This window comes from Vitis vinifera, chromosome 8, assembly GCF_030704535.1.
Source record: "Vitis vinifera cultivar Pinot Noir 40024 chromosome 8, ASM3070453v1".
Taxonomy (NCBI): Eukaryota; Viridiplantae; Streptophyta; class Magnoliopsida; order Vitales; family Vitaceae; genus Vitis; species Vitis vinifera.
In genome coordinates this window covers 2,439,070-2,504,592 of record NC_081812.1, presented here as the reverse complement: position 1 = coordinate 2,504,592, position 65,523 = coordinate 2,439,070, and the positions used below count along the sequence as shown (strand labels likewise).

General features: G+C 33.6%; 3 protein-coding genes across 6 annotated transcripts; 2 read left to right on the top strand and 1 right to left on the bottom strand.

Moving 5' to 3' along the window:
• The first annotated feature begins 4,878 nt into the window (after positions 1-4,878).
• Positions 4,879-29,453, top strand: LOC100243264 (double-stranded RNA-binding protein 3). 4 transcript variants are annotated; one of them, XM_010654886.3, is made up of 9 exons: positions 4,885-5,036; positions 5,170-5,418; positions 6,703-6,837; positions 11,796-11,888; positions 13,031-13,266; positions 13,357-13,576; positions 24,277-24,450; positions 25,919-26,083; positions 29,100-29,453. In XM_010654886.3, the coding sequence occupies exons 2-9, from the start codon at positions 5,187-5,189 to the stop codon at positions 29,327-29,329; spliced, it is 1,485 nt and encodes a 494-aa protein (XP_010653188.1). In that variant the 5' UTR covers positions 4,885-5,036; positions 5,170-5,186; the 3' UTR covers positions 29,330-29,453. The 4 variants fall into 4 exon arrangements, with proteins under 4 accessions (XP_059594861.1, XP_010653188.1, XP_010653187.1 ...); XM_059738878.1 differs by lacking the exon at positions 24,277-24,450 and having other exon boundaries at positions 4,879-5,036; XM_010654885.3 differs by having other exon boundaries at positions 4,885-5,418.
• Positions 29,454-32,370: 2,917 nt separating this feature from the next.
• On the top strand, positions 32,371-35,741 carry LOC100253604 (multiple C2 domain and transmembrane region protein 14). The gene has a single exon (XM_002276295.4). The coding sequence runs from the start codon at positions 32,621-32,623 to the stop codon at positions 35,609-35,611; it is 2,991 nt and encodes a 996-aa protein (XP_002276331.1). The 5' UTR covers positions 32,371-32,620; the 3' UTR covers positions 35,612-35,741.
• Positions 35,742-41,342: 5,601 nt separating this feature from the next.
• Positions 41,343-46,243, bottom strand: LOC100248392 (beta-glucuronosyltransferase GlcAT14A). Its single transcript, XM_002270649.4, has 4 exons — positions 45,116-46,243; positions 44,951-45,026; positions 44,711-44,826; positions 41,343-42,098 (listed from the first exon to the last, which is right to left on the bottom strand). The coding sequence occupies exons 1-4, from the start codon at positions 45,588-45,590 to the stop codon at positions 41,584-41,586; spliced, it is 1,182 nt and encodes a 393-aa protein (XP_002270685.2). The 5' UTR covers positions 45,591-46,243; the 3' UTR covers positions 41,343-41,583.
• Between the last annotated feature and the right edge of the window lie 19,280 nt (positions 46,244-65,523).

Below are 65,523 nucleotides of genomic sequence, written 5' to 3'. Positions count from 1 at the left end.
GAGGTTCCATCCATTTTGAAATGCCTTCCTTTTGATTCCAATAATTTAGAAACAAACCCTACTCATTTAGAAAAAATAAGGGTATGTTTGGTTGATATTTTTTGAAGTTATTTTGAAAAATAGTTTTAAAGAACAATTTTTTTGTATTTTTAAAAAAGCAAAAAAAAAAAAAAGAAATGTTTAATCAAGTTAGTAAAAAAAAGTTTTTCATAATAAGTAAAACAAAAACATGTTCTTTTGAGTTTTTTTTTTCAATCAACTTAATATTGTAAATATATTAATAATTTTTAGATTCACACTTGTACTCTCTCCAATTCTTTTTCTCAGCATTTGAGTATTCTTTGGTTGCATTTCCCTTTCATATAACCTTTCTTAGTCTAAAAAATAGAAACACTTCCCCATTTGCTTTTCATAATCTCTCCAAATAGTCTCTGTTCTACTCTCTACAAATACCAAGAATAGATCATCATCATCATCATTGTCATCATTAGTGGCGATAAACAAGTTTGCAACGATGTCGCATTAGAACACTAACAAGATCACCCTGCCTCTGGTGTTCTAGGGTCGATCACCCTACATAGATCTTCTGTGTGAAGCCCACAATGCGGAGATTTTGAAATTGGGATATTGTTTGAATCATTGAAAATTGGCTAAATTACAAGATATGTGTGAGGATTGTTCGTCCTCATCGAGGCTTGATTATTGTGAATTATCACAAAAGATCGCTTTCATTCCATGGGTGAAGCAGATTGGTATGATTCAGGGTAATGATGAGAAGATTGTGGAAAATAGGGAGGTAAATTTGAGGTGTTCCTACTATGATGTTAGCTTGAACAACAAATTCTACTCTACTTATTTTCTAATCAAACTCTCATGGGGGGTTTTGGATTATATCCAAAAAGGGAATTTGATAACAGAAATTGGGATTGGTGATGGCATTGACAAAGTCAATAATTCTGATAGAAGCAGATCGGATTTTGCGGTTGATCGATGCGAGGAAGATGAGGGGACTAATGGAAACAAGGGAAATCAAATACTTTCTGATGTTGATACAAGTTCTGGAACAAGAGAAGATGAAGCAGAGGAGGATTGTTCATGTTCCGTATCTAATTTTGGTTGCAGGGAGACGATGGCTAGTGAAGATGATTATAGAGAAAGCACAAAGAACCTATCAAGGAGGAAGATATAAAAGTTTGCATCGAAGATCCATCTTGTGATGGGAACAAGGGAAATCACAGGTGACAATAGGGAAGGTGAGAACAAGGAGAACAAAAGTATTGGAAACATAGAGAGGAGGGATGCTCTTTTTATTCTCTAAATAATAATAAATAAATAAAACATGGAAAACTAAGGTTTTTTTTTTTCTTTGAAAAGAGACATTTTGGAAACATAGATAATAGTGAGAACAATGGGTTGTCCCACTTCTCAAACAAGTTTTTTGTTCTCAGGAACAAAACACAGTTTTAAAAAACAACCAAATAGGTCTTGAATTTTCATTTTTTTTTGGATATTTCATGTAATTTTAGGGAATAATTAGCTAATAGGAATGTGCTAGTACAATCTACTATTTAAACTTAATGGTTTTAGGGTTTAAGATTTTGTTTTTGGATTTTTTTAAAGCGATTTTTAGAAGAAAAGACATTAAGGACTACTTTTTCTTCTCCATGCAATCAATTTCATCATTGTTTCCAATTTCTTTTTATTCGAGAATGACGTTTTCCATTTCTTCCATAGGTTGAGGTTATGGGAACATTATCATAAAAAGCTAAAAACCCATCCTAAAGTGTGAAACATGAAAACTTAGATTGGACATTTGGAGAAACACTGGGTAAATATTTTCCAATGTCAATTTAAATTAGGAGATGATACGGTGGCACATTACATAATACTAGGATTCTTAGTAAACCTTTGTCACTAGTTATCCTAGTTTCATTTTGCTACCAACAAATTTACAAGGATTAGTAAAGACTAAAAGTTGAGACTTAAACCTAACTTAAATTTCATTTATTCTATGCTAATTCAAAAATAGAATGAAAATGAGAAATTAGATTTCAAATACAACTTTGAGTTATAGAACTCAGGATGATCTCTATTGACCAAAGATTCTAAAGACCTTAATATTAATCTATCTTTGAGTACCCTTGTTTACTCGAAGCCGTAAACTTAAAGTTGGATTGTGGAACTCCCATACTTGAATTAGAGATCAATAATTGTTTGTGTAGTTAATTAAGTTTCATTCAATTATTTCAAATTTGTTCAATTTATTTCTTAATGTCTTCATCTTAGGAATTAGGTAAAAACAATCACTTTAACTTTTTTTTTTTTTTTTTTATCATTTTCATAAGTTAGTCCTTAAGGATAATATGTAAAATACTATATAAAAAGGTTTAGTATTTTGGACAATAAAAGATCACGATCAATTTTCTCCAATTTTTCATTACCTAAACACCTAGAATTTATCCTTGAACCTTCATTGAAAGGTTTTAAATAAATAAAAACTCCATTAAAAAATGAAAATTTTAATTTTCATACATTAAACCAAATATACATAGCAAAATGAAAACCTTCATCAAGGTTTCTATTTATAGTAGTGGTCAAACATAGTCATGGTTTTAGTCCTTGTTTCTCCTCAAAATAAAATAGCAAATCCCTTGGTACAATAAGAGCTTATAACAAACATCCCAAGTTCTAGGCCAATAAGAGTTTTTCAAGATTTAAGAGTCATATTCTCATTTCCTTCACCTTGAGTGCCTTCAATAGAATATCAAAAGTGTTTATAAAAGAGATGAGTTTTATATCCTAGTCAAGAACATTTCTACATGGACGTTTAAGTTGTTCATGGTTCATAAAATCATAGAATAAAATGTGAAATTAATAGTTGCATGCTCAGCATACCAAAGCATCATCATCACTAGCAAATTTAAGAATACAATCTAATCATAACTTTACCATATACTTGTTGATTGATCACCTAAGTCTCTTTGATTACTCAAAACTCATAATTCTAAGGCTTTCTCTCATGGACATATGTCATGCCTTACCTTAATCTACATTAGGATCTTCCTAGGATATGTTTGGGTCTTTCACCTTAAGGTACTTTACTCTTTTTCTTTCTAGATCTCTTAGTTAGGACCGTTGCCTCAACTTAATTTTTATAAGGTCACTCCCATAAGTCCCTTTTCACAATTTCCGGCACCTTAGGTATCAGTTGCTATGTTGCTCTTCATAATCCATATAATTTAGTAACGAAACCATTATGACTATTCACTCATTTTGTACTAGACCAAGAGCAATTTTTAATGCCAAATACATAATAACACATGATTCAAATTCACGTGAGGAGTTTCATGTCATATTCACATTCATAATTCAAAGTTGCATATACTTAATTCCATAGATTTAATGAAGCTTAAATCTCAACATTGAACATCCCTTACCTTCTATGGAAATCACAAAATTTAATTATCAATCCTCCTTCCACACTGATTTTTAAGCTATAGCCAAGGTGACTCAAACAGGGGAAAAATAGAGCAGAAAAGGGAGAATTTTTTCTTAGTTTGCTAGTTCTTTTTAGCTTTAAATGGAAGCAGCCCTAGGAAGCATTCAATTGGTACTTGCAATTGGTTGGCTTAAAGAGATGCCAAGTGCTCATTGCCTATACCAGTTGTGTGTCTCCTATTGTCTCCTTAAGCCCCTTTTTATGATTTCGTGTAGACAAATGGCCACAATTGCTAAGGAAAGACAATCATTTTAATGAAAATATTTTTTTTTTAATGTTTAGTTTTACCAAGCAAAGTATAAAAGAAAAGAAAATATAATTAAAATTAGTTAAAAATGATATATTTTTAAATTATTTAATTTTTATATGAAATAGTTAAAATAAGTTAAATAAGTTTAAAGTAACATACAAAAAATTAATTTATTGATTTTAAATTTATTTTTTTACTTTTTATTATTTTATTTTTTTCTTTCTTATTTTATATCGCATCTTCTCTCAATTTATTTATTTATTTTTTGAAATACATCATTTATATCATTGGTAGGGAAGGCAATTAGGTGGGTTTGGGATGGGTTACTCCCATCCCAATTCCGTCCGTTTATTTATATATATTCTCATCTTGCCTAAAAAAATAAAAATTTAAATAGGGAGGGGCAAGTATAAGAAATTCACATACCCGTTTATTTTTATAGTTTTTATTTTAAAATGAAAAACAATATTTTATTTATGTTTAAAAAATTGAAAAATAAAAGAAATCAATTAAAATAAATTTTTATTTAAAATTACATATAATTAAGGCGGGATGGGACGAGATAAATTTATAATCTATCCTAAGTCTTTTAAAACTTTTCAAATCAATGTTGAACCCGTTCATCTTTATCTCACTCTTCCTATTAAGGCGGGGCAAATACTTAAATAACATGTCTCATTGTTATCTCTAATCATTGGCTCATGTTAGAATATCATATAAGTATACAGTGAACAAACAACATATGCTCAGGATGTGGAAAAAATTGATCCTATTTGAATCAATACAAATTGATGGTTGAGTTCATGTTTTTCTATTTAAAAAATCGATAATAAACAAAATCAAATTACGTATATATACCTTTAATATATAATATTATTTAAAAATATTTGGTTAAAAGGATAAGATAATCTCAAAATTGTGAATTTAACCCTTCTTATTTTTATATTTGAAATATAATCTATTTTTGACATAAATTCCTTTTATTATTTTAAGTATTTATACGTGGTTTTCAATAAAAATGTTATTTTTATAAGAAAATAAAGATGACATTTTGGTCAAAATAAGATGGAGGACATTTTGGTCAAAATAAGATGAATAAAAAAAAAGATAAAAGGTTAAATTTTAAAAATAATCAGCATATCACGGAGTTTCCTTCAGCTTCCTCTTCAAGTTTCGCATCTTTTCCCTCGCTCTTCCCGCTGTCCAAACAAACCGTCCACGGTCCCACCTGGGCCTGGCTCTGAAGATTCTACATGAAGTCATGAGAAGGCATGGCGTGAATCGCAGGTATTCGTTTCTCGCTCTAAACTACTGAACCATCTCTCCCTGACGTTCATTTCAACTTCAATCGATTCCCTAAATTTTCTTTTCAATTTTCTTCTTTGTCACTTCCAATTTCTGAAACCAAACATGTATACAGAGGCATATGAAAGAGAAATGAACAAGACAAGACTTCAAGAGCTGTGCCACAGAAAGCGGTGGAATCCACCGGAGTACTCGACCAGAAAGGACGGGCCACCGCACAACCCCACCTTCATTGCCACTGTTAGCGTTGGCGGCCTCAGCTTTTCTACCGACCATCCCGCCCGCTCCTCCAAAGAGGCTCAGAGCAATGCCGCTGGCCTCGCCATCCAGTACTTAACTGATCCCAAACCCCCACCACTTGCTGGTACGTTTAATTTCTAGATTTCTCTCTTTTTATTTCACAGTTTGTTCTTCTTTTGGGAATTTAAGGTAATTTCTTGAATTTCGTGTTTTTTTTTTTTTTTTTGTTTTGTTTTTTTGTTTAAGACTTGCGAACTTACGTATCGGATTGCTTGTTCCAACTGATACTCGACTTAGAATGATATGATTTTGCAAATATTTATTAACTTGTGACGCTGGTTCTATCAAAGAAGCAATTTGTGGAATTCATACGAGGGTAATAGAAACTTTTGATAAATTAATCGAACTGGTACTGAAAAGACTTTGATTCCTCAAATTTTAATCACTCACACCATTGAATCTGTGGGAGAAGCTATTTGCAAAAATCATTACTAATGAATGACATTTTTGAATAGATTTCACGGATTGCTTCTCTAAATGGGCATAGGCCATTGAGTTTACTGGAGAAACAATTTAGGAAACTCATTATGATGTATAATAATATGTTCTAAATTGCTTCTTCAAACAATCACATGACATAAAGACCCCTGCTTTTATATGTATTTATGATTCACATTATTGCGCCTTCCGGAGAATCAATTTATGAAACTAACTTGCGATGTATAGCATTTTTTGAATAGATTTCACCAGTTGCTTCTCCAAAAGAACATATGGCATAAAGGGTAATTGATTTTGCAAATATTTTATCATTCCTTGCGTTGTGTCTACCAAAGAAGCAATTTGTGAAACCTACTGGTGATGAATTGCATTTTACTTTGCTGAAACCAAACTAGTTCATGGAAAATAGGTGTTGTGGATTGTGGACATAGAGGTCCTTGATTGCAAATATTTACTGTCTAGGTCATGCAGTGTATTTGAGAGGCAATCGGTAAAACTCATCCACAATGGTTAGCATTTTACTTTGCAAAATATATCAATTTACGATTTACGTTAGATGTATGCAAGTAAAGGTGAAGTCTATGTACTTCCTACGAATAATTTTTGATGCAGTTGAAGAAGCTTTTCTAAGTGGACAGTATATGTAAATATCTTTGTTTTGGTTAGAGTCAAAATTTCAAATATTCATCTACTTCCAAATCTTTCCTGGGTAACTTGATGTTCCAATTATAGGTCTTCACATTGTTTGCTAGTTTATTTTTGCAATTCTATAATTTGTTTCCAGAGGGCTTGAAGTTAAAGTACTACTATTATGGAAAAATTATAATACCATTCGGTGAAGAGGAAAGGAATGAAGTGTAATATTCTCCTAACTTGGGTTGTTCTTGTTGGTTTCTTGTAATTCCTCTAGATTCTTCGAGTGTGATCACTGATGTAAAGAACATACCTGCCACCAAAGGGACATCACAACCTGAGATACAAGCAACATCTCAATCTCATCAGGCTCATGAAGCATTCTTGGTTACTAGAGATGATAAGAAATTAGGTCAGCCCATTTTATTAAAGTTCCATCTTTTATTATCAAATATTTGGATGGTTGGTTTTTGTAAGAATGATTTGTTGTTCTTAATTTTGGATTGAATATCTATTATATGTCTCAAGCTTTTGGTCAAATCCACCAATATATATATATTTCTGGTGATTTGCATTGTCTGTGTAACAAATTTTATCTTGTCTCTTCTAATTCACTTCAGATTCACATTTTTCTCAAGGGAGTATTTTCCCAGGAAAAGAGTTTCTTGGAATATTTTTGTTTGAAATGAATGAAATCAGAGACATGAATGGGGAATTAGATGTCAAAATTCATATTATACAGCTCTAACTAAAGGTGGAACAGAGACCTATTTCTTTTACATTCACTACTTTGTTTTGGATTTTCAATAATAATGTAAGGCCTTTGTGTGTTTCTAATTTAAGTGCTACCAAGTGAAGTAATGAAATGCTGCTGTTTAGGTTGCTATGAACATGTAATTACATTATCGGGGCAGGAACATGGTTTTGTAACAGCAATTGATTCACTCTAGTTTTTAAATTGTCTCTTTAAATTAAATATGCTGATTTGTGTTTTTGTAATATCCTTAAATTGATGTAGGATAACCCTCAAATGGGTATCTATAACCAATTTGGTGGGCTAGGTTTTTTATCTTTTAGGGTTTATAGAGAGGAACAAGGTATAAAGTTTATGGCAATGGAAAATAAAAATAAAGAGAAAAATGATGAGAAGAAGAAGGGATGGAAGCCTTAGAATATCACTAAAGCCTTCTAGAAATCTCACCTAGAAGAAAATCAAAGGAGTCTCACCATTGAGAATGCCAACACTAGGAAAAAAGACTAATATTATTTAATCACTCTATCTTGGTTTATATTGATTAGTCTTATTTATAGGCTTTTCTAAATTGATGTAGGATAACCTTAGGATGGTTGTCTACAATCAAATAGGTGGACTAGAGTTTATCTTGAATTAATTGGTTAAAAGGGATGAAATAGTCCTCATATTTGTGAATCTAACCCTTCTCATGTTTTTACTTGAAAAGTAACCTATTTTCAACATAAATGCCCTTTTCCATTTCAAATATTTACAAATTTGGGTTTTCAATGACTCTTTTAATTAAATAACCCTTTTATCTTTTAGGGCTCAAGGAACAAGGACTAAAATTTTATGGCAATGGGGAAAAGTAAAACAAAATAAAGAGAGGGAAATATAAGAAGAAGAGATGAAAACCCTAGAACCTCACTAAAGTCTTCTAGGAATTTCACCTAGAAGAAAATTAGGAAACTCGCAATTGAGAATTGCAAAGTATGCAAAAAGAAATAATATTATTTAATCACTTTATCTTGGTTTACATCAATTAGCCTTATTTATAGGCTTTTCTAAGAAATCCAAATTCTATTAGGATTCTAATAACATATGACTTTAATTTTAATTATCCTATAAGCTATTATGACTCTAATAATTAGCTACTCCTAATTTAATTCCAACAAATACCAAACTTGAGTGACTTAAAGTTTGTTTATTTCTTTGCTTCCCTTTCTAGAATAGATCTTGGAGATTCATCTTCATCAATACTTCTTCACTTGGGAAAAAAAATAAAATTAAACCTGAAGTTTTAGTGATTTTGCTTGGTCAATTAAAATCTTGACTCCCGAGCAACGCCTTCCACCCTTTCTTTCTTTGTTAACTCTTTACCACAATAAGATAGAATCTCAAGATCTCTTGAATGTGTTCAATTTCATGCAAGGCAAGTGGGAAACCTTAAAAAGATTTTCCAATATTATGAAACTAGTTGATAGTTCTTGAAATAATTATATGTCATTAATAAGCTTGAGGCAAATTGCTTCCCACAATCTTTTCTTGTAAACCATCTTGTAGAAGAATAAGATTCTTAAATGCCTTACATTTGAAAGAAATTCCAATAATTCTTATTCATCATAGGATTCTTCATGTTTGCTACCAATCATAATAATGTTTTGCCTTGGAATGTCAAACATTGGTTCTTCTGGAGCTTTTACAACTTCTTTGAGCTCTCCTACAAATTGTTCTAAGTTCAGTTCCATTACCTCTTGCATTCTAGATTCATCATTAATGATTTCTTCCTCTTTACTAGCAACTTTGAGTTCCTTCTCAATCAGAGTATTTGATGATTCTTCTGGTTCTAAGGATTCTAATTTTTCCTCTTGTTGCTTAAGTATTGGAACTTCCTTCATTGGATGGAGAATCTTCTTATGCCCATTGCTCACAAATGTATAAGTGTTCTCATAGCCATCACATTGGACCCTTTCATAAAAAAGTCATTGTCTTCCTAGCACAATATGGGCAACTTTCATTCGTAAAACATTACACCATACGAATAATGTAAAATTATTACTAAAATAAAATGTTACTAGACAATGAGAAAGCACCAAAATGGATTTTGTCATTTAACCATGTTATTTGGAAGGGATTTGAATGTTTCTTTGTCTTTCAATTAAACTTCTCAACAAGTTCCTTTGAAGCTAAGTTGGATCTACTACCTCCATCAATAATCATAGTAAATATTCTCCCTTGGAAAACAACACGTGTTTGGAAGATGCTAGTACATCGCCAATCGTGCTCTTCATTTGCCCTTGGTATGTTCATCAATGGTTGCATAAAAAAATTGTAGCCTCTAATCATAGTTGTATAAGTTGTTCCACTCCTTAAGTAATATCTTCAAGCCAAGAACTTTTGCTTTGATACCAAAACTAATGTAGAACAACCCTTGGATGGTTGTCTACAATCAATTAGATGGGCTAGGGTTTTATATTTTAGGGCTTGAGGGTTTTATATTTTAGGGCTTGAGGAGATGAACAAAGAATAAAATTTTATGGTAGTAGGAAGAAGTAAAAGAAAATAAAGAGAAAGAAAGATAAGAAGAAATATAAATCTTAAAATCTCACTAAGGCCTTCTAGGAATCTCACTTAGAAGAAAGTCAATGGAGTCTTACAATTGAGAATTGCAAAGTATGCAAAATGCATATTGATTTACATTAATTAGCCTTATTTATAGGCTTCTCTAAGAAATCCAAATTCTACTGGGATTCTAACCATGGTTCAAAGTTGTAGTATTGGTCATTGACTTGGGAGGTTCTGAGGTGCATCGGTCTCGGCATCTTAGATCCGTAGCAGGTGATACACGAAAAATTCTAATTTAAAAGCTCAAAACAATTTTAAAAAAATTATGAAAAATATTATAAAAATAAATACAAATAGGTAGAGTAAAAAATAAATAAAATAAACTTTTATTAATATAAGATTATTCAAATTATAATAAAAGCATACTTTGGGATGATTTATAATAATTTTAAAAATCTAAAAATATTTTAATTTAATCACGTAACAGTAAATGTTTCTTATTGAAGATGAAAATAATAAAAGGTAATTTTTTTTCACAAAAAAATTATTTAAATTAAATTTTTTGAATTTAAAAAAAAATATTTTCAATTCTTAAACAATATAACCATGAATCATCTTTAAAAAAGATAAATATCATTTTTCTTATCAATTATATTCATTAATTTTAATTTTTTATATAAATATTTATTTCCTATTTATTTGATATAAACCCAAGTATTCATGATTCATTTTCTATAATTCTAATTTTCATCAAATTTTCATAATCCATTTAAAGAGAAATATCCACCAAATACTCATTATCAACTTAAAAAACAAATACCCATTATTCAAAACCCAAATCCCTAATCCTATCAAATACCCATAACCCATTCACCCATCAAAACACCCATTTCCTGTTCCATACCTATTTCTCCTCTAAATCCACAACTTTGTTTCTTTGCACAATACCACAACTCCCCATTTCTCTGCACAATACCCATTTTTGAAGGCTCTAGACCAAACACAAAATAGTCTTGTGAAGATGCAAGGGGTCTGAACTCTTTATACTTTTACATTATTGCCTTTTCCATTACCCATTACTTGAATAGCTTAGTATCAACATAATCTTGGAGTTTCTCAAAGTTGCCATGCAATTTACTTCTAGACTGCTAATTTATCTTCAATTCAACCGAGTTTACTCATTTACTTGCGAATCAAACAAATATCTAACTTAGGTATTGGTCTTGTACTGGCCATGGTCAAGGCAGATACGACTTGGCTGAGTTGCATCGGTACCGGCCATGGCTGAGGTAGATACAACTTGGCTGAGTTGTATCGATCTTGGCTGAGATTTTGAACCCTGATTCTAACAACCTATTTTGGCTCTAATTCTAATTCTCTTGTAACCTATTTTGACTCTAATAGTTAGCTACTCCTAATTTAACTCCAAAAATACTAATCCTAAGACACTTAAAGTTGATTTGTTTCTTTTCTTCCCTTTCTTGAGTAGATCTTAGAGATTGATTCTCATTATAAATGGTAGTGAATAATTTTTAAAAGGTAGAAAGCTTGGTTTTTAGTTCTGGAGGTAAATGTTGCTGGTTTTCATTTATCCAGGAATCATGTGATTATTTTCATTTAACTATTTTTTCCCCTGGGTGGCAATTCCTGATCTGATCTTATCTGTATGTCCAATTTTGTGAGTGTTTGGTTCATACAATGCAAGTTACTATTACTATCGAGTCAATCCAGTCATTTGCAGATCCCAGAATTCGGTGAACCAATCTGCCTATAACTTAAACACAGAAACCCAACTGGTATTTTGTTGATTATACTATCCATAATTGCATGCTACTTCCAATCTTACCCATTGCTACCACAATTTCTAAACCATTCCTCTGTGAGAGCTCAAAAGTTTCTATTATTTCATGTTTTATATGGTTTTCTAGGTTCTGGATGTCTTGAAGTTATGTGAGTACACTATCATGGAGATAGCATGCTGCCATTACAAAAATGTGGAAGAAATGAGATTGTATCATTCTAGAAAAGTTTACTTTGTTTTCATGTTTGTTTGTGTCTCACTATACCTGCAGATTCTTCAAGTGCAAGCAATATTGTCAATAATGTACCTGCCACCAAAGGGACATTGCAGGTGCAGATACAAGAAACATGTCAAACTCCTGAAGGTAATGAAACATCCTTGGTTGTCAAAGCTGATAAGAAGTTGGGAGGTCAGCAAGTGGTCAAGGCTTGGGGTGGGTTTGTGAGAGGTTCTAGGTTCAAGTTCCAATGCGGACAAAAAGCACCAAAATAAAAATAAAAATGAATACCTATAAAAAAATAAAAAGAAGTTGGAGTTCAGCAAAATTTTCTTAAACTACCATTTCTTATCATCTAATAATTTGTTTTTGTTAGTTTTTCTAGACAGTAGTCCGTTGTTCTTATTTTGGAACAAGTGGATATTGGTTTATTAGTTTCGCATTTAATGGTCAAATCTATTGGTGATAAAGAATAGTTTTGAGAGTGGGGGGCATGGAGTGGGGCATTGGATCATTTTGTATCTGTTTTCTTCCCTAAAAAATCAAATTACATTTATTCTTTCATTCTCTTCCTAGGTGAGCAATTTGCTCATTTGGCATGACATTGCCAAAATGATGAAGTTCATGTAAGCATTAGCATCTTAAGAGCCTTACCTTTCAAATGAAAAGGTTGCAGCATAAGGGATTAAGTTTCTTTTAGGTAAATTTGCTTATAATACACCAGAGTAAACTTATCTTTGGTCTGTATGCTAAGTACCATGCCTCTTACTTGGACCCAAAATTATATTTCTTGGTAAATACCCTAATCTCATGAAATAGTTGAGCTTAAAAAATTCATTTAACCAGATCAACATAGAGTAACAAATTGGTGGTGTAAGATTAGTGTTGGATGGGTAACTAGTAAATAAAAAATGGAAGGAATTTTTGAAAATTTTTTGGGCCTATGCCTCTCTGGACAGAAAACCTGTCCTGTCCTATGGGCCCTCAGTTCTTGAAGAGGACCTCAATTTTGAGATAATCCTAATTAATGACTGGAGAATGATAATTTGGGCAGCCAACTTGGAGCATATCTTTCCATGTAAGAGTTTTTTAAGAATGAGTTGTCGAACTGCATCTTAGTTTGTGTAATGTTATATATGTCAAGTAATACTTGCTGGTGTTTTTCTGAATTATACACCCACCCTCCTCTATGTTTTGATTTAAGTACTAGGTCTTGGTTTTATATAATCTGGTGCTCTCACTCTTCATAAAAAATTATTTTTTCTCTTAATTTTTTTTTTTGCTTCTAGGTATGCAACATTTGTACAAGACCCAACTGCAAACTTATGCTCAAAAAAGAAATCTCCCTCTACCAATGTATTCTTTTGAAAGCATTGGCCCCTCTCATAACTGTCGCTTCAAGTCTAAGGTTACAATTGAGGAACAAACCTATGAGAGTCCAGATTTTTTCCCCACATTAAAAGATGCTGAACATGCAGCTGCAAAATTAGCTTTGATGTCATTATCTCCAGCTGGATTTCAGGAGGCTAGTCTTCTAAAATACCTCTTCCCAGTTCAGAGTTTGTGTACCTTGATAAATATGTTGTTTGCTCTAATTTATTTTGTTCTATTGTAGGATGATTATGGTGTCTACAAAAATCTCTTGCAAGAAATGGCTCGAAAAGAAGGTTATCAGTTACCAGTTTATAGTACGGAAAAATCTGGTGTATCCCATATGCCAACATTTCTTTCAACTGTGGAAATAGAAGGAGAAACTTTTGTAGGTCAAAAAGCAAAAACCAAGAAGCTGGCAGAGATGAATGCAGCGAAGGCTGCTTACACCCATCTTAAAGAGCGTAAGTAATTGCTTTCTTTTAATAAGCATTGTTGAAATATCCTTATACACTTGAGTCCTTTGTCATAATTGTGTGCGTATACCCACCCAATAGTTCATGCCCATTATTTGATATATAGGGAGAAGGATGCCTGTAGGAGTATTGTTGTACAGTATCCTCACGATCCTTCTCAGGTAATGATAATGTTTTTCATTGGGGCTGAAGTTAGTGATGATCTTTAGTGAGCATCCAGAATTTGAACATTGCGTCTACACAGTAAATAAAATTCTTTTACCTTGGAGAACATATAAACTTCAGGAGTTAATAATTCTTATTTCACGTCAGTAGTGAATGATTTCATTTACTTAGTTCTTATCAATCCTTATGTAGATACTGAATGAGACTTCATATTTTTGAGGTTTTAGCATGAAAATTGGAGTGCTTAGATATCTCTAGATGTCTATTTAGGTGGTAGTTTTTTAGGACTTTCATTCCTCAATTTGATGTGGATGTTTATTTCAAATAATGAAGTGGGAGAAATCATTAAGGTCAGTGTCATGCATAGCTCGGATTAGTTTTCCAAGATTTATCAAATTCTCAATTTTCTCTTGAATTGATCTCCAAAGTCCAAACTTTATTTTGTGGACATAAACTTCACTAATTTCTCCTAAGGTTTAATTTAGCTACAAGGATGTCCCTCCTAGTTCTCAAGTTACATTGAGCTCCCTCCAGCCTCAGTTATATATGACAAACTGTCCCTCGTTGCAGGCTGTTATTGAAATGGACAGTGTGAAAATGTCATTTTTAGCTGCCCCTCTTTAATCAAGGTCTAACTTATTCTAGTCACCCATTTTTAGCCTTGTTCACAGAAACCAAATATTGAGAAGAAGAATGTGGACACCACATAGGTTATATTGGTTTGCATGACCAGCACTGCAGATTAGTATGCTTGAATGAAGAAAAAGAAAGAAGAAAAGGAAACAACCTCATGGTTCTCATCAGGATTTCTTATACAAATAAGCATACAAATTTACAAACTTGTGTTGCTAACATGATATTATAATTTTATCCTTTTAGTGAATACTCTACCCCATTTCCAAACAGATAGATCACTCATGCTCATCTAGTATAATGCACTCTAACAAATAATATATTGAACTCTGTTTGTAAGCATGTTTTGCTTAGATTGGTCTCCTGTTTTCTCAAGTGTAGAAATGTATCAGAAATTCAATTTCTTGAAGTTATCCTGTGTAAAATATTTGTTAACCTCTATGTTTTTTGTTTTATTTTCACTGAATTGGATCAGAATGATACTGTTTGCTACACATTATCATTGGTGCTTGTACTGAACCCTAACTCACCAAGTAATATCTTTCAACTAAAGTGGTTCACTACCCTATGGGCCCAGCTCTGAATTTTGCTTTTGCGCTTGACCTGCTACACTATCATTTCCCTACTTTGTGTATACATAACACCCATGATAACCAATATCTAGATGTAGAGCACCTGATGCAATTAGCTACTGCCCAAATAATGCATTAGTAAAATCCTCTATTCTCATATGACTATGTTTTCCAAATGATGGGCCTTTATCAGCATCTGATTTTAAGTGCCTCAGAATTCTTTAGGCTGTCTCTGTTTGCTCGATAATTATTGGTCCTTTTCTTAATAGCTTAAGCTTTCACCATTTCTAGTAATTTAACGTAATATTAGAACTCTAGTTTTTAGCATTGTCTGGTTCGAAACTTTTGCCTGTTTTGACTCCCATTTATTTGTCTCTTCACATGTCTGTTGGTGCTGCCTACAAGGAGGGGTGTTACCATGAAATGCATTGTTACCCATTGTGCAATAGTTCGCCTTTTGGAGATAATTGATAGTGTAACAATCTTTGCATAAACTTCCATAGGAGCATGCATAGATTGACTAGCTGCACTAACCATATCAGGATTTGTGCATGAAAGTCATTTGAGTTGCCCTGCTGGTTTATGAGTTCTTCCTACATCTATTGAAGTGCAATTGCTGTCTTCATTTAAATGATGATTCAGATCAACAGGGTTGTTTATGAAGCTAGCACATTCCTTCAGAAATAAAGATGCAATCTTTGACCTTGTAACTTCAATCCTGATGAAGTTCTTCAGATTCCCAAGGACCTTGACCCTGGATCTCAAATACCTAGGGTAGGTGCATGTGTCCTTTTCTCTCGATTAACAATGGCCTCAACATTGGTATTAAGGGTGATAAGCTTTCACAATGAGTTTCTGACAAAGCAGGATCAGACAAATGTGAAACTCTAATTGTAGTTAATAATCACCTTGTGGAAACTCTCAAAAGGTGCTCTTGGTGACTTTTTAAATCCATGCCAAGCTTCTTTAACTGGAAAATCTTCCCTTTTTACTGACATGTTTCAGAACCTGGGGTCACATCCATATATACTCCATCAAGATGACCATGTAAAAAGGCATTCTGAATACCAAAATAATTACAGGATCAATATAGATTTTTTTGCAAGATATTTGATTTAGGTCACCAAGGCAAATGTTTACTTAAAATCAGTACCTTGGGTTTGATAAACAGGAGTATGAAGTAATTCTGTTTGCAGTAATTTTTCTACCAACTTTAATGTGGTAGTCTCTAATAATCTGCTTCTCACCATGGGTATTGATACCATTTTTACACAAGACATGGCAAACAAAGTTTGTGAAAGTTTCAGTATTTGAAGAAGTGAAGGCTTTCAGCGACTTAGAACATTAGCAATCCTAAGGCATTAGTTATATCAGTTGATCTTTAAAATGAAACCAATCTGTACCTTTCTATGGAAAAACAAGGGCATCCTGAAGCCAAGAATTGGTTCAATTGTTTATATCATGCTCTTGACACCAATATTTTCCAAAGTATTACTGCTCTTGCAATATGGTCAGAGTTTTTTCAAAGAGAGACTTTTCTATTTCAAATAGAAAGGGGTATGGTTCCCTTTATTGGTGATTTGGAGAAAATCTGAATGGACAGTTTTGAGGAAAATAAAGTGCGAACCCTAGTGAATAAAATCCAATTAGTTTGAAGCTTTGCAATAAGGTAGATTATGCTTTATTGGGTTTTTGTAGGTATGATCAGATCTATGGACATCGGCATTCTACTGGTGATATCAGCAGTCCGTCGCGCTGATTCTCAATCAATATATCAGCATATCAACATACCATTAGATATTTACTACAAAGATTGGATGGATCTTAAAGCTATGAAGTCATGCTAATGTAAGCTGATGAGCTTTGTGAATCATCAATTGTATGTCCATTTTATAGTTTGGAGATTTTGTTGTTCTTAGGGTACCTAACCACGTCAATCTGGTTGAATCACCACACTTGAATGGTTAATGAGTGGTCGTCACCTCCACTAATTTAGTTACTAGAAGTGCTTATTGGTAGGAGTGACAATTTATGTTGATATGTTGTGTTTGTATTGTGTCAAAGCTTAGGTATTCTACTATATAGTTCAATCCAAACTTGAGACAAATAATAATTGTGTCAAAAACATAAACCCAAATACTACCTAATTATTAACAGGTAACGCGTTGTGTAACCTATTTAACCAATTTAATAATCAGGTCCTCCTATTTAATAATAAGGTTGAGTTAGGTATTGTATATATCTATATGATTAATGTCTCAATCAAAGATGTTTATGACTCAATTGACTTATTTATTTAAAAACAAATTTAAATTGAGTCAAATACGGGTTAAATGATTTAAAAATATAATTAGGTTAATAGTGGGGTTATTAAATGGGTTAATTCAAGTTAGATTTGTTTTATACAGGTTGACTAAAAAATTACCCATTTATTAAACGAGTTATACAGGTCGACACAAATTTGACCCAAACCCATTTATACTCAACCCAAACCTATGAAAAGTGTGTTGGGTTCGTGTCATATTGGCGAATTGTATCAAACTTTGCCACCCCTACTCATTGGGACTCTTTTAATTATAGTGTTTCTGCTTCCATTGGTCCTTTCTGCAAAGCTTCCCTATTATGACTTGTTTGTCATCCATTTTGCTTACAGGTTGAGTAATTTTCATTCATTTACATAAAAATTCAGTCTAGTTGTACAGTTTTCTTTATGGGACCACTTTATGTTGCAAAGTTGAGTGTGTCGAGTAATGTAAAAATAATGTCATAAAAAGGCAATAAAATTATGCGTGAATCATGAAGCTCACATGGTGTTATTATCATACATTAACCGGTGTGCTATGGAAGTGGTTCCATACTATTTTCTGCCCTCACTATCATAATGTTGGTATTGAAACTTAATCCTTTCTCATCTGTACTTTGCTTTACTACTTTCTAGTCACTTTTCTTTTGGGAGGGAATCTAAAGGCTTGTGGCTTTTGGGATCTAGTGATTGAGAGAATCTTGAGGAGATTAGATGGGTGACAAAATGCTTACTTATCTTTTGGAGGTAGGATAACTCTTATCTATTCTTGCCTATCCCACATTCCTAGCTACTTTCTCTCATTGTTTAAGATTCCTGCTTCAGTGGCTGTAAAAATTGAGAGATTGCAAAGGGATTTCTTATGGTCAGGGGTTAGGGAAGGTAAAAGAGATCATCTTGTTAGTTGGGATGTAGTGTGTAATTCGAAGGTAAAAGGGGGATTGGGATCTAGGAAGATTTCTCTAAGGAATCTCGTTCTCTTAGGGAAATGGTTGTGGAGGTACCCTAGGGAGGGTTCCACTCTGTGGCATCAGGTCATTTTAAGCATTTATGGGACACATTCCAATGGTTGGGATGCCAACACTATAGTCAGATGGTCACATCGTTGTCCTTGGAAGGCTATTGCACAAGTCTTTCAGGATTTTTCTAAGTATACTCGGTTTGTGGTAAGAGATGGGGAAAGAATTCGGTTCTGGGAAGACTTATGGTGGGGGGACCAATCTTTAGGTTTTCAATATCCAAGACTATTTAGAGTAGTCACGGATAAAAATATTCCTATATCTTCAATTCTCGGTTCTACTCATCCCTTCTCTTGGAACTTTAATTTATGTTGTAACCTTTCAGATTCTAAGATAGAAGATTTAGAATGCCTCATGAGGTCACTTGATTGTTTGCACTTATCACCATCGGTTTCAGATGCAAGATCTTGATCTTTATCTTCTTCAGGGCTTTTTACAGTCAAGTCTTTCTTTCTAGCCTTGTCCCAATGTTTTGGTTCTTCTCCAGTTTTCCCTGCTAAGCTCGTTTGGAATTCCTAAGTCCCTTTCAAAGTCAAGTCTTTTGTCTGGGTAAATACTAATGACTTGCTATAATTGAGAAGACCCTACAAAGCTCTTAGTTTTGACATTTGTAAGTTGTGCATGAAGCATGGTGAATCAACTGATCATCTTTTCCTACATTGCTCTTTGATGATGGGATTGTGGCACAAATTATTTCAGTTAGCCAAGATGGATTGGGTTCCCTTGAGGAGCATATCCGACATGATGTCCATCAATTATAAGGGTTTTGGATTATCTAAGAGAGGGATAGTTTTGTGGCAAGCTGCGTGCATTGCTTTAATTTGGGTTGTATGGCGGGAAAGAAATGCGAGGATATTTGAGGATAAAGCAAGAAATTAAGAGAATCTATGGGATTTTATTCACTTCCTTGCTTCTCTTTGGGCTTTTTGTTCCATGGTTTTTAAGGGGATTCCCTTTAGTGTGTTACAACTAGATTGGCTAGCAGTGTGTAGCTCCAATGGGATGGTCTAACCTAGAGAGATTGTTTGTTTTTACATTGTAGTATCTTGTTTTTGTATTCTTGTAGTTTTGCTTTTCTCTGATGGGAGGATTCCTCATCCTTCTCTTGTACTTCTTTTTTCTATCAATATATCTCTTTGTCGTTTCCTATCAAAAATATTAGTTGCCTAGTGCAGGAATTGTTTGTTAGTTGAAGTAATACTTGGATCGTTGGAAGTTCAGATTTGTCAACTCACACCATGAATCCTTCGTTTGGTCACAGAAAATTTTTGTAAACTAGATTGCAGCCATTTAGAACTGAAAATCTGGGTTTAGCACTCAGCTAAAGAAGTGAGTTCTGTGGAAGTTTGGGGACACTAGATAAGAGTACTTAAGATTGCACCTACTGCTTGATGACAAGAATTTATGGTCAGGAACAGAAAACTCAGATCACAGGAGATGGGAAGCTTTGGTAGTTGTGTATGGCTAGGAGGATTTGAGCCACTATCCAAGTTGTGACTTGCTTTCAGAGCCATTTCCTAATTGGTCCAATCAAATCTATGTAGACCATGACAGGGTTGAAGTTTCCTGGAATTCAATATACATCACAGGACACTTATGGCTGTCTTTTACATGAGAGCTTTTAGTTTTTATGTGGGAGGTAGCTAAGGTTTGCTGATGAAGATTCATGTTCTCTCTTGGAATGTTAGAGGGATTAATGAAGGGGAAAGTGGAAAGTCATAAAATCCTTGATCCAATGCCAAATGGTAGACCTAGTTTGTTTGCAAGAGATGCAAATTGTGAGAAACTTGGGTGTGGGCAGATAGGGTGTTGGGGGTTAATTGCCATGGAAATCAGGGTGTATTCAATCTCTTGTTGCTTTAAAAATGTGCAGATGGTTTTGTATGGATGTTTATAGGAGTGTATGCGCTGGTCTTAATGAGGAGAGAGAAGTTTTTTGGGAGGTAATATAAGTGGGCTTTGAAATGATCCCTAGTGTATCAAAGGAGATTTCAATGTGGTCAGCTTCTTTGTGGAAAGGAGGGATTGCTTGAGATGCTTAACAGCTATGATACACTTTTCGGAGATTATTGAGGAGCTTCACTTAAGAAATCTTCCTCTTGATGGAGGCCCTTTCACTTGGTGTGGCAGATCAAATAATCAGTTTTCTTCTAGGCTTGATCATTTCCTTGTCTTGGAAGGGTGGGAGAACCACTTTAGTAGAAGGCTGGTTTTTTACCACACTCCTATTTTTCTAGATGGAGAAGGAATGAGAAGGGGCAAAACACCGTTTAGGTTTGAAAACATGAGGCTGAAAGAGGAAGCGTTTAAAGACCTTATTAGCAATTGGTGGGTGGGCTACAATGTGAGGGGTTCATATAGTCACATCTTGGTGTTTAAGCTCAAAGCTTTGAAATAAGAGCTAAAAGTATGGAACAAAGATATTTTTGGTAATATTATATCCAATAAAGTCATAGCTTTTAATGAAATGGGTTTCTAGGATGCTAAGGAAAGTCATCCTATTAGTGGAGGAGGTTGAGGTCAAGGGAAAAACAGAGGATGAATTTGGAAATTGGGTAGCATTTTGTAGAGGTCTCTTGGCAGTAGAAATCAAGAGAATTTTAGTTAAAAGAGGGAGACAAAAACACTAAATATTTCCATAAGATGGCTGATGCTAATGCTTGTAGAAGAAAAAACTATTTGGTTAAAATTAAAGTGAATGACAAATGATTATCGAAGGATGCAGACATAAAGGAGTGACAAATACTTTACATAGCCTTCTTTCCAAGATAGGGGAGTGAAGACTGAATATCAATGAGATGTCCTTTGACATTTTGGGTCAAGAAGACACATAATTCCTCAAGTTTTCGTTCTTTGAGGAGGAAGTCTTCTTAGCCCTTTCTAGTTTGAGTAGAGGGATAAAGTTTCTAGGCTAGATGGTTTCACCATGGCTTTTTAGCAAATTTGTTGAGATTTTGTGAAACATGAGGTGATAAGCTTTTTCATTGAGTTCTCTAAGCTATGTTCCTTCAAAAGAAGCCTTAATGCCTATTTTATTGTGCTAGTCCTAAAAAAAGGAAGGATATGCAAGCTCCTTGCAAAGATTTTGGCTACTAGATTTAAAAAAGTGGTGAGTAAAGTCATTTCAACTTCTTAGCATGCTTTTGTAGAGGTGGACAAATCTTGGTTGCAGTTCTCATAGAAAATGAAACAATTAACTCAAGACTGAAGTGCTTTGAGAGTGAGTCATTTATAAGCTAAATATCGAGAAGGCCTATAATCACATTAATTGGGACATTTCTACGACTTGTTTCTCCATTTTGATTAATGAGACCCTATTTTGAGAGTTTTAGAGGTTCGAAATAAGGAGATCGACTGTTTGTATACCTTTTCATCATCACCATGGAGGTCTCTCTTATATAATGAGTAGGCTAAGGAAGGGGCCTTTTTGGCAAGCTTTTTGGCGGGAGGTAGAAGAGGAGGAATCGAAGTGTCCCATATGTTATTTGCTAATGATACCCTCATCCTTTGCAATGCTAGTATGAAGCATATGGAGCATTTGAGCTAGATTTCATGTGGTTTTAAGCAATCTCAAGATTAAAAATCAATATAGAGAAAAGTGACCTGATACCAAAAGTCACTGATGTGGAGGAATTAGTGGGGTTTTTGGGTTGTAAGGTGGGCACCACTTATCTGGGACTTCCATTGGGTGCCCTTTTTAGATATACTTAGGTTTAGGACGTTGTTGAGGAAAGATTTTAGAAATGCTATTTGGAAGGGACAAAACTTATGCATAAGGAGAAGGCTAACTATGATAAAAAGTTCCCTTTCTAGCTTCCCTAAATACTTTATGCTTGTTTTCGTCATCCAGAGGGGGGTGAGCCTAAGGTTGGAAGAGATTCGAAGGGATTTCCACCTAGTTGGTTGGTCTCAAGGATGAAGATATTTCTATGAGATCTCATGTGTCGATGAATTATGAAATTATATATGGGTGATATATTTCCAATCACTGATTTTTTGGAATATTTTCACATTTTTCGATGATTTTTCAATTTATTTTGGTTTTATCCCGATTTTATTTGGATTTTGGCCATTTTATCACCTAGTTTGACTGGTCAACACGATCAACAAGCCTCACAAAATTAATTGGAGAGGATGAGAGTTAGGAAGCAAGCCCTAGTCTCCTAGTCTTCCATGTGAAGTATGGGCATCTAACCAATTGGGCACTTTGACCCTTTATGGTATATGCTAATATAATTAATTATATCCCTTATTTGTTCCCCCTAACTTTAGCTTTAATTAAATTAATTTTAATTATTTTATTTTTCAAATTCCTTTTAACAAATTGTTAAATGTATAAAAAACATCATAATAATATTGAGTCTTTCTTTATATATTTTATATAATAATTAAATATAAAAGAAATATAAACTTGTAAATAAAATTATTAATATTTTTAAACATAAAAATGCATACACATCATTATTATTATTTTTTTTTCTAGATCTTGATTACTAGATAGATCATCATTTTAGTATTAAAACTAGTTTCACTTTTTTATATTATTACTAAATATCACAAATTATATTATGCATATATTGTTTTCTTTAATAAAACAATTTTAATACTTGCATTTTCATTGATATATCCGTAAAATCCAGCTATTGATATTTTTGTGAAAATTGATATTTTATCATTGGTTGGTCCACAGTTTGCATGGGCAAGAGGGTGTTTGGGCATTTGAGCTTTGTCCACTCTTGACAAAGCTCTTTTGGGTAAATGGTGTTGGTGATTTGCAATAGAGAGGGACTCCTTTTGGAAGAAGGTGATCACAGGGAAATATGGGGAGGTAGTGGGAGGTTGGTGCTCAAGAGCAGTTAGGGAAAAATGTGAAGCGGAGGTGTGGAAGACAATCAAGAGTGGGTGAGAGATTTTTAACACTATAATCAATTTTAGGTGGGAAATGGAAGGAGGGTGAAATTTTGGAAGGATAAGTGATTCTGTGACTTACCCCTTGGAGAAGGTTTTCTTGAGTTGTACTCCATAGCCATTGGCAAGAATGCATGGCTTGCTGAGGTGTTGGAGTAGGAGGAGGATGGTAGTGTATCAAACCATCGTTTTTCAAGACGACTCCATGACTAGAAGCTAGATGGGGTGGAAGGTCTTTTTAAGAAGTTGCTCAAGCAGATAATTGGCAGAGATGTGGAGGATAAAATGGTCTTGTTGCACTCAAAAAGTGGTATTATTTTTAGTTAAATCTCTCTACTCTATACAGGAACCCTTAGATCCCACTGAGAGTTAGTTTTTAGGCTTTGGAGAAGGATTTTAACTCTGGATCAACTCAAAAGAAGGTGGTGAAAATCCTGAATAAATGCTACATGTGTGAAGGAAAAGAAAAACAGCTGACTGCATTCTCCTTCACTGTTTATAAGCAGTAATCTAGTGGTAGTTGATTTACTCTTTGTTTGGAATAGAGTGGGTCATGCAATCCCTAGTAAGGAAAGCACTCTTGAGCTGTCATGACTCCTTTGTGGGGAAAAAAAGGAAGAAAGCTTGGAGAATATACTGAGAAAGTGGATCAATCTATCAAATAATCTTTTATATTTAATTTCTGGGTGTGGGTGAAGGTGTTTATAGGAGATTGCCTTTCGTCTATGTTAGACTTTATTAATTGGCTGAGCTCTTGGTAGTGGGTGGTAGTTGTTTTTTGAGTTTACTGTGTTTCATTTAATGAATATATATTGCTTTTGTTATCAAATAATAATAATAATAATAAGAATAAGAATAATAATAAAAACAAACAAACAAACATGTGAAAATAAAGAAATAGGAGGGAAATGATTTAATTATGTATTTCATTAACTAGACTCCTTGATCAAAAACTGTGGCAGAATGTACTCTGTATCAGCTTTTGAAGTGATGTATTGGTTTAAACAAAAGCACTCTTTTTTGGTTTAAGCATAGGCTCATGAAAAAGGAACCTATGCTTTAACAAGATATTATCATTATTATTTTCAGGTAGATCAAATTTGAACCATAAATCTCTTTCCCCTTCTGGCCAAGAATTGAGAGGTGTTGAGTCCTCATCTTTCAACTCGGAATCAAGTGGAACGGCTGATTTGCAACAGAACATTATATCAAAGCTTACTCTAGTTTTAAAACCGAGTGCAGCTGAACAAACTTTGGATAGAGGTTAGTCTTTTTCTTGACTTATAATGCAATTTATTTATTTATTTTAAAATGACTTTATGCTAGAGAACTGATGTCTGCACAGAATGGTTATTGCTGGCACCCCATCTCTCCCACAAACTTAATTCAAAGACCCACTTAAAGGATGTTCATTACTGTCTGATACTGGTCAGATTATTAGATAAGACCACATGTATATGACAGATAAAACTAGGGTGGCACTTTTGACCAATCTTCAATCCATAAGCAATGCTGGCGTTTGATGATGTGAGGATTTAGCTTGTACATATTGACCTCTATTTGGGTTGGCTTTCCAAATGAACTAGTAAATAATTTCGTGAATTCCATTTCTAAAGACTTACATATGACTGAAGAACAGTACTTGGAATATTCCTCCAAATTCCTTTTAACCTATAAACAAAGTTTTGTCATGGTATTCACCTTTTAAGATTTAAGATCTCTCTCTCTCTCTCTCTCATATTTGCACCGCACCAGTGCATATTTATAAAAAAAACTTGTAAATAATTGTTAAACTTATTTTTCTGCAAAATAATTGGTTCTTTTTTTCTTCTTGTAAATAATTGTTTAACTATTTTTTTCTGCAAAATAATCAGTTCTTTATTCTTTTTTTCCTTCAGTATTCTTTCTTCTTTTTTTTCTTCTGAAAAACATAATGGAAGTTGTTTGTGTGTGTGTGTACGATAATAAACAGGTCACTTGTATGTAACATGGGTTTAAATTTACATATCCTCACATATTCATGGACATAATATGTTAGAGTTTGTTAGGATACATGGAGCTTATAGATCTTTCTAAATCAAATTGTGTATAACATCCATGCTGTATGAGTAGACACTCATAGAAGTGTGTTCTTTTCTAGATGTGAGCTCATTTTTGTCCTGTAGGATGCATATAATGGAAAATATGAAAGACTGCATTGATGTTCTATTTAACCCTATTAGTTACAGAAAGTTTTGGGAACTAGATTCAGGCAATTGAGCACTGAAATTCTCTATTTAGCACCTGATTAGAGAAGTGCATGAGGTTTGAGGAACTTTGGAGACACTAGATCAAATACCGCATATTGCAGCAGTGCTTATTGCTAGGAATCTATGGTCCAAAATTGAGATTGTAGGAAATGGCAGCTTGACAAGTTGCCTACAATGAGCAAGTTTGCCATCTGCCTAATTGGTCCAATCTATGCTTCCTTAACTGTGGCGAGGCTGCAGGGGATGAAGTTTCTTGTGGCTTGCTTCAGAGACATGAATTTTTAGGGACAAAAGGGAAGAAATATAAGGGTAATTAGTATATATAATTCATGAACAAAATTACTTATGAAAACTGTAGCAGATGTATTCTGATACCAGCATTTGAGGTGATGTATTAGGTCAAATAGAAATCTGCATCTTTGCGGTTTGCCAGGAAAGGAATACTTAGTTCTTTAATAGGATATTATGATTACTCTTTTCAGGTGGATCAGGTCAGAAGCTCAAGTCTCCTTCGAAAGCAGTTGAGTTCCCATCTTCCGGCTCTCCATCAAGTGGTGTCACTGATTTGCCACAGAAAGTCATACCCCAATCCACTCTGATGTTATTAAACCAGAGTACAATTTTTGCTGAACAAGATGAGGATAGAGGTTAGTTTTCTTCAAATTCCTGATGCCATGCATTCTATATCTTTTTTTTTTCCTTTTTTTCTTTTCTCTGGCATTGCTTTGCACACCAGTTGTTCTAAATTGGTCACGGATCTGCTCAGAATGCTTTGTTCTGGCACCCCATTACTGATTGAATGGTTAGATAAAACATAAACATCTGACGGTAGAACTAGGGTGGGACTACTTTACCAATCTTCAACTCCAAAGTAAAGCTGACTGTTGATGAGGTTGTGTTGAACCCTTATTGGCTGGGGTTTGGTTTGGCTCTCCAAATGAACTAGTTGATAATTTCATCAACTTTTTTTATTTGGAAAAATTTGCATATAATTGACAAAGAGTACTTAGAATACTACTCCAATTGCTTTTTTTTTTTTTTGATGAGAAACAACAGTTTAGTATATTGAAGTAAAATAAGTACAAAGAAGGATGAGTGATCCTCCAAAAAGTATGCAAAAAGAAAGCAAAAACCTCCAAGTTTAAGAATCTATACGACTATGTGGTTCCACGATCTATGTTCCATGTGGGAATATATAAAAAATAATCTATCCTTGCTAGCCCACGCCCTTGGAGCTACACACCAATGTTCAATCTAGTTGGATCAAATTAAGAAGAACACTCTTAAAAGTTGTGCAAGATGCCCAAAAGGAAGCTAAGAAATGAATCATGTCCTAAAGACCGTCTAAAGTTCTCGCCTTGTCCTAAAAATTCCTAGCATTTCTCTTCTGCCACACAATCCACATCAGAGCAAGACAAGCAAATTGCCTCAACACCTTGCCTTTATCAGTATTTCCCAATCCTCTATATGAAATAATCATCATGTTGCATATACTCTTAGGAGGAACCCAATCCATATGAACCAAGCTGAATAGTTTGTGCCAAAGCCCCAAACTCAAAGGGCAATGTAAGAAGATGCGATCTATTGTTTCACCACTCTGCATACACAACAAATAAACATTAAGAATACTCCTCCAATTCCTTTATCCTATAAATATTATTTTCTTCTGGTATTCACTTGCTATGATTAAAAGTTTGTTTGACAATGATTTTAGGAAGTGTTTCCAAACTTTTTAACACTTTAAAATTTGTATCATTTAAGTGTTAGAAATGGTAGAAACGTTTTATAAAATCACTACCAAATGCACTCTTAAAGTGCGTTTGAGACTGATTCTAGAAAGTGTTGCTAGCATTTCTAACACTTGAATGAAAAAAACTTTCAAGTATTAAATATATTAAAAGCACTTCCTAGATAACTACCAAAAGAGCTCTAAGTATGTCTCTTATTTTGCACATTACAAGATTAAAAATAAATTTAGATATATTACAAGGAAATTTGTAAAGAATTGTTAAACTAATTCTTCAAGCTAATTAGTTTTTCATTTTTTTCTTCTTGTTGAAAAAAATGAAATAACAATTATGTATATATAGAGAGGAATAAATCCTTATGAAAGTACTAAGGAAAGAAAAAGAAAGCGTTAAGGAAAATTATTTTCTCATGTTTGATTTCACTATGAAAAATAAGAGAAAATCAAATATAATTATAGTTATTTAAAAATTTTTATATTTTTAAATTATTTAATTTTTACATAGAAGAGGAAAAATAAGTAAAATAAGTTTGGGTTTGTATATAAAAATAATTTATTGATTTTAAATATATTTTTTATTTTTCTTGACCATTTCTTTTCTTCTACTTTTCCTTTATACTTTCTTTTCATCACATTTCTCTTCAAATTTTCCAAGAACCAAACATATTATTGAATTGCATCAAAACACCCTATCTTTATTAGATAAAAATCAAGAATGATTCTTTTCTAAGTAGTGTTTATAGCAAATGCAGTCAGTCTTAACTGTACCTCAGGTTGAAGTTGCATATCATCACCCATTTATAGATGGGAAACATATTAGCTTTTTGTCAGGGTATGATGGAATAAATTATGGTTTATCACATTATGGACTTGTTTATTTTATGTTCAAAATGAAATCACATGGATGATATCTACATAGGAACTGGAAGTATGTTTTTTCTTCAGTGACTGTTTTTCATCATGTAGATGGACAATATCTGTACTGTATGAGTAGGAACTAGAAGTATGTTTTCTCTTTGGAAGGTGGCTGTTTTTTTATCCTGTAGAGTACACATGTTGGAAAATACGAAGATGCATTGATGTTCCATTTAACCCACCTAGGCCTTAGACAAATTGCTCAAGTGGAAAGAGATTGGGATGGAGATGGGGGGGAGGTTCTTGGTTTGTTCCCATGTACCAGGAGAGAGAAAAAAAGGCATTACCAATAACAGGAAAAATGTTCCATATAACCCAACTACATTTTAGATGAATATAGAATCAATTGGAATTAGAAGATCACCAATTAGGTTTTAGATGAAGCATACAAATCAAATGGAAGTAGAAGCTAGATAATTCCCAAATATCACCAAGTTCTGACTTGATCCTACTTGAATACACTGATACTAGTTCTTCATGATTGCAAATCCAAATGGTACAAACCTACATATTCATAGGAGTACATGTTCTCAAACTCACTGTCAAACATACATTTAGGTTATGGTTAGTTCCTAGAAAGTACGGAGGAAAGAAAAAAAGGTTAAAGAAAATGATTTTCTCATATTTGATTTCACTATAAAAAAATATGAGAGAAATTCAAATATAATTAAAATTATTTAAAAATTTGTATGTTTTTTTAATTATTTAATCTTGACATGGAAGATGAAAAATAAATAAAATGAGTTTGAAGCACTGTATAAAAATAATTTATTGACTTTAAATCTATTTTGTTTTTTCCTTCAATATTTATTTCCTTAGACTTTTCCTCTTTATTTTCTTTTCTTCGCATTTCTTCTCAAATTTTTTAAGAACCAAACATCTTATTGAATTGCATCAAAGCACCCCTATCTTTTTTAGATGGAAATCAAGAACGATTCTTTTCTGAATTGTGTTTATAGCAAATGCAGTCAGCCTTAACTGTACCTTCCTTGTGTCCCCAGAAGTACAAATTGTGTCTTCGCCTCAAGACGATAATTCATCCCCTCCTACACTTTCTGAGAACTACATTGATTTGGTGCCACCAGAAGGGAATGAAGATTCAGCCTGCGATAAGGTAATTGTTTTTCCAAGCACATCAAAGATATCAAAACCTCTTCCTGCTAAAGCCATCCGAAGGCCTGTAGGCGAAGAGTGGGATTCTGTCAAGTTCAGTTTAGAAGCGAAACAGTAGCTAATTTGGTAAACCCACAAATTTCATTTCTTATTGTTGTCTTGTTCTATGAACTATAAACCATGGAGAATTATCAAAGGTTTACTACATAGTTGATAGAGATCTGTTTGGGCGTTTCACTTCATTTTGCAGCAGCAGTAGTAGAAGTAAATTTCTGTTTGAAAATTGTTTTTATTCACTTCTTCGTGTAGAAGTAGAAGTGGCCGCTAAGTAGAGCCTATTTATCTTCATAATTTTCAGAACCAAATAGAGCTTAATAGTTAGGCATCGGTGCTAAAAGATTATTCAAAATGCAGAGCTTACAGTGCCTTTGGTTAAACGTCTAACCTACTTTTCAACACTAAAATATTATTAGTGGAATATGTCCATGGATACGAATTTTTGGTTCTCAACCCTAAAAAATTATTAGTTCGAATAAGTCTATGAAAATTATTGATTCTGAACATCATAAAATTATTGGTTCAGGAAGGGCCCTAATCATTACCCAATTTGAGATTTTGTTAATGATAGAAAGAATAAAACATGTGAAATGTAATTTATTAGAAACTTAGTGACTCGGTTTAGTATCTTTTGTTAAGGTGCATGATGTATATATATTGAGCTCAAATCCTATAAGCTTAAAAAAAATTAGCAGTTTAATATGGTATCATAACTTGATTTGGCGGTTATGGGTTTGAACCACTTTTTTGTAATTTGTATTTGTGTGTTTGTTTCCTCATTTGATATCTTTCTTCCTAATTTGCATCCCTTCACCTGCAACATAAGATAGGCGATTTTCTAGTTTTTTTAACTTATCATTCTATATATAGGCATGCATCTACAAAGAAGAAAAACTTATATTTAGGTCTACTTTTCTTTTGTTTCTCTTAGAAAATCTCTCTTTATGTAGCTTAATAGAGATCCATGGGCAACTTTTGAGTATTCATCCATGGCATAGGTTATTGAGAATCTTTGCAAGCCATTTACCCTTTTGGTATTGTCATAACTCAATTTTGAAGCCCATGTATGTATTTTTATTTTTATTTTTCCAAACTTGATTTCATCTTGTGTAATGAGCAAAAGAATAACACTCTTAACCAATCGGTTTTAAGAGTCAAGGCTTAAAAACACAAGATCATTACCTCCTCGATAATTACTCGACATGAAATTAGTCATACGTCCCAATTTTTATTTTTATTTTTAAAATTTTAAGCATTTGCCCCATTGTTACTTAGAAACAATCCCATAAAGTTAAGGAAGTATCCCAATTGGGTTTACCATATGGTATGTAATTTGAGTCTTAAATCTAAAGTGGGAGAAAGGGAGGAAATGTGGATGAAGGATGCCATGGATGTTTGTTTGGTGGGTATGATTTTGAAATCCAAAAAGGGGTAAATAAGTAATTTCACGTCCTTAGATCTAAAAGTAAAAAAGAAAAGATTAAACCACCCCCGCCTTTCTTATGAAAAATTCCATTCTACCCCACTTAAAACACATACATTTACTAAAATATAAAACACCTCCCCCAAAAGTATAAACAAACACATTACCACCCACTAAGAAAGAAAAATTATCATATTTAGGCAACATAAGTGTCAGTAAAGGACAGGGGTATTAAAAGTCATTAGACACATAGATGTCCACTAAAATAATAAAGTTAAAAAAAAAAAAATCATGAGAATCACCTTCCCTCTCTTCTTTAATCCCAACATATACTATGAAGCAAGCACAAGAAACAAAGCAACGTTCATGTTTGCCAAGGCCACTTTCAGTTTCAGAGAGTTAAAATTCAGAGCCACTTTCTTTATTAATCCTTCACCACCAACCATATCTGAAAGATACTACTCCACAACTGGCGCTGGCGCAACAAACAAAGCAACGTTCACATTTGTTGTTAAATGCTGCCAACCTCCCTTTTACTTCTCTTATCATTTTACCCCTAACTATTTTTCACCATCACTCTCTTCTTTTTTGTTTTGGATTATATACCAGGAAATAGGCTCGAGGTTATAGTTGATGTCGCTACTAAAAAACCGAAATAACTAGTTATAGGCATGGAGGAATTAAATGAAATATGTTCTTTATTATACATATGTTTACACAACATTTACTTAAGTTTCCATTCTTGAGGATAAACAAAAATATTAATTGAATCAATTATTATAAACAATACTAGCAAAGATGAAGCGACAAAGGTATAAAAAAAAATAAAAATTTATTATCTGTGACATCTATCCATACCGTAATTTCGAATCAACAGATTTAATGAGCAACTCTTGAGTAAACTAATAATAAGGTCCCTAAAATACAAGGAAGATATTAAATGCTATGTTTGGTTGCAGAAAACTTGAAGGAAAATGCAAATAAATAAAAAAACACAAAGAAAATATAGAAAAATTAAAAAATTAAAAAATTATTTTTATTTATTATTTTAAATTCATTTTATTTATTTTAACTCATCGAATATAAAGATTAATTAAATTAAAAATTTATAAATTTCTAAGTGATTTTAATTACAATTGATTTTCTTTGGTAACTTCCACAACCAACCATGAGAAGAAGGGTTTTATTTTTTATTTTTTATGGGAAAACAAAAAGTCACTTTTTCAAGGATTCATACCATGTGGAGGAAAATGGTAGAACAATGGTCCATGTCACTTAACATACTTTATGGAAAAGGGCATTGTAAAAGTAGGGTAAAAAAGATGTAGCATACAATAAAGAAAGTCTTGAGTGTTAAGAAATGATTTTGGTTGTTTGTATTTGATTTTACTACTATCTAAGCAGCAAGTGTAACGTTGCTAAAGAGAGTGGAGACATCCTTGGCAATATCATAATCGAGTAATAATTATTTTATTGTAAAAATTATTTTTGTAAAAATTATTTTTTTTTTCTAAAAGTAAATCACTTTATATTTTTCAGATTTAAAAAAAAAATATTGGAAATTAGAGGAGAAAAAAAAGAGAAAAAAAAAAGAAGAGATTCTGAGAATATTTATTTTGGCAATGAGCATGTTGATTTATGAACCTGAGAGGAGCCGGCAAGATGCACGGAGCTCAGCCAACCCACGCTGCTCTCACACATCACTATGCGCCTCCACCTCAGCACCCAACGTATTTCTTGCTGACGTGTCACTGGCTCCCTGTCTCCTTTTTCCCTTTAAAAGTCTCCCCGCACGGTCCCCCCTCCACTCTCATATTCTCTCTTACTCAATTCTGAAAATTTTGAATCCATTTGTTTCTTTGGTCTCAAATCTACAACATCTCTTCCAGATTGATTTGAACTTGTATTTTTTGGTTTGGGAAGTAGGAAATGGCGGAGACTTGCTCTCGAAAGCTGGTGGTGGAAATCTGTAATGCCAAGAACTTGATGCCTAAAGATGGACAGGGAACGGCCAGCGCCTACGTGATTGTGGATTTCGATGGCCAGAGGCGAAGAACAAAGACCAAATTCAGAGACCTCAACCCGCAATGGGACGAGACTCTGGAGTTTCTGGTTCAAGATCCTGAGTCTATGGCCTCTGAGATTCTGGAGATCAATGTTTACAATGACAAGAAGACCGGAAAACGCACTACTTTTCTTGGAAAAGTGAAGATCGCTGGTTCCACTTTTGCGAAAGCAGGATCTGAAGATTTGGTTTACTATCCATTGGAGAAGAGGAGTGTTTTTTCTCAGATTAAGGGCGAGATCGGGTTGAAGATTTCGTATGTCGATGAGGATGTTCCGCCTGAACCAGAGAAGGCTGCGGCGGAGGAGAAGAAGCCCGATGAGGCAGCGGTCGCACCGTCGGAGCAGAAAACCGATGATGCAGCCGCCGCGCCTGCGGCGACTGAGGAAAAGGCGCCGGAGAAGGAAGAGGAAAAGAAAGCAGATGAGAGTAATAAGGAGGCTGCTGATCAGAAACCTGCGGAACCACCTAAAGATGAGAAAGCAGAGGAGGCTCCAGCAGCGGCGGCGTCACCCCCGGCGGAGGTTGAGAATCCTCCCGTGGCTCATACCGAGAAAGCGATACAGACAAAGGAAACAACGGAGACCGAGAAACGGCCGGATCTTGGAGTCAGTGACCTGGAACTGCGTTCTCTCGCCGGCGATCGCGGCCGGAGAGCGTACGATCTCGTGGATCGCATGCCTTTTCTGTATGTGCGTGTTGTTAAGGCTAAAGGAGCGAATTCCGAAGCTGAATCCACCGTCTACGCCAAGCTTGTGATCGGAACACACAGTGTGAGAACCAAGAGTAAAAGTGATAAGGACTGGGATCAGGTCTTTGCATTTGACAAAGAAGGCCTCAACTGCACGTCTCTGGAGGTTTCTGTATGGGTGGAGAAGAAGGATGGTGAAAACTGTACGGAGACTTCCATCGGCGCGGTGTCGTTTGACTTGCAGGAAGTGCCAAAGCGAGTTCCCCCGGACAGTCCTCTTGCTCCCCAGTGGTACACTCTAGAAGATTCATCGGAGAATTCGCCTGGAAATGACATCATGCTTGCCGTATGGATCGGAACTCAGGCGGACGAGGCTTTTCAGGAGGCATGGCAGTCGGATTCCGGCGGGTTGATACCAGAGACCCGAGCCAAGGTCTACCTCTCTCCGAAGCTGTGGTATCTGAGACTAACGGTCATCCAAAGCCAAGATTTGCAGCTAGGTTCGGGTCCCGAAGCTAAAGCCAAGGGTCCTGAGCTGTACGTAAAGGCTCAGCTCGGCGCACAAGTGTTTAAAACGGCTCGAACGTCAATCGGCTCCTCAAATCCAACTTGGAATGAGGACCTTCTTTTTGTGGCGGCTGAGCCGTTTGAGCAGTTTTTAGTAATGACTGTGGAAGATGTGACAAGTGGGCAGCCAGTGGGGCACGCCAAAGTACACGTGCCCAGCCTTGATAGGCGCACTGATGACACAACCGAATCCAAATCTAGATGGTTCAATCTAGTGGGCGATGAGAAGCGACCATACGCAGGGAGGATACACGTGAGAGCGTGCCTGGAGGGTGGGTATCACGTGCTAGATGAGGCCGCTCACGTGACCAGCGATGTTCGAGCCTCTGCCAAACAACTCGCCAAACCACCAATAGGATTGCTGGAAGTTGGGATTCGCGGAGCCACCAATCTGCTGCCAGTAAAGTCAAAGGACGGTACGCGCGGCACCACCGATGCATACGTGGTGGCCAAATATGGCCCCAAGTGGGTCCGAACACGAACAATCCTCGATCGTTTTAATCCACGCTGGAACGAGCAGTACACGTGGGATGTTTATGACCCATGTACGGTACTTACGATAGGCGTCTTCGACAATGCGAGATACAAGCAAGATGAAGCGGGAAAGCCCGGAAGAGATATAAGGATGGGGAAGATACGCGTACGGCTCTCGACGCTCGATACGAATCGCGTGTACACAAATTCGTACTCCCTGACGGTGCTGCTTCCAGGTGGTTCCAAGAGAATGGGGGAGATCGAAATTGCTGTTAGATTCTCATGCTCGTCGTGGCTCAATCTCATCCAGGCGTACGCTAGCCCCATGCTCCCTAGAATGCACTACGTGCGCCCGTTGGGCCCGGCTCAGCAGGATATCCTGCGCCACACCGCAATGAGGATCGTCACGGCTCGCCTCGCCCGGTCCGAACCGGCATTGGGTCAGGAGGTGGTTCAGTACATGCTGGACAGTGACACGCACGTGTGGAGCATGCGGCGGAGCAAGGCGAACTGGTTCCGTGTCCTGGGGTGGCTGTCGAGAGCGGCGACGCTGGCGCGGTGGCTCGATGGAATCCGCACGTGGGTCCATCCACCCACCACTATTTTAATGCACGTGTTCCTGGTGGCTGTCATCCTCTGTCCTCACCTTGTTCTCCCAACTGTATTCATGTACGCTTTCTTCATCATCGTATTGAGATTTCGGTACCGCCGGAGAGTCCTACTCAGCATGGACACACGGCTCTCGTACGCTGAGGCGATCAGCGCCGACGAACTCGACGAAGAGTTCGACAGTTTCCCAACAATAAAGTCTATAGATCAAGTCCGACAAAGATACGATCGGCTGCGGATCTTAGCGGGTCGAGCGCAGACGCTGCTGGGTGACATGGCGGCACAAGGTGAGAGGTTAGAGGCGTTGTTCAACTGGAGGGACCCAAGAGCAACAGGACTGTTTGTGGTGTTTTGTTTAGTGGCATCGTTGGTGTTCTATACGGTGCCGTTTAGGGCATTTGTGCTGGGTTGGGGCTTCTATTATCTGCGCCACCCAAGGTTCCGTGGTGATATGCCGTCGGTGCCGTTCAACTTTTTCCGGCGACTCCCGTCGCTGTCCGACCAGATTCTCTAGGTTCAGGTCGGACACTTGTGATGATTTCATTTGTTTTTTATTTTTGGATGTTGGTGATGTGGATTCATTATTGTTCTAATTTATTGGTTTTGAATGGAGAAATAAAGAGGCAAAAAGTGATTCTTGGTAAGCGTGGAAAAAGTGGGTGGCAGCGCTTGTGGGGTATAGCCTTACAACCAGCGTTTAGAATCGGGAATTGACCGCTGGAGAGCCATGTTTTTTGGGACATGTCTAAAGTTAATAATATAAAAAAGAGAAAATAGCAATAAGTAATTTAAGAAAAGAATTACTAATGCCAGGCGTGATGAAGCAACCCCTAAAATTAATGGCTGCAGCAATATTGAGGGTTGGGGACAACCTAATTTTTCAACTTCAACATCTTGCTGCCTAAGTCATGTAATGTGGAGTTCTCTATTAGTATGCAACACACATCACACTTGATCATTTGTACTCCATCCTTATGTGCCTCACTAAATGATGCATCTTTTTGTTAAAAATAAAAAAATAAAAAAGTTACAATAGTCGTTGATCCGTACCTACACACGCCAACATAATTTTATTAGAGGATCATCGACGTTTGAAAGTTTTTAGCTCCTACAAATTCTATTAGTTTGAATACTACTTTTGTAAAAGGTTTATTGAACGTTGAGGAAAAAGCCAGTTTTCATATATTCTATCTAAAAATGTTTACGAAATATGAATTTTTTAAAAATAATATAAATTTCATGTACTTGATCAAAATAGTATTTAAGATGGTCAAAGATAATATTTATATTATTAAAAAATAATATTTAAATGATCAAAAATAATATATTTGACTAAAAAGGATATAAAATATTAATTATTTTTAGATAATTATTTAAAATATATATTTTCTAAACTTGGATTTGTATTTTTAGCTTTTTTTTTTGGCTCATGTGAGTATGAAAACACATTTTTTATGAACCAAATTCTGAAGTTTTTTCAAAAAGTGTATTCGAAAATAGTTTTGAAAAATTATTTTCTAATTCAGGTTGACATTTCAAGTATTTTTTAGTTTTGGAAAGTAAAAAGTTATTTTAAAAGAATAGTTACCGTATAAGTTTAAGAGTGTGTTTGACAGTGATTCTAAAAAACATTTTTAGGTTTTTTAACACTTAAATTGATAAAATTTTTAAAGTGTTAAAAAGTTTATAAGCATTTCGTAAAATCATTGTCAAATGGGCTCTAAGAGTGCGTTTGATAATGATTTTAAAAAACATTTTTATATTTTTTAATACTTGAATGATAAGTTTTTTTAAATATTAAAAAAACTAGAACTGCTTTTTAAAATTACTTTCAAACAAACTTTAAGGTTGTGTTTGGTTCCGAAAAATATTAAGGAAAGAAAAAAATGATAAAGAAAAATGATTTTTTCATGTTTGATTGTCGTATGAAAAATATAAAAGAAAATAAAATATAATTAAAATTGTATGTATGCTTAAATTATTTAATTTTTATATCAATTATTAAAATAAATAAAATAAGTTTAAAGTAACAAATAAAAATAATTTATGAACTTTTAATTTTTTTTTCTTTGTATTTTCATTTCTTTACATTTTCATCGTAGATTTTCCAGGAACCAAGCATAAATGTCGGATGTTAGCTTGGCTAGCCCAAGATCAGCAGGGAGAAAATTCTAAAAAGCCCATGAAACAATTTCCAAAAGACATGTGGGTCAAGCTTCATAGGGTGATATTCCAAAAAGACTCATAGGCCAAAAGCCCAGAATTTTCTTGCTTCTAGAGAATAAACAAATTTAAATACTCAGAAAAAAGGCCATAAGCTATGTGAATTAAAAGCCATAATGAATATAAATAGAACCTAAAACCTTATTATTATCATTTTCTTATTATTATTTTTATAAAAATGAAAAAAAAAGGAGAATAATATATGCAATTTCTCCTTGTTAAATCCTTATCTTTTTTTAATTTTCATTAAGGTTATATTTAGTTCCCGAAAATTTTAAGGGAAAATACAAGGGAAAGAATATAAAGAGGAAAAATAGAAAGAAAGAAAAAGATAAGAAAAATAAAAAATAAAGTTAAAGTTAATAAATTATTTTTTATTTATTACTTCAAATTCATTTTATTTATTTTAAATTATTAAAATAAATATTAAATAATTTTAAAATACATAAGTTTCCAATTATTTTTAATTATATTTGATTTTCTTTAGATATATTTTCAAGGACAACTCAACATAAGAAAATCGTTTTCCTTAATATTTTATTTCTTTTCTTAATACTATCCAAAAACCAAACATAACCTAAAGATTTCATTAAACATTTTGTTTTACTTGTAGGCCAATTGAATATGGTTTCCTTGTTAATGAAACCATGACTAACCCAAGTTAATATACTCCTAATAAAAAAAGAAGAGGATTATCACGATCGATATAAAACTATAATCAATAACAAAAGGTGAAATAATAGTAAAGGGGTACCAAAAAAATGTATAATTAAGTGATTTTATCATGATTAAGTAAATTTCACTTTCATCCATGCTCTCAAGCTTCTTTCAAGCCTTGAGAATATTTTCATTATTCATTCAAGAGTCTTTAGTCAAGACTCAAATGCATGCAATTAATTTATTGGGTATCAAGACACTTATACAAGCTCGCGGTATTATTCTCATACTTTTATAAGCTCTCAACAACTTTCGCAAAGTTGTTATAAGATTTTTTTCACAATTACATGAAGAGATAGAAATAAAAAAATGCGCTTTTAAGAGCATATATAGAAAATAAAATTATTGAACTTAATTGAGTGTACTAAAAAAATTTTAAAATTGAGGTTTGATTCACTATAAGAACGTTCTAATATGTTTGAACTTAAATTAATAATAATTTACAAGTTGGTTTATCATAAATGAGTTTCAATGGTTATCACATTCCACATGTCAAGGGTGGATTGGCCCATATGTAACTTGCACCAATACCCACTAATCAACCATAGATAATTACCAATTAATAAAAGAAATAATAATTCATCTTGAATAACAAAATATAAATATTTAGGGAAAGTTGTGTTTGAATGCGACTATTTGAAAGTAATATGACAATCAAACTCTAATCAACTGGAATATGAGATTTGACTGTCAAAGGGAAAAATATTATCTTTCTCGTGCACTTTTTGCCGAATACATTTTATGTTCCTAGATTACCTCTCCATGCCTTCATGTCACATGAGAGAAAATTTGAAATTGAAACCTATGAAAAATCACCCGATCTAACAACCAGATGTAATTTCCCTAATTTGAAAATTTTCTTATCTCTGGTAATTACGTATGGGATTGGCCCATATGTAACTTGCATCAACACCCACTAATCAACCATAAATAATTACCAATTAATAATAATAATAATAATAATAATTCATTTTGAATAATAAAATATAAATATCGAGGAAAAGTTGTGTTTGTAGACAACCATTTGAAAGTAATATGACAATGAAACTCCAATCAACTGGGATATGAGATTTGACTGTCAAATGGGAAAATGTTATCTTTCCATATTAGTAGGAAGTCTTTCATGTCACATGAGAGAAAATCTGAATTTGAAATCTATAAAAAATCACCCGATTTGATAACCAGATGTAATTTCCCTAATCTAAAACTTTTTCTCTGATAATTACATATGGGATTGGCCCATATGTAACTTGCACCAACACCCACTAAACAACTATGGATAATTACCAATTAATAAAAAAAAAATAATTCATCTTGAATAATAAAATATAAATATCTAAATAAGTGTAATATAGTATTCACTTGATGGAGGACCATTTCCATTCCTAAGTAGTTTTTTTTTTTTTTACTTTTTATAAAGTCAATCCTCTTGCAATCTTGTCTCAAGGTGGTAATTGTCTGTCAATCGCCTTAAAAATGATATCAGATTAGTGGATTTGGGTTGAGGTGAATGGTGTTTATCACGTATGCACGTGGACCCGCGACATTTAATTTATTGTGTTTATTAACACGATCATATGACTCGAACATGCCTCACTCACTTACATATTCACGTACTTGTAAATTTTACGCTATGTTGTGGTTGCGGAAAATTTGAAAGAAAATGTGAAAAAAAAAAAATAGAGATGAAAAGTAAAAAGGTAGAAAAAGTGAAGAAAAATAAATACATATTTAAAATTAATAAATTATTTTTATATGTTATTTTAAATTTATTTGTTTTTTTATATAAAATGAAAAATATATGAGTTTTTAATTAATTTTAATTATATTTTATTTTATTTTTATATTTTTCTTATCACAATCATATATAAAAAAAAACATTTTTCTTACAATTTATTTTTCTTTCCTTTACACTTTTTGATAAACCAAACCCGTAATCTTAAATTTTTTCTTCAAAGAAAAAAATAAGACTCTTATTATTAAATTACAATAATTTATTATATTTTTGATAGCTCGTTTTAAAAGATAAATTAGTTTACAGTGTATGTAAATTTAAAATTTTAAATGAGTTATAATTGTATTAGGTGGATTATAAATTATAATGACATTTGGATTAAATAAATTTGTGTAAGTTTTGTATTGATTTAATATACTTAAACCCAACCTAATTTGGCATATTTATTAAATTGGTTACATTGGCCATGTCATGTTACCTATATAATAAATGAGTAATGTTTAAGCCAAAGAAATTTGACACAATTATTACTCTGAATGTATTTAGATTGACTAAGGTTTGGATTTCAATACACTTCTTGTTTTCTTTTTTTTTTTTTTAAATAAAAAAAAATAATAACTTTTATATCAAATACAAAAAATTTGAAAGATTTATATTAAAAATATAATGATTTTTAAAACTGACTAAAAAAAAATTAAGATATAAGAAATTTTTTATCATCTGAAAATTTAAAATTTTAGAAACTAATTTTTTTTAAAGAATATAAGATAAGTTTATTTTTTTTTATATAAAAGCTTTTATGTTTCATATAATTTTTATTTTTGGATTTTTAAATAAATAATAGGAAGTGTGAGCGTAAATTTTATCTTAAACATATATACTAAATGAATTGAGTTGTGCCTTTCATTTTTTATTTTTTTTTTAAAAATCAATACGACAAGAACCCAACACGACATTACCCAATTACCACGCTACTCCCAACCTCGTCATCTTGCTTCTTATTGGAGTTTCTATATAAGAATTCTACATTCAAAACCTACTCAATTGCATTGTAGAAGGCAATGGGGTTATTACAAAGAACCAAAAGGTTGCTTCTTGCCTTCTTAAGGTTATGTTTGATTCTAAAAAAATTTGAAGGAAAACGTAAGGAAAAGAAAATAAAGAGGAGAAAAAAAAAGTAAAGGACAATAAAAAAAAAAATTTAAAATCAATAAATTATTTTAATATACTTTTTCAAATTTATTTAATTTATTTTCTTCCATTAAATAAAGATTAAATAATTTTAGAATACATAAAATCCTAACTAATTTTAATTATATTTGATTTTCTTTCGTACTTTCCATTGTACAACCAATCATTAAAAAAATATTTTTTTTAACATTTTTTATTTTTTTTTTCTTTCTTTAGTAATTTTTGGGAATCAAACATAACCTAAATGCATCCATATGATAAACATTCATCAAAATCTCAAATATGATTGAACAAAAAATGTTAAATAGCCATCTTCACTTTCTTTCTATGTGTTACCATTACATCCAAAAGGCCAAAATGGATTGTTTGCATCATAACAAAACTCAAAACATTTGCTCTTTCTTGCAATTTTTAGGACAAAGTTAGGCATGGGTTCAAGTCTCCAACTCGACCCGGCCCAAGAAGTCGAAGAAGCCCAAACAAAGGCCCATCAATATTTTGCACTCCTAGATTGAAGACTACCCAATATATATAAATGATGACAGCTTCTCAACCATAGCTGTTCCTGTTAAGATAACAGTAGTTGTATTTTGTATTGATCTACTTCAAACTTGAAAGAATCATCTACATTGTCTCTTGTATTTCCTTTCAGGGAGAGTTTTTGTTATCAAAGTTTTCAACCTTCTTGAACCAGGTCCAGGCCTTAGAACGCCATAGCTTTGGCTCTGCAAACCCGAACAAGAGCCATGCATTCTTCCATCCCCAGAGCACCACCCACCATAGCTGAACTGTCCGGGGTGTCTCTTCAGAAGCTGCCTGTCGATCTTGTCAAGAACGCGATCATCCTGCTTGAACTTTCTGGCAAAAGGGCGGTTGCTCGAGTACATTCTTTTGAAATCTTTGAGGCCAAGGGACCTGGGATGCTGCTTTGGAGGGGTGTCCCAAGCAATGTAGTGGAGATCATTGTTGAGGGTGGTGTTCTTGTAGTCGTCCGAGTTGCATATGACCGTCTGGAAGTATCCCTCCGGCGACGATACGAAGTTGGTGTAGTAGAGAAGGAGGGTTCTGGGCAGGTTGTCCCAACCCAGTATGCAGTATTCTGCAAACGATCTTGATAGTATTGTCCAAGCAGAACCTGGTCATGGAAACAACTTAGTAAGAATCAAAATCGTTGATTTTTTAAAAATAGTTTTGTATTATTAAAAATAGAGAATTAATTTTAGAAATGGATAGAAAAAACTCACAAAGACAGAGACAATATTTATGATATAAACTAAGGTGGTGCTTGTATTTTTAGGTTATGTTTGATTTTTGGAAAGTAGTAAGGAAAGAAAAAAACTGTTAAGAAAAATAATTTTTTTTTAATATTTGGTTTCACTATAAAAAATACGAAAGAAAATAAAATATAATTAAAATTATTTAAAAATTTATGTATTTTTAAATTATTTAGGCTATGTTTGGTTTTCGAAAAATTTAAAGGAAAATGTAAAGAAATGAAAATTGAGAGGAAAAGTAAAAGGAAAGAAAAAGTGAAAAAAAATAAAAAATAGAGTTAAAGATGATAAATTATTTTTATTTGCTACTTCAAACTTATTTTATTTATTTTAACTCATCAATATAAAGATTAAATAATTTGAAAATGTATAAGTTTGTAACTAATTTTAATTATATTTAATTTTCTTTATTTTATAAGATAAACAAACATGAAAAAATAATTTTCCTTCATATTTTTTTTCTTTCCTTTGTACTTTTCGGAAACCAAACATAACGTCTTTATATAATGAAGAAAAATAAGTGAAATAAGTTTGAAGAAATATACAAAAATAATTTATCACATTTAAACCTATTTTTTTATTTTCCTTTATTTTTTCTTTCTTTATATTTTTCCTCTCCATTTTCTTTTCTTTATATTTTTCCTTAGGTTATGTTTGATTCCCGAAAAATACTAAGGAAAGAAAAAAAATGTAAAAAATAATAAATTTTTCATGTTTGATTGTCCTGTAAAAAATATAAAAGAAAATCAATATAATTAAAATTAATTAAAAACTTATATATTTTTAAATTATTTAATCTTTATATTGATGAGTTAAAATACATAAAATGAGTTTGAAGTAACAAAAAAAATAAATTTATCGACTTTTAATCTATTTTTTTATTTTTCTTCACTTTTTCTTTATATTTTCTTTTCCTTGTATTTTCCCTCAAATTTTTAGAGAATCAAACATAGCCTTCAAATTTTCAAGAAGCAAACATAATCTTAGTTAATTTTAAATAGAATTTAAAATTAAATAATATTTAATAATATTAAGTATTAAGTTATTCGTTTTTTGAAATATTTTATTTTTATTAAGCATTAAAAAAAAAAATATTTACAGCATCATTCACAGTAAGAACTAAGCAGTGAAAATATTAAAGTATTTGAGGGGAGGAGAAGGAATGTGTTGAAACTTGAAAGAGACCCTCCACCTTCATTGACATAAATAAAATAGTCTACGCATGCCTCGCTACCAAAGTGGTCTAATGAGCACAAGTTTGTCAATTAAAATCATTGGCGTAAGGAGGTTGCCAAGCCAAAATTTGACAAGACTCATGGAATACCTGTTAGCCCACACCATTACCCATAAAGATCCACTCAACCTACCATTAAATACCAATACCAACCACACATTTTTCTTTCCTCTCTTTTATTTATTTATTTATTTAAAAAAAGGTTTACTTCGAGTTTAAACCCAAAATAGTTTAAAAAAAAAAAAGAAAATACTTTCATTTTCAAAATATTTAACTTTGTAATCACGTAATTATCCACATGACTTCTTTGTAATCATCTACGTGACTTCTTTGTAATCATCTACGTGAAATTTTTTATAAATCATTTTTAAAATCATGATTGCTGACCGTGGTTTTAAAATTTTCTTTAAAACCACTTAGTAATTATGATTTTAAAAGTAATTATTGTTTATGAATTTTTTGTAAAATCATAATTAAATTTTAAAATTTTCCTTAAAGCCATTGTCAGCACAATTAGAAAAATCTAATTATGGTTTTTTTTAAAAAATAATAATTAAAACCATAGTTATTGATTGCAATAACCCTGGTTTTAAGGTTACTAGGAAAATTTTAAAACAATATGTGATGCCATTTAAATGATTACGTGATTACAAAGAATTAATTTGGTAAATATTCTATGAGGGTCTATTTTCATAATTATTTTTTAAAAAAACATTATTTTGAATTTTTCACGGTTTTTAAACACAGATGAGAAAATTGGATCAAACAACTTGTGAAAGAAAATGTAGAAGGGGTTTTTGAAATCTTAATAATTTAGATTTTGGGTATTTAGTGCAAACTTTTCCTTGAAGTAAAGAAGTGGGTATGAGCCAAACAAGGCCCAAGTGGACACCCCACTGAAAACAAAAAGAATGAAACTTCACAGGACCTCTCATTGTGGCTCTACTACACCCTAATATTTAGATTTTTCTTCACTTCAATCAATGATTTTGGAATTATTATTGACTAAAAAGGACAATTTGGGTTGCTGAAAGATAAAAAAAGTTTGTAATCTTCAGAGAATACCTAAAAATGGGGGGGCCCAGTTGCAAATGCTTAATAAGTTATGAAAGTATTAGCCTACCAGGAATGCCCCCAATTTAAGGGACACATGAATGTTAGGTGTGGAGGGGCGTGGATGCAAATAATTCTCAAGAGGCATGGACTTTTTGATAATAAATAAAAGATTGGGGGCAAAACCTGTATAGAGCTTAAAGGCAGTGGGGAGACTCCTCTGCTTGATAACCCACCAGATGTCTGATTTGTTCTGACTGTACAGCCCTGGATCTATTATTATTGGCCTCCCTCTCTTATTCCTGACCAAAAATAAAAAATTAGAATTTATCCCATTAATTAAATTCCTTTTTTTTTTTTATAAATAATAATAATAATAATAATTAAAAAAAAAATTTTGATGAGATTTTTGAAATCATGGCTTACAATTTCCAACCCAAGCGGCTACTGTGCTGCACAAAATTGAGATCCCTCGGCAAATCAGAGAAAACATGGATCAGATCTGGCAAGAAACCAATGGAAAAATGAGCCAAACAGGTCACAAACCCACCAAAAAAACCACCCCACAAGAACCAGAGTCACTCACAATACCATCTTGAGTGACAAGAGGATAATCAGAAGCGCTGAGATTGATGAACCAGTCCCACTTGCAGCTCCTCAGCAGCATTGCCATGGCGTGGAGGGTGGTGGCCAGCATTGTGGGCCCTCTGTAAGTCACCAAGTTGCTTTTCTGGACCACCCACACATTACCCACCTCGCCATACACAGGATCTTCCGCCACGTAGCGCGAGACCTCCTCCCGCTCCGCCTGGGGCGCGCCGGCGTCGAGATGTAGGAGGTAGTAGTTGGCAGGGTGGTAGAGGGCCCGCAGCGTGCGCTTGAGCTTGCGGGCGTCGCCGGCTGATGCGGAGATGAGGTAGGCGAAGGTAACGGGGTACTTGGGGGAATTGAAAGTTTTGATTGTGGGTGGGAATGCGGTGGATTGGGTGGAGAGGTAGAGGAGAGATAGGAGGAGGAGGAGGGTGGAGGCCAGTGTCACTATTATGATTAGTGTTTTCATGGTCATGATGAGGAAAAGGGAAGGGTTGCCTCAAATGGGGGGGGGGGAGAAGAAGAAGATGGCTTATAGAGTTGGGTTTGGAGGAAGTGTATGGAAGAGGGTATTGGGGTTGCTTGCTTTCAAGGCAAGACCTTCTTGATTTAGTGGTGGTAGGGGTGATGGCAACTTTCATTTTATGTTATGATTTGAAATTATCGAATTGCCCTTCATTTGGTTGAATTATGGTTTAGCTTTTGGGGAAGTGGGAGAGGAAGAAGAATGAGTAAAGTTGCCTGCAAGTACTCCTTTAACTCTACTTAGATGAGTCACGAACTCTCTTCCCTACATCTCTTTATCATTGGGTTGGGCCATGTGGGTATGGCAGCAGTGTGTTACATCTAACTTGGTAAGAATCACTATCAATGAAATCAAGTGCCTCCAATGGTTCGATTCGAAAATTATGAACTTGAAACTTGTCAGAGGTTATTTGAGAGTGATGATGCCAATGTATTTAGAATAATGTCAATGATTACATTTGGGTAGTGGGGCAATGAATTCTTTTGTTAATCTTCCACTAAAATTTTGGGTTTCACATGAGCTCTTCTTATACTTACCTGGCCTTCATTGACCAACTACACTGAGGCTATGAAGAGTCAGTGCTTAATGGGATGACACCTTTAGCCCCCACTGATATTTTTCTAGGTATAAGGGCTTGTGATTTATTTCCCAATGATATTAGACCATCCTTTTTACATTGATCAAACCCTTTATATTAATCCAAAGTGGATGAAAATTCCAAAGGATAAAACCCACCTCAAAGACTCATAAGAACTAGATATTATAAGAAGGATGGTTCATTGAATTGAAGGAACTAGATGGGAATAAATAACTGAACATTCTATTAGTAACATTTGTTAGTCCTACTCCTAAGTTGGATAAAGAAGGTTGCAATGATCAACAATGAAAAGATGAAAACAACTATAGAGGCAGGTTAAGTTTTGATCAGATTTGATGTGTTGATAGTCTCTTTAATTGAAGTCCATCTGCAAATACCACCTTACTATTTCCTTCCAATGCTTGTCACATGTTTTATTCTCCCTTTTAATTTTGGATAGCATCTTCAAGCTCCACATTTTTCTAAATCTATTTCATTTTTATTTGAAATTTCCCCAATGGCATCAACTATGTGGTTCTATAGTAGAAATTGAATAATTTAAATGATTGAAATTAGTAGTTTAATTTTAATAATAGTTTAATATTAAATTTAAATTATAGTTAATTATATTTGTATATTGAACTTCCTTTATATGCATAGTTCAATTTTAATTTCAATTACTAATATTATATTATCAATTTTAAATGTAGTTCAATTTGAATCACTTAATCAATAGATTTTGAATCATTTTAAATAAATTAAATTAGTGGTTTAATTTTAATAATTTTAATATTAATTTTATATTAAATTTGAATTATAGTGAAATAGACATTTCATGAGTATGAGTAGTAGAATTTCAATTGCAATCATTAATATTATAAAGTTAAAGTGTAATTTTAAATTGTTTTTTTTATATTATATTTTTAATAATTTAAATGATTCAAATTAGTAGTTTAGTTTTAATGTTAGTTTAATGTTGAAGTTAAATTATAGTAAGTTGTATATTGAGCTTCATGTTTATGCATAGTTAAATTTCAATTTCAATTACTAATATTATATTATCAAATTGAAGTGTAGATCGATTACATTATTTAATTAGTATATTTTTAATAATAATAAATTAATTTAGTTGTTTAATTTTAATATTAGTTTCATAATGAAGTTAAATTATAGTGAATTGTGTATTCAATTTCATGTGTATGTATAGTTCATTTTCAATTTCAATTACTAATATTATAAAGATTAAAGGTAGTTCAATTTAAATTATTTAATTAATATATTTTCAATAATTAAATATAATTTAAATTAGTAGTTTAATTTTAATATTAGTTTCATACTCAAGTTAAATTGTATATCAAATTTCATTGATATGAATAATTTAATTCATTTAATGTAATTATACAAAGTTTCTTTTGTACTCATATTCAACAACATGCATTTGTGGATTCATAAATATATATTTGTAAATTTATGACTTATAGGGAGGGACAGTAACAATAAATGATTTCATTAATATTTATATTATGATTTTGGTTTCTATGATGAATTTTATTATTAGGGATTTTTTTTTGGAAATTTTTGTAATTCTTGATAGAAAGTAAATTTTTATAAAAAATTGGATTCCAAAATTGAAATTTATTTATTAAATAGGAAAGGTATAAGACTAACAAAAATTAATTTTGGAAAAATGAGATTTTGAAAGCTTAGAGGCTAAACTTTCTTTTATAAAAATATTCTTGAAAAAATTACTTTGAAACACCCTCTCAAATATCATGAATGTTTAAGAATCATATTTTTCCAGATAAGATACTCTTAAGATTTTTCAAAATTCTCAAAATGGTATTTTCCTCATTACACCAAAATTTCTAATTAGGAGAATAAGTATTATTTCGAAAAATTTTCATGATGGGTAATTTATTATAAAACAAAAGGTCACTAAAATTAAAAAGCTCTTAAATACTTTAAAGTATTAAGGGAGAGAGGGTCTTGGCAAACCCATAACCTCCGTTATCAAATTGATTTGATTTTGGTCCATCAGCACCCTAAGGTATGTGAATTTCTTTTAGACAAGACTTGATATGTTAGTAGTAGGCATGATCAATGCCAATAATGAAACTTGTCACTTAGTAACATTGATATCAAGGATAATGGTTGTACACTTTGTTATGATAGAACCCTTAAAAGTATGATATTATGTAACAAATTCGAAATTTATTATTTATTTAATAATATTCCAGTTTCACTTTTATCTATTTTTATTCCATGCATTATATCTTATGAGCATTCTAATTTGTGGAAAATATTACATTGTATGTAACTTAGGTACATTAGGAGTAACATGGAAGATCTAAGTCATGGGTTCCTTGCAAATAGATGATTTATTAACAATCGATTTGTGGACTTAGGCAATCTATTTGAGGTTGTAATGCATTACCTCCTAATTGAAGAGATGATTGGTCTTGGCTATTAAGATGAGGTTCCCATGGTAAGTGCACTAGTATGCGCAATTACGCATTGGATAGAACCCATAATGAATTATGATGTAAAACTATTAGGAAGTCATGACTTCACCAAACTATTATGTTGTATTGTTTTTCGACCTTGAGAAAATATTGAGCTTATGCTAAAGTTCACAATGACTTTGATCTACAGGTGAGATCATAAAATGATTATATATTCCCTATGGAGTAGGTCACTATAGATGAAAGTCGATAGCAATAGGTATTCTCAATGGAGACATCATGATATTTTATGAATTTTGAGACAATGTATCTGTAAACCTTCAATTTTGTTCTCATAACACTTTTTTTTTTATCATACTTAGTACCCCTTACGTTGTGTCCTTATTTAGTACATGTTTAGGATCCTCCTTTTGCTTGATTATTCTTGTACTCCTTAGTAGTCTGTCTATCACTTAGCTTTGACACTAATTTTTAGCCACTTTTTGGAGACCTTTTGGAAAGAGTTTTGGATCCATAGTGTGAATTTAGTGGCACTCTATGAGTCCCCAAAGTTTCAACACATTTGGAGCTTTAATAGGTTTCATTTTCATGAAACAAGCCCTTTAGCCTTTTTTTTTTTTTTTTTTTTTGCCCCTTTTTTATGCCCTTTTTCTTGCCCAACTTGCTTATTTGAGGGTTTTTTTGGACTAGTTTTAAGGGAATTTTTGTGGGCTTAAACTTGGTGTTTCAATTTAAGAGATTTTGGAAGAAGAATTTGGGCCTAGGTGGAAATGATATGTGTCAAAATTTTCACCCTTCCTTGGCCTATAAATATGGGTTTTGTGACTTATTTTCAACAACTCTCTCTTTGGTTTTTTGAGGGGAAACTCAGCCCAAATTTTAAGTGGGAAGAAGAAAAAAAAAAAGGAGATTTGAAGAAGGTTTGACTTGGAAAATAAGTTTGGTGCTTACTAGAAGCCAAGCGTTTCGCTTAAGAGGAGGTTTTTTGGTAAGTTCATCTTGATTTTATTTTCTTGAGATTATTTTCAATTATTTTCATCTATTTATTGATTCTTAAGATGATAATTATATGGGTTATGAATATTGAAAAGTTATACGGTGGATTTTGGCTATTTTCTTCTTATCTTTGGGTTTTAAGTTATTATATTTCATTCTTATCATTTTGGATATTTGGTAGATGCTTGTTCATTTGTCTAAATCATTTTTCAATTGTTTTTCAAGGCTCCCTTGGTTGTGTTTTGCTTATTTTTTTAGTTTTCTTTTTATTTTTTGAAGGCCCATGAAATTGAAACATGATATTGGCCTTATTTTGATTTATGATTTTTGGTTTTTTCTTCATTTGAGTTATCCTTGGGATCACAATTTTCCCTTTCTTTTGGAGGTGTTTTGACTAATTTTGAAATGAAAATTGAGGGCTAGATATTTGATGTTTTGCGTAAAAAAATCTCTTTGAAGCCCATTATTCTTTTTTTTTTTTTAGCTTTTTCTCAAAACTAATTGTAAAATCTTATTTTCAAACTCTTTTTGATTGAATTTCCAACCCTTTTTTATGGTCAATCTCATGGCCAAATGTCAAGTCCCTTACCATGGACTTTAATCTTACCATTATGCTTGAAAATATGGATAATTGCTCTTCTTCTTTTGTGATTTTTGAAAAGCTTTCTAAACTAATTTTGAAGAACCATTTTTCAACCCTTGTGAGTACCTTTTTATGATCATTAGGGGCTTAAGATTATGGTCATTTTATGACTAAATGGTTGCCACTGACTTTGACAAACATGACTTGGATTTACATGAAAGCATGTTTTCCCATGGTTGCTTTTATGTGTGTTTCAATGTTTTTTTTTTTTTTTTTTTCCTGAATTTGAGTGTAATTAGGCCTTTTATGCCTCATGTAAACCTAATTCTATGTTCATTTGAAGGTTGTGAAGGAGTAAGAGCCCTATTTTTTAGTCCCTAAGTGTTTTTGCAAATATGGACTTTTTGACTTTTTCTAAATTATTTTTTAGACTTAGAATGTGTTTTAACGTCTTAAATGTGTCATATAATTTTTGTTTGGTTGGAAAACTTGTTTCCAAGTTTGTTGAATAATCTAGTTCTCCTAAGTGCTTGTTTGTTACCCTATGTTTAAGTAACATATTTTTTTTTTTGAAAATCAATCGCAATTCTTTCACCTTTAATTATTTTTTAGGCTTGAGTTGTAATTTAGACTTCTTAAATAAACTTGTGAGTTTTGTCCTTATTGAAAAATCGTTTGTTAATCTTGTGAAATAAATCAATCTTTTAAGTGCTTATGTGCAATCTAATTTTTAAACTATGAAATGTTTATTGAAATCTATATCATATAATGCATGTTTTAGATATTTGGGGCTTTTGAAATGTGTTCTAGACACCTTGAATATGTTGTAAAATTTTTGAACTTCTTTTTATCTCATTTATAACCTTATCAAATAATTCAATTTCTTGCATGTTCATTGTGCTAATTTGTTTAATTTGTTTGGTTGGAAAACTTCTTTTTATCTCATTTATAACCTTATCTCATTTGTTTAATGAAATTTTTACCTTTTGGTGTGTTTTTAGCCCTCCATGACTCTTGGTTGTGACATATCTTGTAATTGTTAAATAAGTTAACCCTTATAGCATGATCCCCTTTAAACCATTTTAATTGAATTTATTTTGTAAGTGCATGCTTGTTTCCCTATTTTGATCCATTTGCATGTTTATGTAAATTAGTCCCTCTTAATATTAGTTTATCTATCTTTAACCTTTGATTCAGGTTGTATATATGTTGTACATGTTTTTTTATCCTTTTTTTTTGTGGGTGTGATATCACTTTTTATTCTTGTAAACTAATCTATTCTTTCTTATGTATATCATGACATTAGCTATAGTGAATCATGACATTGATTTTTGGGTAGTCATAATTTACTAAGCTACTATGCTACATAAGCTCTCAATCTTGAGAGAAAATTGAGCTAATGTTGAATTCTTCAATGATTTTGACCTATAGGTGAAGCCCTAAGATGATTATATATTCCTTATAGATTGAATCACTATTAATTAAGATAAGTAACAATATGTATTCTTAAAATAGGCACCATGATATCTCATGAGTTTGAGATAATGTGTTCCCTTAGGTGATCTTAAAGACTTGTGATCATGAAATCTCTATTCGTAGTAATTCATTTTCGTGGAATTTGATACATGCTCTTAGTAAGCTAGAATGTGTTAATTAATCACATAAAAAAAGGATATGAGACTTAAGAATTGTAGAGGTAATCTTGAGAGGATGATAATATCTACCTCATTAGATTATATATAACAGTTCATGGGAAGCTCGCATGCAATGGTTAGTAGGTCATAGACTCAAGTTTTTTTTTTCTCAATCTTATATCATAGGATATAAGAGTATAGTTGACTCTCTATAGTGGAATGTTGAATCAACTTCAAACCTGTATTCTAAGGGAGCTAGTATTCTTTTATGGGTCCTAATGGTCCTTTCTTGATCTCATATTTCTTGGTGACACATTATTTTCAAGGACTTATGGATTTTCTATTCATATTTGTGCATAAAGGCATTTTGGTAAGCATGTAAGGTTGCATAAGAATTTATGAATGACCTTTCTGGATTAAGCTCATTAATTAATTGAAACCCAATAAGGTTAATTAATTAATTGAGACTTATTGGGTTAGATTAAGTGACTCAAGCCCAAGATAAGCTTAACTCACTTAAACCTATAAGGAAGCCAATATAAACCCCCTAGGAGTTTAAGGTTAGAAACTTTAAGCTATTATCTTCTAGAAAGAAAGAGAGCCCTAGCTTCCATTCTTGATAGAGAAGTCCACTTTTCTCTAATGCCAAAGTCTGATAAGGATCCATCTAGTAGAAGATTGTGACGCCTTCAAGATCCACTTCACCAATAGGATTTGGTTTGTGAACATTCAAATCAAATGTAAAGTTTAAACCATATAGATAAAAATTTATGTTTTAAATGATTTTGTTGCCTTAGATATATAGTATTCCTAGGATTGTAGATGCATGCACCCTTATGATCCAAGGGTTAGAATGGATTTTTCTAGATATACCAATGGAGTGTACTAATGTGTATGGTTATACACCAAATAGGACCCATGAAGAGTCATGGTTGAATGGCTATCAAGTTATCATGTTTGCTTTAAGTTATTATATTAGTGTTGGCATCATTAGTGACTTTGACCCACGATTAAAATCCTAGAGTGATCATGCATGATTCCCTATGAATTGGGTCATTGGTGGTTTAGGCAAATAACAACAAATGTTCTCAATAGAGACGTAATAATATCACATAGGTTTGAGACATTATGTCCCCTTGGATAGTCCTACAAATTTATTGTTAGCCAAAGGGTTCTCCTAATCGGGTTTTGATGATAACAAACCATGATTAAGTGACTAATTGGTTTAATGGTTAAGAATCTCAGGCATAAACTCGAAAATTCATCAAATGACCAAATGGATACAAGATCGAGACACTTGGAAGACTTGTGATCATAGGAAACTAATGTAAGATGAATGCATGCGTGCACTTAGGATTTTCACACGTTTCATGCATCTTAGAAAACTCGGTTTATTCTTTAAAACCTCGATTTCATTAAAACCTGAGTTTTTTAACTAATGTACCTTAGGCAAAATGTTTTATAATTGGCTTAATAATTCACCTAAAGACCTTGCCTAAGTATTAGAAAAGAAAGGAATTAAAAAGATAGGTTTTCGAGGCCAAAAGGCTTAACCGGTTGAGAAACCGGCCGACCGGTTGTGCTCGTCCTGTCAAAGACCGGTCGAGGGATGCCAAAAACTTTCTCTCTCTCCCAGTGGCCTTCTCTTCTCGGTTGAGGTGATTCTCTTCCCGGTCGAGGACCGGTCGAGGTCCGGTCGAGGACCGGTCGAGGTCCGGTCGAGGACTGGTCAAGGCAACGGTAACCTATCAAGCATTAAATGTTCCAACGGCTAGTGAACCGGTCGACCCCTATCTTGACCAGATGAGGTTACCTTTTGCTATTTTTAACTCCCGAGCTTAGAAACCTATAAATTGAGGGCTCCACTTCATTTACTGACAAAAGAACACTTGCATTTAATAGTTTACCTACCTGCTCTTGATCAAAAAGCTCTCATTTCCTTCATAGTGTATTAAATCACCACTTGCATATCCTTTAGTGCACTGTTGTGTGTCATCCTAGCTTTGTCTTGTATTTGAGCTATCCTTAAGTTAGGTTGAGGGATTATTTCTTGTAAAAATCTGAGTGTTAAAGCATTCAAGAGGTTTGAATCTTGAAGAGATTGTGTAAGAGCCCATTGAAGCCGGAATCCAAGTGTAAGAAGATTGGAAGTTTGGTTGAAGTTTCAAGTTAGTGGAACCCTCACTCGATTAGGAGATTGAAGAGAATGGAAATAGGTAATGAAGTACCGAACCACTATAAACCTGAGTTTGAATTCTCTAACTCTGTCTTTTTATTTTGCTTATATTGTATTTGAATTTGTTGTGATTGAAAAGTTTTTAAAAACTCAATTCACCCCCTCCCCTCTTTTGGGTGTTTTTCTTGACTAAGCATGGCCTTTGTTTTCTCAATTGGTATCAGAGCTAGACCTCTTGTTTTTTAAAGACTTAATCGTTTAAGAGGAAATGGCTATTCCATCAAGCTCATCCAAAGCTGAAATTTTTTCAAAACATAGAGCTTCATTCTTTACGGGAACCGGTTATCCCTATTGGAAAACTAGAATGACTTGGTATTTGCAATCTACTGATTTAGATGTATGGGATGTCATTGAAGATGGCCCAACTTTTCCCACTAAACTAGTTGATGGAGTTTTGGTTTCAAAACCCAAGCAAGAATGGAATGAGCTTGATAGAAGAAACTTTCAATTAAATGCTAAAGTCGTTTTTACTTTGCAATGTGCTATGGATAGAAATGAACATAATAAAATATGTCAATGCAAATCGGCTAAAGAAATTTGGAGGTTGCTTGAAATAACTTATGAAGGAACTAATCAAGTGAAAGAGTCAAAAATTAATTTACTTGTTCATAACTATGAATTGTTTTCAATGAAAGAAAATGAGACTATTGTTGAGATGATTACTAGGTTCACCGACATTGTCAATGGTCTTGAAGCTTTGGGAAAAACCTACAAGGAATCCGAGAAGGTGATGAAGATATTGAGGTCTCTCCCATCAAAGTGGCATACCAAGGTCACCGCAATTCAAGAAGCAAAAGATTTGACTAAGCTACCTATGGAAGAGCTCATAGGGTCATTAATGACATATGAGATCAATTTGACAAAGAAACTACAAGAGGGTGAAGAAAAAAAGAAGAAGAGCATAACCCTCAAAACTACATCCAAGGAAGAAGAAGATGTTGAAGAAGAAAAACCAAGTGATGAAGATGATGATTTAACCCTCATCACAAGAAAGCTGAACAAATACATGAGAGGTGAAAGGTTTAGAGAAAGGAAGTTCATCTCTAGAAGAAATCCTTCTAAAAAGGAATCTTCATCCCATGGGGATAAGGAAAAATGGGAAGAGAAAAGAGATTTGATATGCTTCAAGTGCAAAAAACCGGGACACATTAAATATGATTGTCCTCTCTACAAAAGTAAAGCCAAGAGAAGAATGAAGAAGGTAATGATGGCCACTTGGAGTGAAAGTGAAGAATCCTCCGAAGAAGAAAAGGAGAAGGAAGTGGCAAACATGTGCTTCATGGCAATAGATGATCTTGATGAGGTAAACTCTAATTTTAGTGATGAAGATATGCATGATGTTTTTGAAGAATTATATGAGGATTTTGAAAAACTTAGTTTGAAAAATAATTCTCTTAAAAAGAAAATTTAAGAACTTGAAAAGGAACTTAAAGAAGTCAAAGAAAAATTTTCAATTGTTGAAATATCTAAAACTCATCTTAAAAAAGAAAATGAGATTTTGAGAAGTGAAAACAAGATTTTGAAAAAGAAAAATGAATGGTTGACCTCCTCTCTTTCAATTTTCTTTTGTGGACAAAAATATTTTGAAATGATCTTAGCTAGCCAAAAATGTGTCTTTGACAAACAAGGGCTAGGATTAAAATCTTTAAAAAATTAAAAGTATTTTAAAAACTACTTTGTAAAAGAATCCGCAAGTGCAAGTCCTTCTACCACTTGCAACTTTTGTGGAAAAGCAGGGCACATTAGTAGTACATGTCCCTTAAGAAATGGTTCTAAAAGGAATTCAAATGCTAAAGCTAAAAAGATTTGGGTTGAGAAATCCAAGGTCACTAACCCTCAAGGACCCAAAAAGATATGGGTACCTAAATCAACTTAAATTTTATTTTGTAGGGATCAAAGAAGTATAAGTGGTTATTGGATAGTGGATGCTCGAGACACATGATCGGGGATGAATCCAAGTTTGCTTTCCTTATAAAAAGAAAGGGAGGATACATTACATTTGGAGACAATTCAAAAGGAAGGATCATTGGTCAAGGCAACATTGGTAAGGACAGATCCTCTCTTATTGAAAGTGTTTTATTAGTGGATGGTTTAAAACATAATCTTTTGAGCATAAGTCAACTTTGTGACAAAGGTTTTAAAGTGATTTTTGAAGCATCTTATTGCATCATCAAAGATATTCAAAATGATAAAACCATCTTCATGGGCCATAGATTTGATAATGTTTATGCAATAAATATTTCAAAATATGATGGTCATGATAGATGTTTTTCAAGCATGCATGATCAAAGTTGGTTGTGGCATAGGAGGTTAGGACATGCTAACATGGACCTCATTTCCCAACTCAACAAAGATGAACTTGTTAGATGCCTTCCCAAAATAAATTTTCAAAAAGACAAAGTTTGTGAAGTTTGTCAAATGGGAAAGCAAATCAAAAACTCTTTTAAAAACAAAAATTTCATTTCAACAACTAGGCCTCTTGAATTGTTTTATATGGACTTATTTGGTCCCTCTAGGACACCAAGCCTTGGAGGAAAATCTTATGCTTTTGGAGCAACAAGGTTCAAAATGAAAAAGGTTTTACAATTACTTGTATAAGAAGTGATCATGAGAGATAATTTGAAAATATTGATTTTGAAGACTATTGCAATGAGCATGGTATTAACCACAATTTTTCAGCTCCTAGAACTCCTCAACAAAATGGGGTATTTGAAAGGAAAAATAGAACCCTTCAAGAAATAGCTAGAACCATGCTAAATGAAAACAATTTACTAAAATACTTTTGGGCCGAAGCGATTAACACTTCTTGTTATGTTTTAAATAGAATTTTATTGAGGCCTATTCTTAAGAAAACTCCCTATGAGCTTTGGAAAAACAAGAAACCCAACATTAGCTATTTCAAAGTCTTTGGGTGCAAATGCTTTATATTAAACACCAAAGACAATCTTGGAAAATTTGATGCAAAATCGGATATTGGAATTTTTCTTGGTTACTCAACTTCAAGTAAAGCCTTTAGAGTTTTTAACAAAAGAACCATGGTTGTTGAGGAGTCCATCCATGTTATTTTTTATGAATCTAACAATTATCTCCAAGAAAGAGAGAGTTTTGATGATGATTTAGGCTTGGAGACCTCCATGGGAAAATTACAAATTGAAGATAGAAGGCAACAAGAAGAAGTTGTAAAGGATCCCAAGAAAGAAGAATCACCTTTAGCACTACCTCCTCCTCAACAAGTGCAAGGTGAATCAAGCCAATACCTCCCTAAAGATTGGAAGTTTGTCATCAACCACCCACAAGATCAAATTATAGGTAATCCATCTAGTGGGGTAAGAACTAGATCATCTCTTAGAAATATTTGCAATAATCTTGTTTTTATCTCTCAAATTGAACCTAAAAATATAAAAGATGCACTAGTTGATGAAAATTGGATGATTGCTATGCAAGAAGAGTTAAACCAATTTGAAAGAAGTGAAGTATGGGAATTAGTGCCAAGACCTCAAAATCAAAGTGTTATTGGAACTAGATGGGTCTTTAGAAATAAAATGGATGAAAATGACATAATTATAAGGAATAAAGCAAGATTGGTAGTCCAAGGTTTTAATCAAGAAGAAGGGATAGATTATGAAGAAACCTTTGCTCCCGTAGCTAGATTGGAAGCCATTAGGATGCTACTTGCCTTTGCATGTTTTAAAGACTTTGTTTTATATCAAATGGATGTGAAAAGTGCTTTCTTAAATGGCTTTATAAATGAAGAGGTATATGTTGAACAACCACCTGGTTTTCAAAGTTTTAACTTTCCTAATCATGTTTTTAAACTTTAAAAGGCACTTTATGGTTTGAAACAAGCACCTAGAGCATGGTATGAAAGATTGAGTAAATTTCTTTTGAAAAATGGTTTTAAAATGGGAAAAATTGACACAATTCTTTTTCATAAAAACTAAATAAAATGACATGCTCTAAGTACAAATATACGTTGATGATATCATTTTTGGAGCTACTAATGTCTCTCTTTGTGAAGAATTTTCTAAATGCATGCATAGTGAGTTCGAAATGAGCATGATGTGAGAACTTAACTTCTTCCTTAGACTTCAAATCAAGCAACTAAAGGAAGAAACCTTCTTCAATCAAGCAAAGTATATAAGAGATCTCCTCAAAAGGTTCAATATGGAGGAAGCCAAAACAATGAAGACTCCAATGAGTTCATCCATCAAGCTTGACATGGATGAGAAAGGTAAGTCCGTCAACTCAACTATGTACAGAGGCATGATAGGTTCTTTGCTATATTTGACCGCTAGTAGACCCGACATCATATATAGTGTATGCTTGTGTGCTAGATTTCAATCTTATCCTAAAGAATCTCATTTAAGTGTCGTAAAACGAATTCTTAGATATTTAAAAGGGACAATGGACATAGGCCTATGGTATCCTAAGGGTGATAACTTTAAATTAATTGGACACTTGGATGCCGACTTTGCCGATTGTAAAGTTGAGAGGAAAAGCACTAGTGGCACTTGTCATTTCCTAGGACACTCACTTGTTTCATGGCATAATAAGAAGCAAAATTCTGTAGCTTTGTCTACTGCGGAAGCCGAATACATAGCAGCCGGTTTATGTTGTGCACAAATCCTTTAGATGAAACAAACATTTAGTGATTTCAATTTGATTTTTGAGTATGTTCCTATAAAATGTGATAACACTAGTGCCATAAACATTTCAAAAAATCTGGTACAACACTCTAAGACTAAGCATATAGAGATAAGACACCATTTTCTTAAAGACCATGCACAAAAGGGTAACATTACACTTGAATTTGTAAGCACAAAAGATCAATTTGTAGATATTTTTACAAAACCTATAAGTGAATAGCAATTTGTTGATATTAGAAGACCACTAGGGGTGATTTCTTTATGATCAAATGATTGCTTGATGAATTCTTGATTAAATATACCTTATGATTACGTGAATTTCATATCATATGCATCATATAGAAATAATCTTAGGAAAAATGTCAAATTTTGACCAAAAATCAAAATTCCCTTGGCATTGAACATAAAAAATTGGGGATTTCAACTGAAAAGGGCAGAGAGGGATCATGAAACAAGAAAATGCCAAAAAATTGGACCGTTGACCATTGACCGTTAACCAAGAGATCGACCGGTTCATCGAGGCTGGGAATTTAAAAGGCCCCCTCGTGCTTCATTTTTCACCTGTTTTCCTCCATACCTTGAAGACTCTTCACATCCCTACTTCCATAAGTCAGTTTTGGCAAGATCTTGGACCATTTGCAGGCTTTAGAGTTGATTTTGGGACGCATTTGAGTTAGGGTTTCAATCTGAAACCTAGGGTTTTCAGTTTTGGGAGTGTTTTCTCTTTGTACTGCGCGCATCTGGATTGGTTCAACTTCATCTCCGTGCGCCTAGGGCTTTGGGTTGGTGTTTGCTCTCTCTTGTTTGGTTTCATTCTCCCTTTGGACTTTTCTTTCTCCCTATTCTGTTCATTGGATGGCTCCGAGGCGAGAGACGGGGACCTCTAGGGCTTAGGGCAAGCGCCTTGCTGAGCCTTCTCAGCCTGAGCAGACGGAGGCTCGCCAAAAGGCGAGGTATGACACAACCCTCTTTAGTTCTATTGAAGATTATCAGTGATACAAACAAAAATTCTTCCAGAGGAAAGTTGTTCTAGGGAGAAGTATCAATTTCTCCTAACTTCAGCACTTCGGGTTTAAAAGACTCTTCAGTCGGATGGGCTGCCAGTTGTGACGATTTTTGAGCCGATATTCCCTACTCTGGTACTAGCTTTTTATTCACGGGTGACCTATGGGCTTGGAAGACCGGTATTGTCCATAGTTAGAGGAGTTGAGATCAAATTGAGCCTAGAGAGTATCTGTCGCATTCTCGACATTCCTTCAGTTGGACTCCGAGTTTATGAGCCTAAGGTGTGACCCATTGTGACAGGATTCGAGCCTAGAGAGGATATTCAGAGGTTGTGCGGACTCATAGATGCCCAAGGGATGGGCAAACCATCGACACACAGCCTGATCGTGCCCAGCCAAGTCCCTCGTCACATGATCTTCTCTATCCTATTGCCACGAGGAGGACATCAAGATGAGGTCTCCTACCTTGAGGCATTAATTGTGGACTCGATTCTGATTAGGAGACGGATTCACATAAGATATCTGATGATGATGCATATGATATCTTGCATTGAGAGCACGACACGAGTACTCCCTTACGGCCGTTTCCTTACCCGAGTATTCAAGGATGTCGGGGTCGACTTGAGCAAAGAGACAGACTTCGAGGCCCTTACTAGCTACGACACTTATGATGAGCAGTCCTTGGGCCGAATGAAGTTTGAGAAGGCACTCGATGGCTCCTGGATTAGGAGAACTAAGCGATAGGCCCAAGGATAGGGATAGATGCATCCCGGAGCAGAGGAGAGGCCGAGATCAGAGAGATGGAGAATGGGTTAGACTCTTAGAGCGATTTTGAGCAGAGATGACCCGAGCCTGACATTCCGCCTCCACCTTAATCAGAGGGTATTCATGTTGAGGCCACTTTCTCAGAGCCTATGATGACCGAGCCGTCTTACACAACAGGATCATCATCTCAACCATCATTTACCGAGCTTCCTCACACAAAGCTACCATCTCAGGCACCTCACGCTTCTGATCATGTATCTTGGATGGATGTCTCAACTCAAATCAACTCCTTTGGGACTCGTATGGAGGAGCTTGCTTTAGTCCATAACGCTCGTTTTTACTCTATGGAGGAGCACATAGATCAGTATCAGACTGACTTCACTTCTCGATTTGAGCACTTCCAGCAGAGGTTTGAGCGCATAGAGGAGCGTATGGATCAGCAACAAGCTATATTTGAGCATCTCCAGCAGAGTATTGATCGCATTGAGAGTCGCCAGGCGAGTCAGCATGAAGAGATGATGGCTTACCTCTGCTCTGTGTTTCCTCCTCCACCCCCTCAACCTTGAGATTAGCTAGAGTTCCCCCTCAGTTTCTTTTTTATGTTGCCAAATGGGGAGAAATATATAGGATCTAGGAGACCCTCATGCATATCATGGTCATCATTGTCATATCCATCTTGTTTAGCATATGTTTTCGTGTACATGTGAGGTTACCATATATATATGAATATTTTCATGATCCATTGTTTCCTATTCAAATTTTCGTGCTTTACATTGTTTCATATTAAAAATTGTTTGATTGATCCATGATTGGTTTGAGGGGGAAATTTTTTTCTCTCCTAAATAACCAAGATTTTTCATCATAAAAAAAGGGGAGATTGTTAGCCCAAGGGTTCTCCTAATCGGGTTTTGATGATAACAAACCATGATTAAGTGACTAATTGGTTTAATGGTTAAGAATCTCAGGCATAAACTCGAAAATTCATCAAATGACCAAATGGATACAAGATCGAGACGCTTGGAAGACTTGTGATCATATGAAACTAATGTAAGATGAATGTATGAGTGCACTTAGGATTTTCACACGTTTCATGCATCTTAGAAAACTCGGTTTATTCTTTAAAACTTCGATTTCATTAAAACCCGAGTTTTTAACTAATGTACCTTAGGCAAAATGTTTTATAATTGGCTTAATAATTCACTTAAAGCCCTTGCCTAAGTATTAGAAAAGAAATGAATTAAAAAAATAGGTTTTCAGGGCAAAAAAGGCTCAACTGGTCGAGGTTATGGCCAATCGGCTCAACTGGTTGTGCTTGTCCGGTCAGGAATCGGTCGAGGGATGCCAAAAACTTTCTCTCACTCCCAGTGGCCTTCTCTTCCCAATCGAGGTGCTTCTCTTCTCGGTTGAGGTCCGGTCGAGGCAATGGTAACCTGTCAAGCATTAAATGCTTCAACGGCTAGTGAACCAATCGACCCCTAACTCGACCGGACGAGGTTGCCTTTTGCTACTTTTGACTCCCGAGCTTAGAAACCTATAAATTGAGAACTCCACTTCATTTATTGATAAGAGAACACTTGCATTTAATAGTCTACCTACCTGTTCTTGATAAAAAAAAGCTCTCATTTCCTTCATAATGCATTAAATCACCACTTGCATATCCTTTAGTGTATTGACGTGTGTCATCCTAGCTTTGTCTTGTATTTGAGCTATCTTTAAGCTAGGTTGAGAGATTATTTCTTGTAAAAATCTGAGTATTAAAGCCTTTAAGAGGTTTGAATCATGAAGAGAATTTGTAAGAGCTCATTGGAGTCGGAATCCAAGTGTAAGAAGATTGGAAGTTTGGTTGAAGCTTCAAGTTAATGGAACCCTCACTCGGTTAGGAGATTGAGGAGAGTGAACGTAGGCAAGGAAGTGTCGAACCACTATAAACTTGAGTTTGAATTCTCTAATTCTATCTCTTTATTTTGCTTATATTGTGTTTCAATTTGTTGTGATTGAAAAGTTTTTAAAAACCCAACTCACCCCCCCCCCCCCCCCCCCCTTCCCCTCCCCCTCCCCCTCCCCCTCCCCCTCTTTTGGGTGTGTTTTTTTATTAAGCATAGCCTTTGTTTTCTCATTTATGATTATGAAATTTATGGTTATAATAATCCCTTAAAGGGATTTGACATATGTCTTTTGTGGATAGGAATATGTCAATTGATAATTGTATAGGTAGATCTGAGACTCAAGGATTGGAAAGGTAATCTTGAAAGGTTAATAACTACTACCTTGTTGGATTATGAACATCAATTCATGGGGAACTTGCGTTCAATGGATAGCAAGTCATAGATTTGAAAAATTAATTAATTGGTGATTAATTTATTTATATTTTGATTTAATGTCATAGGATAATGGAATGTAGTTACATCTCTTTAGTGAAGTGTTAAGTCAACTTTAAAATTGGATTATGAAGAAGCCATTATTTTCCTATGGTTTCTAGTGGTTCCCGTTAGAGCTCATATTCTATGGTGGCATATGTTTAAGGGAAATTTATATTTAATTATAACTATGAATAAGGGTACAAAAGTATAAGTACAAAGTTGTGCAAAAGCTTATAATTAAGTGCTTGTATTTTCTACTTAGGTTGTTTAATTAATTGAAGCTCATTGGATAATTAATTAAATTGGACCCAATAGGACTAGATTAAGTGACCAAAGCTCTCTTAGCATTTAAGGTTATATAAGACTAGATTAAAGATGGGTCTTAGTCACTTAAGCCTAGTTATCTAACTATACAAACTCTTTTGGCATTTAAGGTTATATAATCTTTGTTCTTCCATTCATTAGAGATAAACCCTTGCCACTATCATCCCCTTAAGAAAAAAAAGCTCACACTTATATTGAATCAAGATTCAAAGAAAGAGTCATCAAGTAGAAGATCCACCTAGTCTTCGAGGAAGCTTATATAACTTGGTAAAAATGGGGGAACATTCAAACCCAAAGGTGTGGTTTTTAACATCCTAGAAAATTTTTTTTAATGGCAATTAATTCTATTACAACTAGGATCTTAGAAGCATTCTCCTTAACCATTAACTTAATGATCCTAACAATTAAGACTTCTAGGTAGGATCACAATATGGGAATATAATAATGAAGCCCCAATTTAGATTAAACATCTAATCTTAAGTCAATGACCTTAGTTTCTTCCATGATAGGTCAAGCCTTACAATAGTCACATGTCAGTGATGTCTGCCTCATATCAAAGGTATAACATACCAACATTGGACACGATTACGTACTCAAGGAAAAGGTTAAATCATTATAATGGTCAATGACTACATTCATAAGCATGAACAAATGCTAGCACAACAGGACTCAATATACATACTTTGACTTTGCTACAAGACTAACATAAGATTTAATAGCCACAATGAGTGCCTCTAGTGTAGCAAAAGAGGACAATCTCACCAATCTTGATAAATATTTCCTACTTTCTCACTGAGAATGATCTAACAAAGCCTAACAAACTAACCCACTAAATGACTGACTTTAAACTTCCCTAACCATTCTATAAATGGCACAATAACATAAAGGAGGGCACATGATACTAGACCTAGGTAAAAAATGGTCAAATAAGCATATCTAGAAAAGACACCTAATGTATGGCAATCTAAAAGTCTAACAATACATCTAAATAATATCTCCTTTATGTGTAACATGTTAGACATTTAAATAATAAAGATCTTCTCTATGTGTAACATTATTAAAAAAAAAAAAAAACCTAATAGTACATCAAAATAAAAACAGATCTTCTTTATGTACAACAATCTAAAAAATCGATATAGGAAGAACACCATAGAAGGTTAATAAACATCTAAAAATAATATCTGCCTTGAACATAAGATGATGACAAGGATGTTGATTTGTGCTGCTAAAACACATATTTTGATATGGTATTATTGCTAGTTGATGCAATCTTATACACAAATGCACCAACATGTGGTCGCATATCCTAGTCTGTGGTTCTAGTTCTCATCCTAACAAGTTTAAGGTAGCTCTATCAAGGTAGGCTAAAAATGTACTTAATAGAAATATCATACCATTTGATAGTATGCATCACCTGCACTCCTTTAAAGAGACAAAACACTTCACACAAGCATGAGTCATTACCTCCCATGTCAAATGTCCATCAACACTGGAGTTTTCCTAGAGATGAAGGCTTCTTATTGATTTATGCACCTTATGTCTCCCACATTCAACCATAGCATTCTAAGGGTGAACAATGTGTGGTGTGATGACATTTAACCATATTGTCAAACCATCTTACCAAATAATGAAAGAAAATGAAAGGCACATCTAGTGTGAGCGTCTGCGCACACACACACACAATACATATATACCATGTCGAGATTTAGGCTATATGGGTCATATTTTCAATGATTGAACTTTGTGATCTACTTTAAACTAGTACATCTTCATGTGTCAAATGATCTCTAAATGCAAAGCTATGATATAGTACCTCCTCCAATGTAACCATGAATGATATGAAGATCTCATCTAATATAACTAAGAATAATGTGATGATGTCATGTGGTGGAATGGTTTTTTACAGCATTGTGCCCCTCTAAGTATAGTAGTCATATAGCCCAAATCTTATCCACATTCCAAATAGTTAAAAGGTGCAAACAAATGACACAAGCAAAGACCCTAACTTGACCAAACAATATATACAATCCATGAAGAATAATACATTTCAAAATATAATTCATCAAAAATGCTAACATAAATCAATAATGAGTACAAGGAATTGGTCAACCAAGCTTAGTTGTGTGGAATTAGACAGATACATGTGTGTTTCACTTACACAAGCATAAAGAGAAAAATCAAGAAACATGTAGGAATGTAAAGGCGAGAATACAATTCATCATGCAACCATGTAGAAGCAAATAAATCAGTCATGTTGTATATCTTCTATACCTCACAAGAAAACATAGAAATAAT

Excerpts from the sequence above, each read along its gene's own strand:
- LOC100243264 (XM_010654885.3), top strand. The coding sequence starts at position 5,160 with ATGTATACAGAGGCATATGAAAGAGAAATGAACAAGACAAGACTTCAA. Across the intron at positions 13,267-13,356 it reads CTCCAGCTGGATTTCAGGAG|GATGATTATGGTGTCTACAA; the intron begins GCTAGTCTTCTA and ends GTTCTATTGTAG. Across the intron at positions 24,451-25,918 it reads TGAACAAACTTTGGATAGAG|GTGGATCAGGTCAGAAGCTC; the intron begins GTTAGTCTTTTT and ends TACTCTTTTCAG.
- LOC100253604 (XM_002276295.4), top strand. The coding sequence starts at position 32,621 with ATGGCGGAGACTTGCTCTCGAAAGCTGGTGGTGGAAATCTGTAATGCC.
- LOC100248392 (XM_002270649.4), bottom strand. The coding sequence starts at position 45,590 with ATGACCATGAAAACACTAATCATAATAGTGACACTGGCCTCCACCCTC. Across the intron at positions 45,027-45,115 it reads TCCTCTTGTCACTCAAGATG|ATCTGATCCATGTTTTCTCT; the intron begins GTATTGTGAGTG and ends GTTTCTTGCCAG. Across the intron at positions 44,827-44,950 it reads AGCCGCTTGGGTTGGAAATT|GAATAAGAGAGGGAGGCCAA; the intron begins GTAAGCCATGAT and ends ATTTTTGGTCAG.